Source organism: Artemia sp. Qi Xiang Cuo, chromosome 4 (genome assembly GCF_049724085.1).
Source record: "Artemia sp. Qi Xiang Cuo chromosome 4, ASM4972408v1, whole genome shotgun sequence".
In the NCBI taxonomy this organism is placed as follows: Eukaryota; Metazoa; Arthropoda; class Branchiopoda; order Anostraca; family Artemiidae; genus Artemia; species Artemia sp. Qi Xiang Cuo.
In genome coordinates this window covers 16,939,591-17,011,679 of record NC_142797.1, presented here as the reverse complement: position 1 = coordinate 17,011,679, position 72,089 = coordinate 16,939,591, and the positions used below count along the sequence as shown (strand labels likewise).

Sequence of the window (72,089 nt, the reverse complement as noted above, 5' to 3'; positions counted from 1 at the left end):
CCACCAAGGCTGCAAAGGATGATGCTTCAGATACAGCCGTACTATTTGGAGGTTCACTACATTAGAGGCAAAGATATCCCAGTAGCTGATGCCCTGTCAAGACTGCACACATCTGAAGAAAGCGACGATTTTCAAAATGAGATTGAATTTCATGTAAACTCGTTTGTTAAGCACATACCTGTTAGTGATACAAAAATGGAGCAAATCCGAAAGGAAAATCAGCAAGATCCAGTCATGCAAACCCTCATCAAAGTGATCCAGGAAGGGTGGCCTGTCATCAGAACGTCTTGTCCAAGGCCTGTTATCCCATACTGGAATTTCAGAGAAGAGCTAGCGGTTGTTGATGGCATCATCTTGAAGGCTGACCAAATTGTCATTCCTTTAGCCATCCAGCCAAACATTCTCCAGCAACTGCATGCATCCCACATGGGCATGGAAAAAACCAAACAGAGAGCGCGAACTGTGGTTTTCTGGCTTGGAACGAACCATTAAATAGAAGAGTTTGTAAAGAGCTGCGAATCGTGTGGGAAATATTCACCAAACAACCCCAGAGAGTCTTTGCTTTCCTCTCCACTACCCGAAGGCCTAAGAGAAGCTATTGGTGTAGACCTTTGTTAATTGGAGGGCAGAAACTAACTCATTACTAGTGACTACTATAGCCGGTTCATTGAGATTGACAAGTTGAACTGCACAACTTAATCGGACATCATCACCAAACTCAAGTCACATTTTGCTAGATATGGCATACCGTTGAAGATTCGGTCAGACACTGGGCCGCAGTTCTCATCCAGTGAGTTCCTTAGTTTTCTGCAACTGTACGACATCCAGCTCTATACATCAAGCCCGAACTTCCCACAATCGACTGGACATATAGAAAAGGCAGTAGATATTGCGAAAAGAATCATGCAGAAAGCAGTCGACTCCGATTCGGATCCTTATCTTGGTCTTCTTGAGTACAGGAGTACTCCAATCAGTGGATCTGCATCACCGGCTCAACTGCTCATGAGCAGGACTCCGAGGTCGATCCTACCAACTATCCAGCTGCGTCCCAAGGTAATACCTAGAAAAGAGATCATCAGGGTTCATGAAAGAAACCAGTGTAGGCAGAAAACCCACTATGACCGGCATGCAAAAGACTTAGCTATGCTGAGTCCAAACGAAACAGTCTGGACAAAACTGTCAAAAGAAGATAAACAGTGGAAGAAAGGGATAGTTCTGTCAATGCCAGAGCCAAGATCTTATCTAGTACAAACGGAAATACTTAGAGACGAAATCGCGTGCATTTGAAGCCTAGATTCACTGTGCTGGGGGAAACTGAAATTAACATTCCACACGAACTTGTAGACTCAGATGAAAGCCAGTCCATTGCGCCGGGTCCATTACTTGAGGGTACTGAGTCCCCTGAAAAACTAGACGCTACCAGTCCGACTATTGCTACTCCACCAAGGTTTAGAGTTGATGAAAATGCTGATGTTCCAGACACACCGTTTGCAACTCCGAATCCGGTTCCAGTGAACTGTAATAGGAATTCTAGTACGGACGGGACTCTATTTGAGCCACGCGTGTCAAGATATGGAAGGCCCATAAAACACAAGACAGATTTTTGATCTGTGAATAATTAAATGGAACTATGGTTATTTACGATAGTGATTATGATGCTTCAGAAGAGTTTTGTTTTTGTTTTGTTATTTGTTTTTGTATGTGAAGGAAGATGTTGTATGCTTACCTTTGTTATGATATGTTTGTGCCGCCTGTAATGCTCTCATTGTATTGCTTGCTGTGTGCTTATGCTTGTTGTTTATGTTGCAGGTCGGTTGGCTTCAATAAACTGATTCAATCAAACGTCTCTCATTGAATACAACACTACCAACCACCCTTGTTCATGGGTGTTGTAATACACAACCCACATTCTAGCAATGGTTACACAAGACCCTTGTACATCTTGGTCATAAATTAGAATGATCTGCTGTGTACTGTATGCTTGATTACACCAAGGGTCCGAGATGCTTTGGGAATCACTGTATGTGTGTTTGTGGAACTTCGAATTTCATCAACAACAATTCTCAAATCTCTCTCAGCTGCTGAAGGGTTGCTCAATTGTCTGAAGCTGTCCCCTCTAATCATTAGGTACTGCCAACTTATGTTGTTTTTCCCTAAATGCAGTCTTGCATTTAAGCTTCCACTTGCATGCCCAAAGTGAAAACAAGTGTAAGTCTTCCTGTATAGAAGCTCTTGTCACTGATGACTGTGGATTTAATTTTGTTGCTTGAAGGCCATTTGTAATATAAGTCATTTCCCATCAATTTTGTCAAATGAAAAGAATTAGTAATTAGTCTAATTCTTACTGGAGGAGCACACCCAACTACCAAATTAAAAATAGATATATTTTCTATTTGAAAATAGAAATTTTCTATTTGAAACAACAAAACTGAAAATAGCAGAATTAAAAGAAATTAAGAGATTAATTGGTAAGTTCATTGGATTTGATTGTAATAAATCCATAAATGTGAAATAAAGGACTGATAAAAGTTAAATTAGGTTTTGTAACTGAATAATGGGTTCTAGCCACATTTCCACTAGCCAAAAATAAGGATAAGGTATCACCTTGTGGGCTCAAAATAGGTTTTGCAAGGGTAGCAATTAGTAAATTTGGAAAAATCATTAAAAGACACATTCAGTGGTATGTTCAACAGAACTCTGAAGACAGGTAGAGAGCACAATTTAAGCAACAAAGCTGTTTGGTATGCATATTAATGGAAGCAAAACTAAAGCCATGATTATATAATGCCAGAACTATTTAAACCTCCTCACTCTAGAACAGCTGATGGCAAGCAAGTGAAAACAGTCAATAAATTTCTGAACCTCAGCAATATTGTAAAAGCTGAATAATCAACTTATTGCCAACATTAAGCCAAATCTAGCCCCTGTCAGCTCTGCCAGCTCTCAAACTTCTGTTCAAAACATTCTAACTATCTGAAAGTTCATCTTAACACTGGCCTGATCACACCTATAGCAATGAATTGGTGTTATTCATGGATGGTTAAAACTGAAAACACAAGCATAATATGCAGGATAGCACAGAGTAGAACACCAAGCATGTCTTTAACACGGAAATCAGAAGTGGACTAAAGTCACTATACACAATTCTAAACAATATCAAAAGACACCAACAGTGTTGGTTTGGGCATCTCAAGAAAAAGAACCCTGTTTGCAAAGATCTTGCTCAAAGGGACAACTGAAGTATGTTAATCATAGAGAACTTAATTTATTTTATTTATTAAAAAAAAAAAAAAAAAAAAAAAAAAAAAAAAAAAAAAAGAATAAGCCATAGTGCCTTGTTACAAAATGACAATAAACAAGAATTGGACCATTGAGTATTGATTGGTACTACAATAACAAATAAACTCCATAGACTGAACACATTACAAAAAAATAAGCAAATACACCAGAATACACAAAGAGACAAATTCAAGAAACTCATTTTAGGGGCACTGAGTAAAACAAATCATACAAATGCCATAAATATGATGGCTCTATATACTGCCCTTCATAAAAAGAAGTTCCAACGAAATCTGCTTTAAAAGCTGTAACATTATTTTCTTGAAATAACATGGTCAGGTAACATGTTCCATGATTTAACAGACCAATTTACAAAAGAACCCTGTCCAACCTTCCTTAAAGCCCTTTTCTAATACAATTTTGATGAGTTCTGCCATGTGGGCAAATAATGGCTCAAATAAAAGAAATCACTAAAAGATAAATTATCACAACCTTCAGTAATTCAAAATTAACTAGGTCTAATCTATCCCCCTGAATTGCAGAGATGGTAGGCCCAAACATCTTAGCCTGCATCATAAGGCAAATACTTCAAAAAAGGAACAAATTTTGATGCCCATTTTTGCACTTTTTAAATAAGCTGTGAATCAGATTTTCTTGTTGGATACCACACAGATGTACAGCATTCAAATCTTTTGTGCCTTATTAATAAACAAAAAAAAATTAAAACAAATTCCTACAAAATTTACAACGTTTTGATTAGGCCTACTTTGCAAGGTGGAAGGTAAACATGTATCTTTGATGCTCTTTCTAAATATTTTAATCATTTCCTTGGCAAAGACCCATTTAGAGCCCTTAAAGGGACCTTAGAATTGACACACATTTCCTTATTATTTACCCCCCCCCCCCCTTACCTAACAGATAAATATACAGTCCAGAATATATATTCATACTATATTTTACAACATGGTAAGATACCCAGTAGTTGTACAACTAAGCAGTGCTTCAGCAGTTAAATGACTGTAAATTTTAAATTTTACATTGTAGTTAAATGTGATATGATAATACCACATAGAGAGTGGATTGTTTCAGCATTGGATTTGCCTAAATTTTCTTGATAAGTACATGACTGGCTTGAATATTTTAGTTATAAGCAACACTGACAATTTAAACATACTGATAGTTAACAGTTGAGCCTAATCACAGACACATACTTTAAGCCTGGGCTGAAATGTGGAAAATACTACCCAAATGGGTTAAAATTCATAGAAACAGAGTATTCAGATAGCCAAGAAACAAACTTACTTCTAGAATCAGAACTTTATCCTGAATCCAAATATAACATTTATTTCCATCACAAACTGAATTTTAATCTTACCTAACATGTCATTTCTAACTTTACCCCAATAAATAGCCCATATAATATTTTTCCTATATATTTATTGATTCTTATTTTTGTCTGTTGATTCAATTTACAGGTAAACTAGTCTTAACAAGATTGATGCAAACATAGGTATATAACCTGTATATCAAAAATAAGAGAAAAAGGTATTGTATTTGAAGGTCCATTGGCTTAAATTTAACTTGCAATGCAAACAAATCTCATATTTGGATGGGATACCACCAAATGGCTATTATAAAATAGTACAGTTTATATATAGAGAAAAAACCTTAGCCAAACATTATATATGGAAAAAATGTCTAGCCAACTAGATGGCTAATATGATTGGCAGTGTATATATATAGAATCTTTAAATTTGCCGAGCAGTTGGCTATTAGATCACACCTATATATACATTTCAGCATTAACTAGCCAACTAGTCAGCTAATAAGGAAGCTGAATATACTTTATAGAATTAGCTGACTAGTTGGCTATTGATATCCTTGTTTATAAGTAAACGTTAGTTTAAAATAGCCAACTAGTCAGCTATCAATAACAAACACACAGTGGAATTAGCTAACTAGTTTGCCATTAAAGTCTCAGCTATATACAAATGTTTAAGTAGCCCAACCATTTAGCTATCAGGTCTCATGTATATATACACTTCAGCCTGAATTAACCACTAACAGAACTGTACAGACTTAATAGAATTAGCTAACTAGTTGGCTATAACATCCTGTGTACAAAATAAACTTTAGTTTAAAATAGAAAACTAGTCAGCTATCAAAGTGATTTGAAGTGCCAATTAATTTAAATTTTCACTTTCCCGTCATTTTGTTATGAGCAGCAGGGAGGAGTCAAGAGGCAGGGATGAGGAACATCTTACTTTTTGCTCATCATCTCTACATAATATTAAAGAAAAAAAAACAAGTTTTTTTAACTGAAAGTAAAGAGCAACATTAAAACTTAAAACAGACAAAAATTATTCCAAACATGAAAGGGGCTGTCCCCTCCTCAATGCCTTGCTCTTTATGCTAAAGTTTGACACTGTCTCACAACTTTATTTTTTAAAACAATAAAAGCTTTAGCAGAAAGAGCAAGGCATTGAGGAGGGGACAGCCCCTTTTGTATACGGAATAATTTCTGTTTGTTTTAAGTTTTAATGTTGCTCCTTACTTTCAGTTAAAAAAAACTTTTTTTTATTTAATTTCTGAATGTTTTTGAGTTAATGCAGCTTTGATTTTGGCTCACTGTACATGAATAATTAAAACAAAATTTGCATAGTAATTTTACTTTTTTTTGGCTAAATGGTTTTCTCAAAATTTTGTTAACAACGTAACAACGCTAAAGTTCAAATTTTGTTTGGATCACAAAGGCCATTTAATTAGAATAGATAGTTCTTTGAAAGTACTAAAATAAAACTGTAGTATAAAGAGAAAGGTATTGACTTGGGGGTGAACCCCCTTATATACACAATAATTTCTGCTTGTTTTAAGTTTTATTTCAGTAATTCTGTAATTCAGTTAATTTGATTTTGAGCTTTGATTTTGGCTCATGGTACATGAATAATTAAAACAAAATTTACACATCAATTTTACTTTTTTTATGATTTTTCATATGATACAACAGATACAATAGAATCAAATTTTGTTTGAATCAAAAATGCCTGAATTACTAAGGCCATTTAATTAGTACATATAGCTTTTTGGAAAGTACTAAAAAACCATAGCATAAGGAACAAGGTATTGAATTGGGGGTGAACCCCCGCATATACATAATATTTTCTGTTTGTTTTAATTTTTAATGTTGCTTCTTACTTTCAGTAATTCAGTTAATTTAATTTCTGATTGTTTTTTAAATAATGCTGGGATATCCAGCATCCCCTTCATAGAAATGTCCCTTATCCCAATGAAACATCCTCCATGGAAAGATTCTCCTGCATAACCCCCTCCTCCACCCCCCACACCAGAAAAAAAATCCTCCCTGAAAACATCTGTATACTTCCCAATAACCAATACCATATGTAAACAATGGGCAAAGTTCATAACTTGCACCCTTCCCCTGGGAACTGTGGGGGAATAAGTCATCCTCAAAGACATATATATTAGATTTTTGACTATGCTGAACAAAATGGCTATCTCAAAATTTTAATTCGGTGACTTCAGGAAAAAATGAGTGTGGGAGGGGGCCAAGTTGCACTCCAATTTTTTGGTCACTTAAAAAGGGCACTAGAAATTTTATTTGCCATTCAAATGATCCCTCTTATAATATTCTACAACCACTGGATTGATATGATCACCCCTGGCGAAATAAAAACAAACAAAAAAAAAACACGCATCCATGATCTTTCTTCTGACAAAAAATACAAAATTCCACATTTTTGCAGATAAGAGCTTGAAACTTCTACAGTAGGGTTCTCTGATACGCTAAATCCGATGGTGTGATTTTCATTAAAGTTCTATGACTCTTAGGGGGTGTTTCTCCCCTTTTTTTGAAAATAAGGCAAATTTTCTCAGGTGTGTAACTTTTGATTGGTAAGACAAGAATTATATATATGAAATCAGCATAAAAATCTGATTCTTTTGATATATCTATTGGCATAGAGTTTTGGTTACTATTGAGCTGGATTGTTCCTTACTTACAGTTCATTATTATGAACTGTTTGATTTAGACTACTTGGATAATATCAAACAGCTTTTGTGGATAAATGTCCTAAAATAAAAGTTTAACTGGCATATTCTTAAAGAGTTGTATTAAGGATACAGGAGCAAAGGATATCAAGCTACAAAAGCATATTTTTGCAAGAAGAATAGAACCTGCTATACATAATGGGGCAGAGATATGGGGACAAAAAAAGGGGTGGGGTGGAAATAAAGAGGACACAGCTTCATTATTTTAAAAGATTAATAGGGTTAGATAAAAATTTTAATAGCATTGTTATAAAGTATGACCTGGGTCTATTTAGCTTAAGAAATAAATGGTTAGTAAGCATGGTAGGCTATTGGGAAAAAATTATTGCTATGCCAGATTATCGGTTAACAAAAATGCTTTCAATGAAATGCTATTGGATAAAAGAAGAGATTCTTGGCCTGTGCAAATTAAGAGTATACTAGACAATTATGGGCTATCAGGATGGTGGAATGATGGCTAGAAACAGGATTGATTGCAAAAACTGTGGAAAAAGTGCTACAAGATCAAGAGATCCAGGTTTGGCAAGAAGACAAGTTTAAGCCACAATCCCTGGGAATATATGTAAAAATTAAAGAAGCCTTCAGAGAAGAAATATATCTAAAATTTGGGCTCCAAAATAATACTTTAAAATGGGTTTTATCAGTAAGAGGGAATTTCATGCTGCTTGGGGGAAGAAGAAAGTATCTAGGGAGGGTTAAAATACAGAGAAGTCCCTTCACTTGTCCAATGTGTAGGGAGTCTGAAGATTTAGAACATTTTATGTGTTATTGTGAAGAACTGAAGGTACTTAGAAGTAAAATTTTTGGGAGGGATATCATGCATAGAAGTTGTTTAGAAAATAAAATAGGAAGTAGTTGCAAAGTGGATATTACAAATTTGAGAAATTTTGTGAGTATGGGGATGAGACATAGGGAGGGTTTTCTATTGTAATGTTATTTTCAAAAGTGTTTGTACTCATTATGTTTTGTAAAATATTATTATATTTTGTAGTATTTGTAATATCCAAAAAATTTACCATTTTCACTTTCATTGTAGCTAAATTATAGCACCACCAAGAAATTTACCCATTTTCCAGTAAAGTCTTGGCAGTTCATATTATTGACTTATATGAATAAAGTAAACATACCACTCAATGCCTTTTTTATGGTCATTACAAATATAATAATCATTTTTGTCAGAAATTAATTTTACCCCCTCCCTATACATATCAATTCAGGCTATATATTTACACATTAGGGGGGAGGGGTAAAGTTTATTTCTGATGCAAATGAGAGATAAGTTTGAACTTTGGCAACATTCTACTTTAGCTACTTTTGAATATCTTGGAAAGGGATTAAGTTAGGAAAATTAAACTTTCAGGGATAGGTCTACAGGCTAAAGTATGTCTTGGGAAGGTATTTCGAAAAATCTACCTCCACTACTTTTCCTTCTAAAGGGTCCTGAACTTTAAAATTTGTGTGTTATAAAAGTAAAAAACCTTGTAAAATAGATTTTCTGCTTAAATGAAGTACAACAAAATTCTTTTCAGTTTCACAACTTTGCTCAATCCCAATTTATTAGGTTTTAAAGATATGCAAATACACTTCCTAAATTTGAAAAGAAAACATTGATATGGCTTAAAATTCTACTCATATGATGGGAATTGTATTTTCAGAACTAAAGCCAGAGAAAAAGAAACTGACAACTGAAAATTTAAGCAAAATGTTGTTTTGTCAAGATTTCAAACCATTTTCATAACCTTACCCCATTCCAAGATGGGCAAAAGTAGCTAAAGTAGAATTTTGCCAATTCAGAGCTGACTAATTGACTAGGCTAGGCAGGATCTAATAGCCAACTTAGGATGAAATTCTGATTATAAAGGTAAGTTTGTTTCTTCCTGACTAGGACAAGCCCTAGGGTAAAAGACATCTTTTTGAAAGACCACTTTTCTTTGGCATTCAGGAAAAACAGCAATGTGTTTTTGAACCACCCCTTTTTCCTACAGCATGATGCAATATGAGGGCAGTAACAAGAACCCCACCTTCTTTGTCAATTTTCACTAGGAATAATTTGTCAGCATAAATTAAGGTAAATTTTTACCAAATCGCATTATTGAGTTTCACATAAAGTGAATAGGCCTATACCATTCAATGCATTTTTTAATGCTGATTACAAATATAACAATAATTTCTATCGGGAATGAATTTTTGCCCCCCCCCCCCCCTACATATGTCAATTCAGGATATATATTTGCAAATATAGGGGTAGGGGTTTGCTTAGGAGGGGGGGCTGAAAATCATTTCCGATAGAAATGATTATTATATTTGTAATCAGCATAAAAAAAGGCATCAAATGGTGTATTCACTTTAGGCTATTCCTAACTCAATAATATGATTTGGTAAAAATTTACCTAAATTAAAGATGTGGTCTCTGTTTTGAAAAGTAGTTGAAAAGAAAAATTATATTTAATATTTGTGATTTTTAGAATAAATAGCCTATCAAGCAATAAAAGTTACATTTCTAGAATCAGAAGAAAATCATCTTTCTGTTAATATGTGAATAAAACTGAAACACTAAAAGGATATAAACATCAAAATAGGATAATTGGTATTTCCAAAAAGAGGTTCCTGTAGGTAAGTCAATAAACTAATAAGTTCAAGTTTTTGATCCTAAACAATTTTAGTGATACCCATATTGATGCATAGCCTAGCTTAGATTTTTAGCTATTCATAAATATATACAATTCTTCTCAATTCTTATTTGGTAACAAGATGTGAGGGTTTGAGTTTTGCATACTGTTGCTCAATTGGATACTGTTTTTTTACCCTAGCATAGGCCTGTTGCATCATTTGCTGAGTGGATAACATAAGCTTACAAGGTTGATTTTAGAAGAAAAGGAAGGCCTTGATTGTTAGATGAATGAAATTGACTAACCGCAAAGGAAAGTTAATACCTTTTTTCTTGCAGTTTGCAGAAAAAAATTGGCAAGTTTCTTAAGAATGGAATTTTCAAGCTTCCTTTGGTGCATAGACTAGATTTTACAATAATACTTTATATGATAAAAAAAAAATTTAGATGTTTTAAGAATTTTAAACCAATAAACTAGTTTTTATGAAATGTAATATTTAATAAAAAGTAATGGTATATTATAAGTGTATATACCATATAATTGTATATTATTAAAGTCAAGCTGCATTTTTATTGCCATCTAATATGTACATTGCACTAGGTAATGAGGACGCTAGTCAAAGAAAATGAAACGTCTTGACTCAATGCGAAAACAAGCTGTGGATTTTTAAAGAATCAATGCAAACACCAGCTAAGTTTTGATTTAATGCAAAACTTACTGTTTCCTGATTCAGTACACAAAGTAAGCCCCGAATTTTGTAAAACTGATCCAAGTCTAAGCTCTTGAATTCTTTTGATACAGTACAATATCAATTTGAAATCCTGGCACAGTGCAAAAAACAAGCTCAGTCAAAGCTGTGGAATCGCTTGGCATCAAAAGACAGGCATACTGCATTTTGTTAGTACCAAATCGTATAAAGATTTTCAATTTGTATGATTTGAAATCGAAATTGAAGGAGTGTCCCCCCCCCCTCAAAGTGACCCAACTCTGCATCCTACCACGAAGAATAAAAAAAATAAGCATGCTGCAACGTGTCGGGATCCAAATAATAAAAGGATATCTTACCTATATTATTGAGGGATCAAACTGAATCATTGTTCCCTACAAATTACGCTCAACATGTTAAGTTTTTAGCAGTAAGGTAGGCGCACGGCACCTTGTTTAAACTGGAAAATCACGATGGATCTGTACACCTTCAATATCCACAGGCAAACGCCAAATCTCTGTAAGTATTTATGCAGGTTACATCTTGTTTTAAACTAACATTTGTTTTCATAATTAAGTTAAAGGTAAGCATGGATAATTGTTATCAGTTCTGAATCGAGGCCAAATGGCGATTCTGTTGGAATTAAAAATTTATTTAGAACCCCATTTTTAAACTTCCGGTTCGTATGGGATGTGATTCAATCAGCACTAATTTCTAGATATTATTGTGATCATGATTTCTGCAATAATATCATTTAAAAATTAACCAAAGAACTCGCTTTGTTGAAGATATGCTTATGAATTTCATTCTTATTTTATAAGACTGGAAGATTTGTGTTCTTTGGGCAGCATGAAGTGTTGCAGACTTCGTCAAAAAAAATTATGGCTCGAGTAACACTATTGTTTTGCACTTTTGTTACCGATTACACGCTATAGTTTTCAACCCTCACAATAGTCAGGGCGTCACACTTGGCTGTCTCGCTTATTTCAAGAAGGGGGTACGACGGAATGGGGTTATTATAAAAAATATACAAAAATATAGCCTAAAAAGGCTGATACTGAAATTATAAACGACACTTTAAAACAAAGAGGGGAAGTCTATTAAATTTGGATCTGAACTTCAGATTTCCCGAAAAGTGCTATCTATTGAGTGCTGTTGTTTAGTATTAAGACCAAATCAAGACAACAGACTAAGTTGAATGGTTTGTTTATTTCTAAACTATTTCATCAGGTCCTATATTCCAAATTAACCAAATTGCGAGCAGACATATTATTGACAAATACAATTGTGGGTAATTTGGTGGTAGTGCCCAATATTGCAAATATTTTTGCTAAGCTTTAATAATTGGCGTGACAACTTCGGAGATGACCTCTTATGCCTTCTGAGACAAGCTGACGACCGGGCTTTGTACAGGAAACTGATCCAGGAACTTGTGAAGGAGATGGCCCCAACGCGACCCTTGAGGACGTCCGGGACATAAGTAAGTAAGTTAATAATTATTAGTTTTTAAGATACAGTAGGTGGAATATAGCTACACAAGTAGTAATTATTTAGAGATATAAATTGCCACACACATACATAGCTACACAGGTAGTAATTATTTAGAGCTACACAACGGACGGTATTGTTTAGTCTAGATGTTGCTAGATGGCTTCATTGATTTTGTTTCATGAAGCTTAGAGTCTCCAGTATTACTAGTTTTCCATTCTCTTGGCCATCATCTATTTGCCAACTAAATTGCTATATGTGATGATATTCCACAGATTCAGCATGTAATCCTGTTAAGGCTTTCTTGTACCCTAATGAAATTCCATTCCATGACAGCTCTGGGAAGGTTGAATAGACAGTCTTTAGGGACAATGAACTCCTTCTGCCAACTAATGTGTGGTGATGGGAGCAGCAGCATTCCGGGGGGGGGAGGGTGTGTTACCCCTAACTTTTGACCATTTAGTAAATTTTTATCAAATTGTTTTATTTGTTCTTTACTTTCGTCCATTTCCAAATTTGAGGATTTAGCTTGTTGATTTGATTCCTGTTAATAGCCAAAATTTGATAGATCTTGTAGTTCTATCAAATATGGTTATGATTTAACATGTTTATTTGGCTAATAATGTTGTGATATCATGTTAATTTAAGCTTTTGTAATCACAAAAAAAGTATGAAAAAGAAAAATCTCAGGGAAGAAGATACTTCGTAGTGCTAAATTAGGAAATTTTGTTGCGTCCTTGCATACTGACATTATTTTTAGTCACTTAGAAGACAGAAATGACAGCTCTGAAATCTTAAATTTGAAAATTCTATTCTATTGTGAAATTGACTGTCCTGAATGGTCATCAGAAAATTCTTTGTACTTCATGGCATAGCATTGCTTTCTAAGGTTATTTTCTTTCCTTACATTTTCATTCCTTACAATTTTCTTTCCTTATTTTCTGAGAGGCAAATACAAAGGAAAATGGATGAGCTAGTGGTAAATTCCATAATTTTTTAGGCATTTCATGCAAGAAAATGCTATTTTGGATCGTTCATCTACTCTGTTTATTAGTAAATAAACAAAAAACAAAAGATAGTTTCTAATATTGCTTTTTTAAAGATAAGGACCCTTTAAGGCAAAATGCAGGGTTTAAGTTATTTGCTTCTCTAAATTGCCTCACCTGAGGCAGTACTTAAAAGGTACTGCCTCACCCCTAGTACATTTCTCCGCTTGATTTTGGATGGGAGATGAAGATATATGCATAGTACCCATTAAATCAACCCTTCCTGCTTGGCCATCCACTATTCAGAAAACTTCGCCATATTGCAAGTGTAAATCTTGTGGACAAAAATATCCATGTGCAGAAAGAGGTTACGATATTTTGTGCTCTTGTTGTGGGAAGTGCTGCGAGACCGAGTATGATTTAGACGAGGAATAATTGTGCGTGACCTGAAATGGAGAGATAATAGGGAAAAACCGTAATGAATTTGGGAATGTGAGCATTAAATCAATACCGTAGTGTTAATTTTGACTTTGTTTAGTTTCTTTACCTGTGTCATTGCTGAAGACATTCTATGGCCTCTAGGCATTTCTAGCTCGTATTTGAGAGGAAAACTGCACCTCAAACTTTGTGGAAGATGCATTTTCTTGCATGAAACAACAAAATACAATAAAAAGTTTAGTTTCGGAGTGTTTCACCCCTCGCAAGTAAGTGCCGTTAGCATTTTTCGAATCAGCATCGTCGACTTAGGGTGGAAGATAGGCTAATTCTCATACCTGACTCATTCCGTCGAGGTATGTTTCTCATTTTTAACACCTGGCACCCCATTTTAACACCAGTGCTATAATAGTACTTCGCTGATGAATTTTGTTCAAAAAAATATTCATGGTATGATAATTCTCAAAACCAGGTTTAACCTCTTTTCCCTGACAACTGTCTAGTGTTGGGTGATATTCAATATCGATATTGATATATAGATATATCGTAGCAAATATCGATATCGAAACGTAAAAATCGATAAATTCGATATCGAAAACGATATTTGAAGATGTTTGACTATTTTCGGTTTTTTGTACTATATACCAGTAAACGTCCTGCAGAAAAGATCCAACATAAAAAATTGTTTAGGAAATGGCTGAGAAGAAGAACAATGATGATTCTAATCCATTGACTCATTCATACTGTTACACAGCATACATACCTGTATCCATAAGTTGGTATAGCCTGTTCTCAAACTTAAAATACATTTAGTGAGGGGGGCTTTCAAATGTTGCTGAGGACCTCCGAAAGGGCTTGGCTATATAAAATGCCTTCTTGGCTTATAGGCCTTGCTCATATAACAGAAAATTGTCTTTTTATGCTGATTCCAAATATATAAGATTCATTCAATTTAATGTTCCCGTCAAAAGACACGATCCTGAGAAAAATGGCGTGATTTTTGAGAAAGGGGAGAAACATAAAAAAAAGTCAAGGAATCTTAATGAAAAGCGCACCATCAGATTCAGTATATCATAGAAACCTACTGTAAAGATTTCAACCCTCCCATCTGCAAAAAAGTGCAATTTTGTATTTTTTGTTAGGATAAAAATTACGGATGCGTGTTTATTTATTCATTTTATTTTTGCCAAGTGCATATCAAACCAATCGCCCAAGGATATTGAGAAAGGACTCGTTCGAACGAAAATAAAAGTTCTAGGGGCCGTTTAAAGTGACTCAAAATATTGGAGGGCAACTAGCCATCCCCCCGTGCTTTTTTCCCTGAGGTCACCCGATCCAAATTTTGATATATTCATGTTGTTAACCATAGGTGAAAGATCAAATACCTCTACCTCTAGAGATAAAATGACCCCCCACAACCTGGGGAAAGGGCTCTAAGTTATGAATTTTGCCTATTGTTTACGTATAGTATTTTTTATATGTGTAAGTAAAGATGTATTGTTCGGAGAGGGGGAATTTTATGTGCGTGGATTTTCCACAGGTAGAATTTTCCATGGACAGTGAAATTTTTGGGGATGAACTAACAAGGGGGAATTTTACACTGGCGAATTTGTCAGAACTCCTACACGAAATTCGTCATACTTTCTCTTTGCCGATTCAATTTTTCATGTAGACATAGTCCGAGGAAGTTGTCATGATCCCCCCACAGAACCTGGGGGAAGGGCTATAAGTTATGAATTTTGCTTCTTGTTTACAGGTAGTATCTGTTATTTGGAAGTAAACAGACATATTTAGGAAGGGGAAAAATCCATAGGGGGATTCTCCACGGGAAGAGTTTTCTGTGGGCATGGAAGTTTCCTGAGATGAACTTAAAAGGGGAAATATTATACGGGAGAATTTGCCAGAACTCCTATACGAAATTTATCTCATTTTCTCTTTGCGGATTTAATTCAACATCCAGAGATGTTCCAGATATTGTTGAAAATTATCCAGGGGAAATGTTCAGAGAGGCTAAAATTATCAGGGGGATTTTTTTGTGGGAGGGAGGGGATTACCCACAGGAGAAATTTTCCATAGGGAAGTTTTCAGTGGGAGAAACTGTTCGTGGCGGAACTTCCAGCAGGGGATATTCTCCATGGGGAAATTCTCCGCGGGAGAAATTTTTCAGGGGAGAATTTTCCGCGGAAGAAACTTTCCTTTCGGAGAATGGAATCTCAAGAAAACATTTCCTATCGAAGGGTTTTTCTGGCATGATTTGAAAAAAAGATTAAACATTAAATTAAAAACAAATCTTTTTTCTCAAATGAAAGTAGGCTAAAGATAATTTTCTAGGCGAAATTGTCCACAAGCAAATTTCTGGGTGGAATTTTCAGCAAGGACAGATTATTCACAGGGGTTTCCCGGTATTGTTTGACGACGATCAAAAGTAAAATTAAAAAAAACGAGTTTTTTTTTCAACTGAAATTAGGGGGAATATTTAAACTTAAAACAAAAAGAAATCATACCGTATATGAGTGGAGTTACCCCCTCCTTAATATATCGTTCTGTACGCTAAAGTTTGATTTCTTGTCCCAATTCTTTAAAAACAACTCGTGAAAGACAAGGGCTATTTAATTAGAATATGAAGTTTTATAAAATAATAGAAAAATCGTATATGAAGGGCATCTCTCTCATATATGGAACAAATCTTGTTCGTATTCAATTTTAATGCTGAACCTTACTTTCAGTTGAATAAAACATGTCTTTTTTTATTTAATCACTCAAAGGTAGAACCAATACTCAGGGAAAAACATTGACATGTTGCTGAGTTTGAATAGCCAAAAGTGGCCAGTAGGTAATCTTTCTTTATCCTGAGCCCGAGTAATTTCAAATCTGGATTTCTATGATATTCACTTATGTAATCGAAGTTTGGTTTTATTGCTTGATTTCATATTATTCAAAGTGAAAAAAAATGCACAAAATACACTTTTATTACAATTTTTGGTACTTATCCGTTAGCGAGTACACGGTAGAGAATTTGGATCTACAGGTACGGGGTTGAAACAACTGAGATGCTTGGGAAATAGTTAGGATATATATAATTTGGGCTGTATATTTGCACGTTATGTGGGGTTGGGGGTTAAGTATAGCGGGACTGAATGCAAAATGTAACCTAACCTAACCAAAATACCAACTAAATATTTATTAAAATATTACTACAATTTAGTTGTCGGCTGAGCCGAAGCTAATTGTCTCCATATACAAACAGCAATAAACCGAATATTGTTTGATTTTATAGATCCAAATTCTCGAGTGTGTACTGACTAAAATATAAGTACCCAATTTTTTATTAGACTTTGGGAAAAACCAAGAGTTGATATGAATAAAAACTGATCAGAAATATTGAAATCGATATATCAATTATCGAATATCGAAAGTAAAATATCGATATATCGCTTAATCAAATTATCGCCCAACGCTACACTGGACTAATGTTGTTACTTTTAAGATGTACCTTGTATGCGAGCTGTTGCCAAAAATATGCCCAAAGATCAATGCGATTAAAATATGGTACAGAGTTGTATCATAGTTATAGCTCAATCAAGCCTGCATTGGCTTAACGATTGATTAAAACCCTTCTTTTTCTCATTTTCAGGTATTCCACACTCAAAAACACTGTTCCTTTATACATGATTTGGTAAAATAATGCATGTTTACATGGTGCTCCCTGTCCAATCTTGGTTAACTTGAAGTTCATCATGGTGACAATACACTTGACATTTTTCTCAAACAATTTTCTTCATCTTCTAACAATGAAATTGGAATAATTAAAAGCTAATTCTCTATTGGTGATACAGTTCGAATCAATCGTACAAGCACTATTTTTGAAAAAGGACATTACCTATGGTCTACTGAACTTTTTAAAGTGTCAAATGTTCTAGATACTAAACCCGTGACCTATCAACTACGAGACAGCAAAGATGATGAGATTTTGGGAGGATTTTACGACTATGAATTGCAAAAAGTTAAAGACAGTGGTTTTATTAAATTGGAAAAGTATTAAAAACTCGAACACAGGGTGGTAAGAAACAGTTGCTAGTTCGCTGGCTTTGGTACAACTCTGAATTTGATTCTTTGATTGATGCTGAAGTTGAAGACGTACACAATGCCCAATGAATTCTGTGTGACATTCATGTCCAATGTTTCCGATCCGCTCTATGACGATTTGAATAAAACAAATGATATTTAGACTAAACTGTCCTCTGTAATTAAATTTGAAGGTAGATAGCAAGTTGCTCTCGTCGATTTTATTATCAAGAATTCATATGACGTTCTAAGAAAGGAGACCGCATATTAGATTAAAGTAAGACCCTTTGACTTCGGTGATGAAGGTGCGGCGGACACTTTGGACTCTGATGATTACCCTATTGCTACCATACCCTATACGGAATACAACAATATGCATGAGCTGTGTCGAGTTATCAACAAAAAATTGCAAGTCAAAAAAAAGGTTGATTTCACTTTCAACTATTCGACAGAACAAAGGAGAATTTATATTACCAATCCATTTGAGAATTAATGACTTTTCCTCAATGAGAATTTACGTGAGGTTCTCGGTTTTAAAGGTCATATTATTAAAGCAGAATATTTCAGTGGCAAGAAATATGTTATCTATGCAGACTATGCACTTAGTTTCTCCTCAGACAGTTGTATATTTATTTAAAGTTCATTTTTGGAAACATCGAGAATTAGTAATTCAAATGTTCCCCTTCTACGTACATCAACCTGTAAAATGGGTTTAGGAGGGAATATTAAGAAAAGAGCTTGCTCTGAAAAGATATAATAAAGCCTTTTGAAATGTGGGGGCCCTTCTATGTGTCACGTGCACATAAAAATTACTAAAAAATGGGGGGGGGCTTTGGGGGCTTGAGGGGCCATTGAGGGATCGGGGGGCCTTTGGGGGTCCGGGGGCCTTGGGGGGCCGGGGGGTTCCTTCAGGGTTGGGGTAGGGGGGTCGGGGTCCTTTGGGGTTGGGGTAGGGGGTTGTTGGGGTAGGGGACCTCACAAGACTGTTCAAATGGAACTTGTGTATTATAACGACCACAGAGTTTCACCCTCAAATCCTCTCCTAAAATCATCTTCTAAAATGTCTCAAATGGTTTCGCTTAAATCATCTTCTAAAATGTCTCAAAATGGTTTCGCCCAAATAATCCCTAAACGTAATTTCTGTGTGTTCCTTTTGTTTTGGCATCCCTGCGGTGTCACATTTGAAATTCCTAGGAAACCCTTTCCCGCGTTAATCTCTTCATCTCTAAGATCAAAACATTCTCCCCACCGTCAATGCGCATGTGCAAACTTCGCCCGGAGACAATTCTCCTGGACGAACAAAAACAAATCAATTGACCTTGAAAGCGCATGTGCAAACTTCGCCAGGAGACAATTCTCCTGGACGAACACCAACAAATCAATTTCTCGGAAATCCTCTCCCCTTCGATTACGCAATCAAGTTCTCGGAAATCCATTTCCCGTAGGGAGTCTATGCCCATATATGGAGTCCCCCTCGGACCTCCTGATAGGTTCCTACTATCCTCAAAGACATATTAATTAGATTTTCGACTATGCTGAACGAAATGGCTATCTCAAAATTTTGATTGGGTGACTTCGGGGAAAACTGAGCATGGGAGGAGGCCAAGTTGCCCTCCAATTTTTTTGGTCACTTAAAAAGGGCACTAGAACTTTTAATTTCCGTTTGAATGAGCCCTCCCACGATATTCTAGAACCACTGGGTCGATACGATCACCCCTGGGGAAAACAAAAAACAAAAAAACAAACAAACAAACAAATAAACACGGATCCGTGATCTTTTTTCTGGCAAAAAATGCAAAATTCCACATTTTTGTAGATGGGAGCTTGAAACCTCCGCAGTAGGGTTCTCTGATACGCTGAATATGATGGCGAGATTTTCATCAAGGTTCTATAACTTTTAGGGGGTCTTTCCCCCTTTTTTCGAAAATCATTCAAATTTTCTCAGGCGCTTAACTTTTGATAGGTAGGAGTAAACTTGATGAAACTTATATATTTGATATCAGCATTAAAATCTGATTCCTTTGATGTATCTATTGGTATAAAAATTCCGTTTTCAACAGTTTCGGTTACCATTGAGCCGGGTCGCTCCTTACTTCCGGTTTGTTACCACGAACTGTTTGATTACCTATTCGTTCTAGGTTTGTCTTGATTATTCATTGTTATTTCTGTTCCTTTTGGAGTTTCATTTATTCATCGATATTAATTTCTCTTCGTTTTAAGTTTGTATCATTATTTTACTTTATTTCGGGTAGTCTATGGTTTAATACATCTCTTTACTTTTCTTTGAAAAACTTCTATTTTGAAAAAAAGTGTTTTAAATGACTCTATTATACGATGTACGTATAAACAGTTGGCAATGGGCATTGATTTTAGCCCTTGCCGAAAAGGTTTGCGGGCAAGCCATGTTCGGATGCATATTTATTGTCCTTCTTGACTATTTAAAGCGGAATGATTTTCTAAAGTTTCGGTCAAATGTCTTAAGGAATTACGGGGGAGGGTCACGTACCATAAATAGGGTATGCAAGGCGGGCTTATTGGCCTCCGATAACGTTTGGCTCTTAAAAAGGATACTAAAACTTTCGATTTTCTGGAAGATGAGCCCTTCTGAAGTTTCTAAGACCATCTCCTCCAAGTGAAGCTATGACTGTTTAATTAGACACTGCCAAAGCGCTTACTTTGTTCTACTTCTTACTTTTTTCGTTCCCCAATATGGTTTTTTGTTCCACTGCCACCCATCTTTGAAGTCTTCAAACTCGATTGTTTCGAAAAAAAAGTTTAGTGGAACAGTTATTGCCCTAATTTACATATTTGAAAAGATATTCCAACATAAACTTCAAAAGAACTTCCTAAAAAATAAGCATATTTGTAAATAAATAAAAATACAAATGAGAATATAATCATAGTTCTTTGTCTTGAAATAAAATTGACTCCACTTTAGGGGGCATAATCGGCGATATCAAAGTCATAGCCAAATAATTCAAAATCAAATTTAAAAACTTCATATAACTGAAGTATTTTTTCAATTCTCAGTTCTTGCATAAACTTTTTCACTTTATCACTGTTCGTTGCAGGGGGATTATACTCATAGGTCACAAATTTGGTAAGATTTCTCGAGCTCAGTAGATAATCTGTATCTTCTTTAAGTGACTCAAACCTCAATATATAGTCTTGCTTTATATTACATGGATGGCATAGTCGGTGATATTGTATCCAATGAGCATCGATTTTTGGCGCAGATACTGTCTCGGGATCTGTAAGGTAGTCAACAAACTCTGGAAACGTCGGAGTTCCACTTTGTATTTCTTCTGTTGTGGCCTTTGGTCGATATTTTTCAATGATTTTTGTACCGTAGAATTGTTTGAACCATTTTTGACCTGGATTAAACTTGTTTGTATACCCAGATACAATTCTATCGAAAGGATGACGTACTACAGTAAACTTGAAGTAAGACTGAAGTATTTGATTCCTCTTTTTTGGTCTGTAATGCTGCAGCGAGTCAGGTCTTATTACAAAGTGCGCAGTGTATGAATCTATGTTACTGGCGTTTGTTTCATTACTTTTTCCTGTAAGTATGGCATTGATGGCTTTCCAAAGAGAACTTCCAGTCTGTAATAAATAAAAAAAAAAATAAAAAATATCTGCGTGTACTGCATAAAGTTGACTGAAAACCTTTTATTAAGTCTGAATCGTAAAAGCAGATTTAAGAGAAATCAGAAAAATTAGATTAAAGAATTTGGGTATATTGCATAAAGTTGGCTAAAAACACACTATAAAATATAAGAAAAGGGGAAAAAATGAAGCACGAAGAAAAAAATAGCCAAGATGAAAAATTCCAAAGAATTTCAAAAACAGAAAAAATAAACGTGTAAAAAATGAAAACCTAAAAAATGATCAACAGTACTGGACATAACAAATAACAGTAGACTGGCTATTTAATATATAATGATATTTAGTCGTGGAAGTCTCAACAATTTTTGATTTCCTAATTTTATAATTGAGGACTAGCTTCAAATGTATTTTGTTGTCAGCATAGCGTAAATGATGCTCTTGCCTTTAGAACACTTAAGGGGTGATAGCCTTATTCCTATTTGCGGTATTTTATGTTCGTTTAGTTTGAATTATTGTATTAATTTATTTCTGCTCGTCGTAGGTTTCAATATGACTCTTTATTTTTCCCTGAAAATTTTATTTTTTTGAATTTTTTTTAAAAATTAATTTCTGTTCATTTTTTGACATAGTTTTATTATTGGTTAGCAATATTGATATTTGTAAAGTTATTTTTCAGTCTTTCTACTCAAGAATTAAAATCTCTGATTCCTATTTAAATTTTGAAAAAAAATGTTAATACTCAGTTCAGATTTTCGACCATCAGCCGTTTTCTACAATGACATTTTAATAATAGTTTTACTATAGAGCATTGGGTGGATGGGGAGGGGTCTTTTGAGCGGCCTTCATATCTTCATATGAGTTGAAAATCTGTGTAATTCTTTGTGTTCTATAGGGCTGAAGCCACCTTAACCCCCATTTTATAGACAATCTTATCTTGACATACGATATCTAATAGAGAACCCCCATCTTGGATCTACGAATCTTAATCCAACATTTTTAAATTTGATTATCAGTTTAAAATTTATTGTTGATTATTATTTATTTATATAAATAAATAATGTTGATTATTGTTTAAATAAAATTTATTGGAAGGTTGGAACGTTGTTCGTTTCGCGTTTATTCGTCTAGAGGTTTGTAAGACAAGGAAAAAGACATGAATTAATAAAATAAGATTTGTTTTCTTAACCGAGGTTCTTTGGTCCTGAGGTTTTAATTTAAGCGTCTACAAGGCCCTAAAGTTTGAAGCAGTTCAGGGTCAAAAATTCGGTTTTTCACGCTAAGAGTACCAGAATTGTCTCCAAAATTCGTCGTTCTTGTTCAAATATCTTAGTTCAGTCGACTTACCCAGGAAATTTCGCCCAAATCTGATAAAAACAACGTTTGACTCACTTTTGGTTTCATGAATCGGTACAACCTACTTTTTTCCATCTTAGGTTCGTTTGGCCCAATAGACATATCCAGTAATTTGCTGTCCGATCTCACACAAAACAAACTTGGGCATGTTTTGGGCGTCACGAGTTTGGGCGTCGCCTGTTTTTGCGTAGAACAATTTTTTTAGGACAGCCGTTGTCTGCATGCAACGTATAAATGCAAACAACGAATATTTAAAAAATAATATTAGAATAAGAGTGAAAAATTAGTTTCATCTTAATTGAGTAATGACTTCACAACAGACAGTTTGGCTCTGTCTCACAACTTTGTTTTTTAAAACAATAAAAAACTTTAGCGTAAAGAGCGAGGGACTGAGGAAGGGGGAGCCCCTTTCAAATACGGAATAATTTCTGTTCGTTTTAGGTTTTAATGTCGCTCCTTACTTTCAGTTAAAAAAACTGTTTTTTTTTATTTAATTTTTGAACGTTTTTAAATTAATGCAGGTTTTGATTTTGGCTCACCGTACATGAATAATTAAACAACATTTGTATATTAATTTTACTTTTATTTGGTTAAATGGCTTCCTCGAAAGTTGTTTAATTTTATTTACGAATGTTTTTATCAGTAATAAATATATGTAACTTACGAATTAACTTACGCAACGAACTTCTATATTCATATATGTTTAATATGTATATTAGGGGGTTCGCCCCTAGTCAATACCTAGCTTTATACGCTAAAGTTCGAATTTGTTCCAATTTTTTTAATATGACCCCTTAATCACAAAGGACGTTAATTAGAATAAATAGCTCTTTAGAAAGTATTAAAAAATCTTTGGCATAAATAGCAAGGTATTGACTAGGGGGCGAACCCAGATCATATACATAATAATTTCTGTTCGTTTTAATTTTTGAAGTTGCTCCTTACTTTCAGTTGAAGAACTTTTTGTTTTTTATATTTAATTTCTGATCGTTTTTTCTTAAATGCTGGGAAATCCGGTGCCCCCTTCATAGCAATTTCCCTTCCTCCATGGAAAGATCCTCCCACGTAACCCCAGACCCATCGATGAGCCTCGAATGAGCCCTCTCACGATATTCTAGGACCACTGTATCGATACGATCCCCCCTGGAAAAAAAAAAAAAAAAAAAATAAACACGCATCCGTGATCTTTCTTCTGGCAAAAAATTCAAAATTCCACATTTTTGTAGATAGGAGCTTGAAACCTCTACAGTAGGGTTCTCTGATACGCTGAATTTGATGGTGTGATTTTCATTTAGGTTCTATATCTTTTAGGGGATGTTTGCCTTTTTTTCGAAAATGAGGCCATTTTTCTCAGGCGCGTAACTTTTGATGGACATGACTAAACTTGTTGAAACTTATATATTTGAAATCAGCATACAAATCTAATTCTTTTGATGTATCTATTGGTTTCAAAATTACGTTTTATAGAGTTTTGGTTACTATTGAGCCGGGCCGCTCCTTACTTACAGTTCGTTACCACGAACTGTTTGAAAAGGAACAAACATTTTGCTGTGAGAGGAGGTGGGTCCAGGAATGGGAAAGAAACCTTTTCGTTCTTTTTCAGTTTGAATCCTAAAGCTTTGAAACTTAATTCCTTAGGCCTGGAGGAGAGCCCAATTTACAAAAAGAAAGATTGTTCCGGGGCACCGTACTTTCTCTAATTATGGGGCTAAAAAAATGGCCATAAATAGTTATTCCCAATCTGATGAAAACTTTTAGTCTTCAGTCCTAGGGCAAAAGGGACCCAAATACAGATGAAGAATAGAAAAAAATATTGGTTCCCTAAAATGGGGCCCTACCAAGGGCCAAAAATCTTTCTTGGCAACTTTGCATGGAAAGAGGGTCATAGAAACTTGGGATGGGGCTCTTTCGATTGTAAATTGAAAGTTAAATTGCCTCTTTTAAGGGCCGAGAATCATCTTAGGGCAACCAACCTCCTTTTTCTGCCCTTTTTTGATCTACCCCTGTTTAGGCAAAATTTTGAGATAGTAATTTTGTTCGGGAAGTCCTAGACATTCCTTGCTGGTGCGTGTTTTTACCTACGTGCGTGTTGTTACATACGACAAATTTTACATGAAACCAAAAAATAAATTAAAAATATATGTTGGGTATACTTGACTTTAGTAATTAAGGGCCATTTTTGGTATAAGCAATGTTTTTAAGCATATGAGATTCGACAAAAATGACTCTGATATCAGAAGCTTTAATTTCTTAAATATTAAGTAATAAAAGATTTCTGCCCTTTTTTGCTCTGCCCTTGTAGCTTCTTATGATGTCTCAGAAAAATTTTGAGATAGTCATTTTGTTCAGAAACATCAAAGGGTCTAATGATCTTGATGGCTTGAAACTTATATCTATGAACTATTAGGTCAAAGGAATCCTTATTCATGGAATAAGCTAGAAATGAAAATTGTTCTGCACGAAAATGGGCCCGAAACTTTTTTTTTACACTCAGCTAGGAATCACAATATTTTTATTCAGCCCAGTTACTTGACTTCGAATGTTCTCGATCAGTCCATACGAAGACACTAAAAGATATGGTCTGTTCAAAAGCATGGACTTGTATTTCGACTCTCCAATCAGCCTGAAATTGTCATCAAAATTGTCTTGGCCAGGTGGACGCCTATGCATAAAACAAATTGAAGGTAATTATGGCTGCATCAATTTGTGATACCCAGAATTGGGCCTTAAGCTTATTTCCGTATATGATAGGTTTTTAACTTGCAGGGCTTGTCAACTTTGCCCGGCACAGGAGCACCATCAAGAAGTTTCCCAGGGGAAAATTCTTTGGCTATATTTTTTTACCAAGATTTAAATGTTTTACCAAGTTTTATCCTTTGCCTTGTAAAACATTCAATCGGGTTATTTTTTACCCAGATTTATCATTTTCCTATTTCTATAAATTATTCAATGTCTTCTTGTTATCCAGGGGGCCATCAACCCTGGTCGATGGACCAGGCCGACCTGGCTCTAAGGCCGACCTGGCTCTAAGGGGCACCCAACGAAGAAAATATTTTGACGATTGGTCATGACAACTGATACCTGGGCCAACAAATATTGTCTTCTTAAATTGGCTTATGTAGATGGGACGTGTAGATAGAGGCAATAGGACCTTAAAAAAAGCAAGTTTTTTTCAACTGAAAGTAAGGATCAGCAATAAAACTTAGAACAAACAGAAATTATTCCGTATATGAAGGGACATCCCTTCATTATGCCTCGCTCTTTACGCTAAAGTTTGACTTTCTGTCCCAACCCTTTAAGAACGACTCCTGAAACACAAGGGCCGTTGAATTTGAATGAGAAGTGTTCTTAAAGAATTTTAAGACTGTAGCATAAAGAGTGAGAAATGAGGAAGGGGATGCTCCCCTCACATACAGGATAGTTTATGTTGGCTTCAATTTTTAATGTTGCTCCTTACTTTCGACGGAAAAGTATTGGAAACAGCAGACAGTCTGCGTCGTATAAATTGATAATTGCCCTTATACAATTCAACATACGTACCAGCAAAGCAGTACTATTGTATGGGTTCAAACCATCATAAAACACACAAACAAGCTTATTTAAGTTGATATTAACCATGTTTCAGGTCAAAACTCTATACCACAAATATTTCATGAAAAATTACTGTTTCCCATATTACTTTTTGCAAAGTGCAAATATCATCAAAGGTAAGTAGGTATAGCCTTTTGACACAATGGTCTGCATCAGACACAAACTCAAGAATTTACCTCAGGGGTGGGATGCCATATCTGGGTTACGATAGAAATTTTGAAAGCACAAAAAAAGGTGAATTTAATGAAAAAATAAGAAGTCATAGGTAAAATATAGGGATTTCAGGTTGCGGATCATTGGGACTAATCCCCCCCCCGCAAACATGCCTGTCTATTCTATCTTTAAAACATTAAAAGAATAATTGTACTCTGTCTGTATTCCCAATACCTTATTTTTCTTATATTTGTCTGTAAAAAGTTCAGTTTCTAAATATTTATCAAGACAATTTTATTTTAGTTCTTCATAATTTACAAAAGAATAATAACCGATTGTGATTAAGAATTACTTTTGCGCAATGGAAGAAGCCTAATTCGTATTTTATCAGGACTTCAAGCATGGAAACCAGTTAAAAGTAGTATCTGGTTGATAATATATTTTCCAAATATGTTTAAAAATACATAATATCAGAGCAATTGGAATATATCACTTCCGAGTCAGACTTCATAAGGACTGCATAACGAGTCCGAATATTCCCAAGATTTCAAGTTAGGTACTCCTTTATATCAAAGCCGTATCCAAATAATTCAAAATCAAATTTAAAAACTTCATATAACTGAAGTAATTTTCCAATCTTTAGTTGTCGAATATACCTATTTACTGTTTCGACATTCGTTGCAGGTTCGCTATATTTATAAGTTACAAGATCAGTTAGATTTCGTGAACTCAGTAGATGATCTGTATCTTCTTTAAGTGATTCAAACCTTAATACATAATCCAATTTTATGTTACATGGATGGCATAATCTGTGATATTGTGTCCAATGATCATCTACCCTTTTTGGTGTAGAAACTGTCTTGGGATCGGTCAGGTAGTCAACAAACTCCGAAAATGTTGGAGTTCCACTTTTTATTTGTTTTACAGTAGCCTTCGGCCGATATCTTCGAATTATTTTTGTGCCATAAGTTTTTTTGAACCAGTTTTTTCCTGGATTTAGCTTGTCCCTGTACCCGGACACAAGTCTGTAGAAGGGATGGCGTATGACAGTGAACTTGTAGTAACTGTCAAGTAGGGTCTGCTGCGTTTTTGCAGGATACTGATGTAGCTTTTCGGGTTGTATTACAAAGTGTACTGTATAATTATTTATTTTGCTAGCATTTGTTTCTGAAGTTTTTCCATTCAGTATGGCATTAATAGCTTTCCAAAGGGAGCTCGCAGTCTAGAAAAGAAACAAATATATGAAGACTTAGTAAGGTTGGCCAAAAATAAGTTTTGGGCACACCAAAGAAAACTTGAAGCTTCTGCTAACCTAGATTGTAACACTTTAGAATTGCTCTCATGGAAACCAAAATTTGAACACTGTAAGCAGCCCAGTCGTTTTAAAAACCAAAACACATTTTTTTTTAGTTCAAGCTTAGTTTTTACTATTTTCCACCTTAGTAGCTCTAGTCTAATAATTCATACTATTTTTATTTTATTTTCCCTCATCACTTAACGTGTAATTTAGGATTCGTGTGACGAGCAATAATTGCCTTCCAAAAAAAATAGTTTTGTTTACATATGTGACCGTACAGTACAACATTAACGTCACTGATTTCGTGGCCATTCGCTGATATTTTTGAATAATTTTTTACTATTGCATTTTCTGAACCAGTGTTGACCCTAATTTAACTTGTCCAGACACAGTTCGATCAGTGGGATGACGTTAGACAATAGACGAAACTTGTAAGTTTCAAACATTTTTGCTGCTCGAGGCCCCTGGCTAATGGTTCGTTTACACATTGCGGAAATCCATGCAAAAATCCGTCCGTTTCTGTTCGAACTTTGGCTAAAATAACGCTGCGTTTTAAGGCAAAAATTTTAAATTATTGCAACAGCCAGACCTAGAGTCAAAGGGGCAAAAGGACTTATTGATAGCCATATGGCAGATATCCCCTGTGGCTATCATCAAAACATCAAGAAGGGCATTATGGTTTTACCCTCTTCTGAGAGCTGTTGAGCAATAGACAGCCAAATGACACTGTTTTTCTTAGTTTTCTTATAGCCTGGGTGTGCAGGATCATAGAGGCTGGGGTAGCCTTGAACCAAAGTTATAAGATCGTGTAGTTTTTGATAATCCATACTCATGGTTTTATTCATTTAAAAACCTTGCCAAGATTCTGTCCTGATTTGAACCAAAACGTTGCGGAAAGCTAGAGATTTTTTCTAGCACGAAAACGGACGGAATTTCCGCACGGATTGCTAAATCTGCATGAATTTCCTTAATGTGTAAACGAACCATAAGAAGAGTTTTGTATGCAAAAGTACAGTCTCACACTTGGGAGAATCGTTATCTGAGAAACGTACAGGTGCCTACTCAGACTGAGGGTTTTTTAGGAGGAGGGGGTAGAACTTTAAAAAAAGTGCATAAACATGATGAACTATGTGTAACCGACACAGAACTACAGAAAAAATCACAGACTAGTAAAAGAAAATTCGAAGTTGAACAGAGGGGGCAAAGACCCCCTATTTCGACAAAAAATTCGATCGAACTGATATACAGTAGACAGTAGACAAATATACATATGACAGTAGACAAAAATTGAAGTAAGTTTTAAATGTTTTTTGTTGTTAGAGAGGGTTGGGTAAAAAAAAAATTTGTATGCAACAGTAATTGTCCTTCACATGGAAAGAACTATAATTTGATAACTGTACTGAAAATACTGAGACTCGGGATTTTTTTTTTTTTTTTAGAGGGGAAGTAACCTAACTTTGAAAAAAGTACAAAAACATGCTGAACTATGTGTAAACTACATAGAACTACAGAAAAATACATAGACTTGAAAAAAAAAAATCGGGAGTTGAAAAAAGGGGGCATGGGCCCCATATTTCGGAAAAAATTTTGATCGATAGGATGGAATATGACAGTGGACAAAAATGTTGTAGTAATTTTTAAATATATTTTTCTGTTCGACAGGGTCGGATAAAAAGAAGTTTAGTATGTAACAGCAAATGTCCCACACTTGGAAAGAACTATAATTCGATAAGTGTACAGGTAAAAACTTAGACTAAAGATATTTCTTTAGGAAGAGGTTCATAACTTGGCCCTCCAAATCAGAATACATTATATGTAAACTATGTAACACTACAGAAGAAATCATACACATTTGAAAAATTCAGGAGGGGAACAGAAGGAATCTTAAAAATTAAACAGGAGGAATCATTAAACGGGAGAAATCTTAAAAATTAAACTTGCACAATTGGGCCGTGGGCAATTCGGCTTGGGCAATGAGTTTGCGTTTCAACCAAAGTTAAATAAAACCTCTGAGTCGTTCTTAAATTTAATTATGTTATTAAAACAAGTTTTTTCAACTGAAAGTAAGGAGCAACATTAAAACTAAAAACAGACAGAAATTATTACGTATATGAGTGGGGTTGTCCCCTCCTCAAAACCTCACTCTTCCCACTAACGTTTTTTAGTACTTTTAAAAAAGCTTCTTCTTATCATAGGCAGCGCGCTAGGGCTGCCTAAGTAAAGAACGATACGGGCACAATGTGTTTTTTTTCTCCATACCCGGGCACTTTGTATCGAAGGAGTTGTCGTAGAAACTTCGGAAAGGGCTCATCCAATTGGAAATTGGGGTGGCTAGTGCCCTTTTTAATAGTCGAAAGTGATTGGAGGGCAACTAGCCCTCCCCCACGCCCATCATTCCCCCAAACAAATCCAATCAAAATTGTGAGATAACCATTTTGTTCAGCGTAGTTGATTTTCAGATAGAAAATATGTTTTTGAGGAGGCCACTTCCCTAAAACTCTCGGGGCAAGGGTTTAAAGTTATGCCCTGAGGGCACATAAGAACGATGTTGGCACAATATACTATTTATTATTTTTTTCCTTTAGAGCAGGGCACTTCATATGGAAGGGGCCGTCGTAGAAACTTCAAAAGGGGCTCAATCAAATGGAAATTGAGAGTTCTAGTGCCATTTTTAATAGTCGAAAGCGATTGTAGCGTAACTAGCCCCCCCCCCCCCGTCCATCATTCCCCCAAACACATCCAATCAAAATTTTGAGATAGCCATTTTGTTCAGCGTGGTTGATTTCCAGATAGAAAATATGTTTTTGAGGAGGACACTCCCCCACAACCCTCAGAACAAGGGTTTTAAGTTATGCCCAGGGGGCATATAATGTTTTTTATAGAAGGTGTTGTCATAGAAACTTCAAAAAAGGCGGAATTTCGATTGGAAATTTAAAGGGCTATTGCCCTTTTTAATAGTCGAAAGTGATTGGAGGACAACTACCCCACGCCCATCATTACCCCAAACACACCCAATCAAAATTTTGAGAGGCATTTTGTTCAACGTAGTTGATTTCCAGATAGAAAATATGTTTTTGAGGAGGACACTCCCCCAGAACCCTCAGGGCAAGGGTTTTAAGTTATGCCCTGGGGGCATATAAGGTTTTTATAGAAGGCTTTGTCGTAGAAACTTCAAAAGTGGCTCATTCGATTGTAAATTCAAAGGGCTAGTGCCCTTTTTAATAGTCGAAAGTGGTTGGAGGGCAAGTACCCCACGCCCATCATTACCCCAAACATATCCAATCAAAATTCTGAGATAACCATTTTGTTCAGCGTAGTTGATTTCCAGATAGAAAATATGTTTTTGAGGAGGCCACTTCCCTAAAACTCTCGGGGCAAGGGTTTTAAGTTATGCCCTGAGGGCATATAATAACGATGTTGGAACAATGGACTATTTATTTTTTTTCCTTTAGAGCATGGCACTTCATATGGAAGGGACCGTCGTAGAAACTTCAAAAGGGGCTCATTCGATTGTAATTCGAGAGTTCTAGTGCCATTTTAATAGTCGAAAGTGATTGTAGCGTAACTAGCCCCCCCCGTCCATCAGTCCCCCAACCACATCCTCTCAAAATTTTTAGACAGCCATTTTGTTCAGCGTAGTTGATTCCCAGATAGATAATACATTTTTCTGGAGGATACTCCCCCGCAACCCTCTGTGAGTGGGTTTTAATTTATGCCCAGGGGTCAAATAAGGTTTTTTATAGACAGTGTTGTCGTAGAAACTTCAAAAAAGGCTCATTCGATTGGAAATTTAAAGGGCTATTGCCCTTTTTAATAGTCGAAAGTGATTGGAGGACAACTACCCCACGCCCATCATTACCCCAAACACACCCAATCAAAATTTTGACAGCCATTTTGTTCAGCGTAGTCTATATCCAGATAGCAAATATGTTTTTAAGGAGGGCATCCCCCTCGTCCCCCGAGGAAATGGTTTGAACTTATGCCCTCGGAGCATATTATGTTTTTGGATAAGGTGTTGTTTTATAAACTTGAAAACAGGCTCATTCGATTGGAAATTCAAAGGGCTAGTACCCTTTTTAATAGTCGAAAGTGGTTGGAGGGCAAGTACCCCACGCCCATCATTACACCAAACATATCCAATCAAAATTCTGAGATAACCATTTTGTTCAGCGTAGTTGATTTCCAGATAGAAAATATGTTTTTGAGGAGGCCACTTCCCTAAAACCCTCGAGGCAAGGGTTTAAAGTTATGCCCTGAGGCATATAAGAACGATGTTGGCACAATGTACTAATTTTTTTTCTTTAAGAGCAAGGTACTTCATATGGAAGGGGTCGTCGTAGAAACTTCGAAATGGGCTCATTCGATTGGAAATTGAGAGTTCTAGTGCCATTTTTAATAGTCGAAAGCGATTGTAGCGTAACTAGCCCCCCCCCCCCGTCCATCATTCCCCCAAACACAACCAATCAAAATTTTGAGATAGCCATTTTGTTCAGCGTGGTTGATTTCCAGATAGAAAATATGTTCTTGAGGAGGACCCTCCCCCACAACCCTCAGTGCAAGGGTTATAAGTTATGCCCTGGGGCCATATAAGGTTTTTATAGAAGGCGTTGTCGTAGAAACTTCAAAACAGGCTTTCGATTGGAAATTTAAAGGGCTATTGCCCTTTTTAATAGTCGAAAGTGATTGGAGGGCAAGTACCCCACGCCCATCATTACCCCAAACACATCCAATCAAAATTTTGAGAGGCATTTCGTTCAGCGTAGTTGATTTCCAGATAGATAATATGTTTTTGAGGAGGACACTCCCCCAGAACCCTCAAGGCAAGGGTGTTAAGTTATACCCTGGGGGCATATAAGGTTTTTATAGAAGGCATTGTCGTAGAAACTTCAAAAGTGGCTCATTCGATTGGAAATTAAAAGGGATAGTGCCCTTTTTAATAGTCGAAAGTGGTTGGAGGGCAAGTACCCCACGCCCATCATTACACCAAACACATCCAATCAAAATTTTGAGATAGGCACTTTGTTCAGCGTAGTTGATGTCCAGATAGAAAATATGTTTTTGAGGAGGACACTCCCCCACAACCCTCAGGGCAAGGGTTTTAAGTTATGCCCTGAGGGCATATAAGGTTTTTACAGAAGGTGTTGTTGTAGTAGCTTCAAGACAGGCTCTATTAATTATAAATTGGTAGAGTTAGTGACTTTTTTAATAGCCGACATTGATTGGAGGACAACTAGCCCCCCCCTCCCGCCGATCATTTCACCCCACACGCCCAATCAAATTTTGAGATAGCCGTTTTGTTCAACGTAGTTGATTTCCAGATAAAAATTATATTTTTGAGGTGGACACTCCCCCACAACCCTCAGAACAAGGATTATAAGTTATGTCCTTGGGGCATATAAGGTTTTTATTGAAATCTTTGTCGTAGAAACTTGAAAAAGGACTCATTCGATTTGAAATTCAAAGAGCTAGCATCGTTTTTAATGGTCGAAAGTGATTTGAGGGAAACTAACCCCCCTTTCACGCCCACCTTTCCCCAAACACATCCAATCAAATTTTTTAGATAGCCATTTTATTCAACGTAGTTGAAAGTTTAGGAAATTAGGTCTTTAAGGAAAACAACCCCTCCCCTCACAGCCCTCAGTGCAAGGGTTGTAAGTTATGCCCTGGGGGCATATAAAGTTTTTATTTAAAGCGTTGTCGTAGAAACTTCAAAAGGGCTCATTCAATTGGAAATTGAAAGGGCTAGTGCCTTTTTTAATAGTTAAAAGTGATTGGATAGCGACTAAGGCCCCTCTCACGCCCACAATTTTCCCAAACAGATCCAATCAAGATTTTGAGATATCTGTTTTGTTCAACGTAGTTGAAAGTTCTGGAAATTAGGTCTTTTAGGATGACAACCCCTCCCCTCAGAGCCCTCAGTGCAAGGGTTGTAAGTTATACCTTACAACCTTAAATTATTTAAGTTATACCCTGGGGGCATATAAAGTTTTTACTGAAAGCATTGTCGTAGAAACTTCAGAAGGGCTGATTCAATAGGAAATTGAAAGGGCTAGTGCCTTTTTTAATAGTTGAAAGTGAATGGATAGTGACTAACGCCCCTCTCATGCCCACCATTTTCCAAAACACATCCAATCAAAATTTTGAGATATCCATTTTGTTCAACGTAGTTGAACGTTCTGAAAATTAGGTCTTTTAGGATGATAACCCCCTCAGAGCCCTCAGTGCAAGGGTTGTAAGTTACGCCCTAGGTGCATATAAGGTTTATATAGAAAGTTGTTGTACAGATCATAGGCAGCGCGATCGCGCTGCCTAAGTAAAGAACGGGGACACTTGAGAACGAGACAAGAACCGGGGACTAAGTAAAGAAGAGGACACTCCCCTACAACCCTCAGGGCAAGGGTTTTAAGTTGTGCCCTTGGGGCATATAAGAACGATGTTGGCACAAAGTATTATTTATTAATTTTTTCCTTTAAAGTAGGGTATTTTGAATAGAAAAAGTTGTCATAAAGACTTCGAAAAAGGTTCAATTAAATGGACATTGAAGTGTCTTAGGGCTTTTTTGATAATCGAAGTTGATTGTAAGATAACTAACACCCCTTTCACGCCCACCATTTCCCGAAACACATCCAATCAAAATTTTGAGATTGCCATTTTGTTCAGCGTGGTTGATTTCCAGATAGAAATTATGTTTTTGAGGACAGCCCTCCACCATTAGGGCAAGGGTTGTAAGTTATGCCCTGGGGGCATTTACGGTTTTTATAGATGGCGCTGTCGTAGAAACTTCAAAAAAGACTCATTCGATTGGAAATTCAAAGTACTGGTGCCCTTTTTAATAGTCGAAAGTGATGAGAGGGCAACTAACCCACCTCTCACGCCCTCCTTTTCCCCAAAGACATCTAATCAAAACTTTTGAGATAGCCATTTTATTCAACGTAGTTTTAAGTTCTGGAAATTAGGCCTTGGAGGATGACACCCCCCCTCCCACAACCCTCAGGGCAAGGGTTGTAAATTATACCCAGGGGGCATATAAGGTTTTTATATAACGCGTTGTCGTAGGAACTTCAAAAAGGGATCATTCGATTGGAAATTGAAATGGCTAGTGCCGTTTTTAATAGTCAAATGTGACTGGAAAGCAACAAACCCCCCTTTCATGCCCACAATTTCCCCAAACACAACCAATAAAGATTTTGAGATAGCCATTTTATTCCACCCAGTTCAAAGTTCAGGAAATTATACCTTTGAGCAGGACACTTTCTCCACAGTCTTCAGGGCAAGGGTTATAAGTTATGCCCTGGGGGCATATAGGGTTTTTATTGAGATATTTGTCGTAGAAACTCGAAAAAGGGCTCATTCGATTGGAAATTCAAAGGGCTAGTGCCCTTTTTAATAGTCCAAAGTGATTTGAGGGCAAATAATCCCCCTCTCACGCCTATCTTTTCTTCAAATTCATCCAATCAATATTTTAGATAGCCATTTTATTCAATGTAGTTGAAAGTTTTGGAAATTAGGTCTTTAATGAAAGTTTTGGGAATAAGGTTTTTAATGAAAGCGTAGAAACTACAAAATGGTTCATTCAATTGGAAATTGAAAGGGCTAGTGCCTTTTTTAATAGTTGAAAGTGATTGGAGAGCGACAAACGCCCCTCTCACGTTCACCATTTTTCCAAACAAATCCAATCAAAATTTTGAGTTATCCATTTTGTTTAACGTAGTTGAAAGTTCTTGAAATTAGGTCTTTTAGGATAATAACCCCCTCAGAGCCCTCAGTGGAAGGTTTGTAAGTTATGCATTGGGGGCATATCAAGTTTATATAGAAAGTTGTTATAGAAATTTCAAAAAGGGCTTATTTGATTGGAAATTGAAATTCCCCTTTTTAATAGTCGAAGGTGAGTGGAGAGTAATTAACCCCCCTCTTACGCTAACCCTTTCCCCAAAAACATTCAATCAAAGTTTAGAAATAGCCATTTTGTTCAACGCAATTAAAAGTTCTCGAAATTATGTATTTAAGGATGACAAAACCCCCAGAGCCCCAAGGGCAAGGGTTGTAAGTTATGTCCTGGGGGCATATGAGATTTTTATTGAAAGTTTTGTCGTAGAAACTTCAAAAGGGCGCATTTGATTGGACATTGAAAGGGGTAGGGCCATTTTTAAAAGTTGAAAGTGATTGGAGAGCGACTACCGCCCCTCTCATGCCCACCATTTCCCCACACATCCAATCAAAATTTGGAGATAGCCATTTTGTTTAACGTAGTTGAAAGTTCTGAAAATTCGGTTTTAGAGGATGACAACCACCATAAAAGACCTTAAGGTAAGGGTTGTAATTTATGACCCGGGGGCATATAAGGTGTTTATAGAAAGCGGTGTCGTTTTCAAAAGGGCTAATTCGATTGGAGATTGAAAGGGCTAGTGCCCTTTTTAATAGTCGAAAGTGATTGGAAGGCTTGACATTTTTATAGTAAAGATCAATGTGCGTACAATGTATTATTATTTTTTTCTGCTGTTGTTTATACCAGGGCACTTTGTATCGAAGGAGTTGTCTTGGGAACTTCGAAAAGGGCTCATTCAATTGAAAACAGAAAGGGCCGATGCCCTTTTTAATAGTCGAAAGTGATTGAAGGGCAACTAATCCCCCTTCCACTCCCACCCTCCCACGCCCACCCTCCCATTTGCCCATTATGTTTAAAAACTAAATGTTGCCTTACGATTAAATCAAAATGCACTGTGATAATGCTAATTCCCAATAAGGCGTCTCAGCAGTATCCAAAGAACGACTGAGGGTATTATGTTCAAAATTTTGGGCTACTTCTGCTCTTAAAATTTAACCAAATCAAAATAGCGTAAGTGTATCCAAGCTATCAAAGAAAGTGAACAGATTTTTTTGCGAACGGTATCAAGTTTTCCATTTCAGGTCAATTAGAGGAGGTATGAAACTAAATTAAACAGTTCTGTTTGTGTCCAGATTTTTAAAAGTGTGTATGTTGTTAAAAATTGCTGAAAATTTTTCTCCAGCATACATATAGCAGGCCAAACTATAAAGTCTTAAAAAAAGAAAAGATTTAAAGTATTATTTTCTTTTTCCCTGAAAAGACTATGTCAATATAAAACGAACTGAAATTAATTAAAAATACTTTTTCCACAAAATAAGTTTTTCAAAGAAAAGTAAAGAACTCCATTAAACAAAAAATGAGCAAAAATAAAATCAAATAATCTACCAAGCGCGAAACTACCACAAATCAGCATCGATAAATAAATGTGACCCAAAACGAACAGAAATTACAATAATTAACCGAGTCAAAATCAAAACGACCATAAATTAACATAAGTTGGGCGCAAAACCCCTATGCCTTCCCAAGGCCAAAAAAAAAATTGCACTTTACTGAGAAAATGCAAATGAATATGCATTGTCAGTTTAATATACATATACTGAAAATTAGTAATCAAAATGGTAATATTATTCGATTTATTAAAGTTATAAAAGTAAAAACATTTATATTTTTTCAGTCAAGTGCAAATTTTGTTCTTTTCGGTAAAATTTTGCAAATTAGGGCGAATTAAACTATTCGCCCGAGTCGCTCCTTACTTATAGTTTGTTACCACGAACAGATTCTGTCAAATATAAATTTTATTTTCGTAAGTATTTATTGAAAGCTAGGATGTCTGATGTAAAGGTTCGTAATATAAGGTAGCACAACATGAATAAATGGAAAAGTTCAAACTAGAAACTAAATTACAAGTTAAAGGTAGACCGAATACGGCAAATAACTCCCTCGCCCTTGAAGACAAACATTAATGATTCTTGCTTACAAGTCTCTCTCTGTGATAGAAGAGAAATCCATGAACAAGAACATTTTGAATCCTGCCAGTGCCTTGCCTTCCATTGTGCCTGATACCAGGACTTCAAGGCTAAAGTCCAAAATTTCGTTACTATTACGTCTAAAAATTGAATTTAATATTTTCATATTTACAAGAGAATTGTCCGAGGCCGTTTACAAATCTGATCTGAAAGGGAATGTAGGTCTAGAGGGCAAGTAGGTAGGGCAAAGCAGATCTAGAGGATCAAAGTGTGATTGAGCCTTTTTGCCTTACTGATCCCCCTTTCAGAAAACATTTCCAACGGTACAAAGGAATTTTAATTCTATAAAATTTCCTGACGGTATTACCTATTATGAGCAAAAATATCAGATCCGACGATAAAGCCTGCTAGCGACGATTTCTTCATTAACGTTTTCTTGATTGTAGGTACCTATCTACCAATTTCAAGCAAATGTTGTAAATTAAATTGCACTCAGTACAACAGTTCTTTCTTAATGTTATAAAGCGTTGGTACTTAAAAAACAAAAAAACAACCATAATTGACCTTTCAGGTCGCTGGCCTTTCACCCAAAGTATAGCACTAAAAGAGAAAAGTTGTTTGCTGCGTGGAGATATAGATATCAAGTTGCACTGGATTCTTGTTTTTTTTTTGCATAGTTAGCGGTTATATAGCAGAAAAACAGGATTGTACCATTTAAATTGCACATTCCGAATAATTAAATGCTTTATTCAATAAAAGGAACTTGTTTTGCATAAAAATAAACATGGAAGTAAAACCCAAAACTAACAGGTATAATTGAAAATGTGAGAGGGCTGAAACCTTCTCTTAACGCCCTGTTCTTTACCCAATAGCTAAACTTGTGCATTAATGAAAACCAAGGAGTCACCGATCAAACAGTTCGTGGTAACGAACTGTAAGTAAGGAGCGACCCGGCTCAATGGTAACCGAAACTCTAGAAAACGGGTTTTTGATGCCAATAGATACATCAAAAGAATCAGATTTCAATGCTGATTTCAAATATATAACTTTCATCAAGTTTAGTGCTACCCATCAAAAGTTACCTGAGGAAATTTGGCTGATTTTCAAAAAAAGGGGGAAAGACCCCCTAAAAGATATAGAACCTTAATGAAAATCACACTATCATATTCAGCGTATCAGAGAACGCTACTGTAGAAGTTTCAAGCTCCTATCTATAAAAATGTGGAATTTTGCTTTTTTTGCCAGAAGAAACATCACGGATGTGTGTTTATTTGTTGTTTTTTTTCCCCAGGGGTGATCGTATCGACCCAGTGGTCCTAGAATATCGTTGGAGGGCTCATTGGAACGGAAATTAAAAGCTCTAGTGCCCTTTTTAAGTGACCAAAAAATGGAGGGCAACTAGACCCCCTCCCACGCTTATTTTTTTCCCAAAGTCACCCGATCAAAATTTTGAGATAGCCATTTTGTTCAGCATGGTTGAAAATAGGATAAATATGTCTTTTAGGATGACTTAATTCCCCGAAGTCCCCAGGGGGAGGGCTAAAAGTTATGAACTTTACCCAATGTTAACATATAGTATTGGTTATTGGGAAGTATACAGAAGTTTTCAGGAGGGTTTTTTTTCTGGTAGTCGGGGGGGTGGGTCGGGGTTATGTTGGAGGGATCTGTCCATGAAGGAAGTTTTCATGGGGGAAGGGAAATTGCCATGAAGGGGGCACCGGACTTGCCAGCATTATTTATTGGTTATTGGGAAGTATACAGACATTTTCAGGAAGGATTTTTTTCTGGATGGGGGGGTCGAGGAGGGGGTTACTCAGGAGAATCTGTCCGTGGAGGATGTTTCTTTGGGGTAAGGGACATTTCTATGAAGGGGGTGCCGGATCTAAAAGCTTTATTTAAAAAACGATCAGAAATTAAATAAAAAAAAAACAAGTTTTATCAACTGAAAGTAAGAAGTAACATTAGAACTTAAAACGAACAGAAATTATTACGTATATGAGGGGGTTCTCCCCCAAGTCAATACCTCGCTCTTTAGGCTACAGTTTTTTTAGTGCTTTCAAAAGAGCTATCTATTCTAATTAAACGGTCTTTGTGATTCAGGGGTTTGTGAATCAAAATTTTTTAAAACTTTTAACGTAAAGAGCGTCGTATTGACTAAGGGGAGAACCCCCTCATATACGTAATAACAAATACGTAATAAAAAAAAAACAATAAAAAAACAAGCGATACGGCTCAATAGTTCTATATAAATTTTATTAAGTTTAGTATTACTCATCAAAGGCTACGAGCCTGAGAAAATTTACCCGATTTTTTAAAGAGGGGGGAAACATCCACTACAAGTGAAAGAATTTTAATGAAAATCACACCGTCAGATTCAGCGTATCAGATAACCCTATTTTATAGGTTTCAAGCTCATATCTGCAAAAATCTGCAACTTTGTATTTTTTGCCAGAAGAAAATTATACGAATATAGAAGTTAGTTACGTAAGTTAATTTGTAAATTACGTCATAACCAAATTTAGAGACATCCATTTAGCAAAAGAAAAGTAAAATTTTTATGCAAATTTTGTTCACTTATTCAATGACGGTGAGCCAAAATAAAAGCTGCATTAACTAAAAAACGATCGGAAATTAAATAAAAAAAACAAGTTTTTTAAACTGAAAGTAAGGAGCGACATTAAAACTTAAACGAACAGAAATTATTCCGTATATGAAAGGGGTTGTCCCTTCCTCAACGCCTCGCTCTTTACGCTAAAGTTTGACTCTGTCTCATAACTTTATTTTTTAAAACAATAAAAAAAATTTAGCGTAAAGAGCGAGGCGTTGAGGAGGGGACAGCCCCTTTCATATACGGAACAATTTCTGTTCGTTTTAAGTTTTAATGTCGCTCCTTACTTTCAGTTTAAAAAACTTTTTTTTTTATTTAATTTTCAAAAAAACGTACACCGGCTGGTGCAACTGTGCGACACACGTGACACTCTGAATAAACACCAGGTGGCAGAAAGGGGGCAACCTATTGAAGTTTCAGTACGTTTGAAAATGAAACCTTTTTCGGTGAAGTTATTTTGAAAGGCAGTAGGACAATATAACTCTTACAATCACCAGTCAGCCCTCTTTGATGCCTTCTTGCACTAGCTGAAAGCTGAAAGTTCATTATATAATTAAACCACGTGTGTCAGAGAACTCCTGCTATTTGATTATTTTTTTCAAGTAAGCAGTGAATTTAAAACTTAGAACCAAAGAAATTATCCTATGCATATGTAAAGGGGTTGCAATTCCCCAAAACTCTCGGTTCTAAAGGCTAAAGTTCAAACTTATGATTTTTTTGTATGATCAATATGTTGAAACTTTAGAGTAAAAATCGGGCAACCGATGTAACGAGTATCTAAATGAGGCCGTTTGTGCCACAGGATGGTAGTACAGCTTTTGAAACCAGAGGCTTTTCAAATAACTTTTCAATAGCGTTAAGCGAATTGGATATGTCAGGATTATTCGCTAGATAGTATTTTGACTCTACCAGGGTCAAAATTGTTGTTCTATAACAAAAAATGGCGGAAATTGACACTTTGGTTTGCTACAATTTCTGTCACTGACCAAAAAAAGGCAATAGAACTCAAAATATCCGTTCGGAAGATACCTCTTCCAATATTATGCCATCACTGCTTCGATAGTGTCACTCCTGGTGAAAAAGATGCATCACTGCCCCTTCTTCTCAAAAAAGCACAAAACGTCGTATTTTTATATAGAGATTAAAACCTCCGTTGCCATAAATTCGGAATTGGATGGTGCATTTTTATTAGCATCTTCCTTCTTTTGAGGGCAATTCCCTTAAAAGACTACATTAGAAAATTTGTTACACAGTTCACAAAATGATTCTTTTGGCTGTGGTTTTTCATTATAAAATAGTCAGGGCTTTGGTTTATACGTCAATCCATATTATGCACTCGGGGCGTATATCCATTGTACCTGAGCGTGATCTTGGTTGACATGATTCAAGAGACAGAAAAATATAATAAAAGAGAAATTGCACGAATTTCTGCAAAATTTCATGGTCAGATGTCGCCGTTAGCCAGGAGTCATACTAAATTGTAAGTTTTGAATGTCGGCCGTAACTTCAAGAGTAGCCTATTCTATGCTCTACTTCTACATGGTCTAAGAGAGAGTTATAGTGCAAGTTATAGTTATTTTGCTGAACTCTTAAAATTACGACCATGCTAAAATTAAAAATTTGTGTTACTCCGGTTTAGCGGCAAGTTTTTGCAGTCTGACCTCTATTCTTATTTTTATCTCTATGGTCTTGATAATGTCCTTGCCCCATCCTGTGACTTTTTTGAAGAAAAGAAAAGTGTCAAGAAAATGCAAACCGAAGAAAAAAACAACTATACTCTGTTGTAAGAAAGGAATGGTGAAATTTGCTAAAATTGAGGTTACCATGTCCTTTAATGATGAAGGTAGGACAGACTTTACACATAGAGATATTTTATGTGAATCTATGCCGAAATGAAGTGCTCAACACTGACTTTGTAGTTCACACATCTCAAGTCATAATTACTGAAAATTATTACTTGTTCTTAATTTAAACAAGATGCTGAATATTTATCATTCTGCGGACCAGCTGGAGGTGGGAGGGGACATTGGAGCATTTTGGTCATGTAGTCTTATATATTAAAATCCTCGCATGACTTTGGTACAAACAGCGCACAGTATGCTTACCTTTGTTCTAAATAGCTGGTGACACTATAGGGGGAGGGGAGGACTGTGCGAGAAAGCTGTCAATGGGAAATAAATGGGAAGGGGGATATTGGATTCCATTAACATGGACGAAAAAATCCTTGAGTAATCCTGATTCAAATAAAAGGCAATATGCCTGTCATTCTGCTAAAAATGATTGGCAGAGAGATAGAGAAAGAGGGTTGAAGCTGTCAGAGCCGTCAATTTTGCCTTGAATCCTTGTCCGATTTTAGTTTAAGTAAGGTACAATATGCCAACTTTCGTACAAAAAAAAACTGAAATTGGTTTGAGGAAGGGTTTTTGGAAAGACATGATCCAGACATGGTTTTCCAGTGGTGCAGTGCAGATCACAGAACAGGAATCATAAAAGGGAAGACCCTTCCATGATTCCAATTGAAAAAAGATGCAACATCCGTACCTTTGTGCTTGAAGTAAGTGGTGGGAGGGGAAGGGTGGAATTTAAAGCCTATTTCGCACTTTATTACTCTGGTTTTACAAAGTAAAAGTCCTTCAATCCTTGTGTCATTTCCCTTTAAATAAGGTGCAGCATGCCTGCCATTTCTGGAAAGGAATACAAATAGTTTGAAGAGGGCAGGGAGGGCTGGTGATGGGGCCATAGCCTGATTTGTGATAATTTATATTACCAACTTATAACCATTGTATTTTTTCGGTTCGAATAGCCTTCAGGATGACTACCTTTTTAATAATGACGAGGTTTGCCTTTTAGGGGGGGGGGGGGAGGGCTGCTAATGAAGACAATTACCCAATTTGAACCTATTCTTCTACACACTGAAAATTCACTTCAACATAACTAACCTTCTCCTAAAAAGAAAACAGCAGGATGAGCATTTTGAGGGTGGAGGGCGGTACCACTAGCCAAATTTAGCTCTTAAATTATAAATATGAAAGTTCCCATATGAATCTGGCTTAAGAGGATTTGATGTGCCTACCTTTTTGCCAAACGCACTGGAGGGGAAGGGTAGGGCAGGAAATGGAATGAATGGTGACAGAACGGATTCGTTCACCCCCCCCCCCTTCTTCTTAGTTTGGAGAGAATCATATTGTTATCAGTTTTTCCAGTGTATACCACAGCAACATGGGCGCCCATAAGCTGAATTCCAGGGGGGGGGGCAAACTTTGACTAATTGCCACTTTTAATGCTATATAATATAAATCTCAGAACAAAAATATAAAAATACGGCAGCATCATTCAGCCAGGGTGGGGCAAGAGCCCCCCCCCCCCTTATGGGCGCCCATGCACAGCAAAGAGCCTGTAAGTCCCTTAACATCTTCACCATGACAATGGACGAATTGAAATGCTATTAATAATAAAAATGTTGTACTGTACATTCATCAGCTGTTTAAGGAGTACCGATTGGTGACAAAACAAAAAGTTTATGTCTGTTAGTTCAAAATTAATTCTCTTGCTGTGACCCAGATTGTGGCACCAAAGATTTTGCCCCAAAGAGGAACGATGTGCTAGCGATCGAAAATTATGAGATAAACAATCGCTTTTAAAGTATTAAATAACTTCTAGTTACAGAGGAAGTAAAGCCAGACTTTGGTGGATTCGCTTCTAAAAAGTCACTTAGTCCATCCAAGAGATTGGTCAATATGCACATTTATCGAAGCTTAACTAAGTTAACTCAGTTGATTTTTTATAAAATTATGTTTAATGATTGTTAATTGCGCATCACCTATTTTGAACGAGGAGTAATAAGCCGTTGTGCAGGCAGGGGGGTCAGGTGCCTAAAAAAGGAAATTTCAACGCCCAAACTGTCTGAATCTCCATGAGCCTTTAGATAAATGCAGAAATGAGTATGAGGGGAGGGGGGAGGGACACGAGTTAATCTCTAATCTCCTCTCTTTTAGACTATGTCTGAATAAGGGTGGCACGGGTTGATACCTCCCTTCTTTTTCCAAAACAATGTTTCTGACATTTATTTGAAAGCTTCATTTAACTAAACGGATTTTTTCATGAATTATAAATTATACATAGTGATTTGTATTTTTGCATCAGTTATTGTGAAGGAGGGAAAATGAGTCCCATTTTCTAGGTGGGGGGGGGGGCAGACACCCAAAATAATGTATTTCAGTGCCCAATAACCCTACCGACATTGAGCCTTTAGATTTGCAGAAAACAGATTTTGGAGAGGGGGAGGGGAGAACCAATGTCTCGTCAAAACAGTAAAAACCGTAAAGAAGAGAAAACAAGGATAAAAATAGCGAGTGAAAAAACGCAGATTAAAATGCAAATATTTCGGTCAAGACATCCGCTTGATCATCCTCAGTGCAGAATAATAATAAATGTTGATAAAAATCCAATGACAATATAAAAAAACAAACCTTAAAAGAAACTCAAAAACTAAAATAGGACGACCCTCTTGAAGTAACGGTGAAAGGGTAACTAACTAATCCGTCTAGATTTCTGGAAACGTTTGGTCTACGACTTTAATTTTGGTGCTATTGGGTGTATTTGTGTGTGTGTGTGTGCGGGGGGGGAGGGTAATCCCCTCCAATTGCGTCATTTTTTTTATATTTACCATAAAACATTCACATACCTTACGACAGAGTGATGGAAAGGTGAGACAGGGTATGATCAGCCTCGCCATCAAATTTCTTGGGTCAATGTGACAAAACTGTAGGTGACAGGGAAGTGGTACCAAGAGTTCTGTTGTCAATAATTTAAAATCGTAATATTTCTCTTTTCCTATTTCTGTAAAATGCTTCATGTATTTAAACATATGTATATGCTGTATCTAAACATCAGAGAACCAAATTTTAGAGGTCGCCATAGCTTCAGCCTTATAGAAGATCGACATATAATTATGTTGATCTTGTAATTACATCCACATGTCGTTCTTATATCGTTCTGATGCCGATCTTAGGTCGATCTTATAATTACATCCAATTGCATCCTTAATATTTACATCCACATGAATAATAATACACTTTCCGTACCATCGAATTATGCAGTGAAAATAATGTAAGACTTAATCAATAAAACTACTGTGCAACGGAGATCCTGACTAAATATCCAAATTATTTCCGAAATTGTAATTATAATCCATCTTTTAATCCTTAAGCAGAAAAACTGAATAATGGGGAACGCCACCATTTTTCAATTATTGATACACATAATTTAATAGCAAGAAATCGGGGATAGGGCTTATGGCACGAGTAGCCCACATCATACTTTGGTTAGGCCTGGGCATGATCTGAATAACGATCAGAAATTAAATATAAAAGTTTTGTCAACTAAAAGTAAGGAGCAATATTGAAAAATAAAACGAACGGTAATTATCCCGCATGTGAGAGGGTAATCATCCCTTATATAATCTCTCGCTCATTACGCTAAATTTTGACTTTTTGTCCTAATTATTTAAGAACAGATGCTGAAACACAAGGAGCATTAAATTGGAAATATAAGTTTTTTTTAAAGTACCAAGAAATTCTAGTGTAACAACCGAGCGATTGAGATAGGGCAGCCCCCCTCATCCCCTTAATAGGGAATAAGTTCTGTCAGGTTTAGGTTTCATTGCTGTTTCTTCAGTTGAAAAAAACTTATTTTTGTCATTGAATCAAATAGTTCGTGGTAACGAACTGTAAGTAAGGAGCGATGCGGCTCAATAGTAACCAATAGTCTAAAAAACAGAGTCTTGATAATCAAGAGAATCGAATTTTGATGCTTATTAATTTTTTTAAAATTCATCAAATTTAATGGTACCCATCAGAAGTTACGAGCCTGAGAAAATTTGCCAGGTTTTTGAAAAAGGGGAGAAACGCCCCCAAAACATCAAATGATCTTAATGAAAATCATACCACCAGATTCAGCGTATCAGAGAATCCTTCTATAGAGGTTTGAAGCTCCTGTGTACAAAAATGTGGAATGTTTTGCCAGAAGAAAGATCACGTATGCGTGTTTTTTTTTCAGGGGTGATCATATCAAACAGTGATCGTAGAAGATCGGGAGAGGACCCATTTAACCGTAAATCAAAAGTTATAGTGCTCTTTTTAAGGGATCAAAAATATGGGAGGGTAGCTAGCCTCCCTCCAATGCTAGTTTTTCCCCCAAAGTCACCCGATCAAAATTTTGAGATAGCCATTTTTTTCCAGCGTAATCGAAAAAACTGGTAACTATGTCTTCGAGGATTATTTAACCCCCCACAGTCCCCGGGGGAAGGGCTGCAAGTCATGAACTTTGTCCATAGTTTGCATATAGTATTGGTTATTGGGAAGTATACAGACGTTTTCAGGGAGATTTTTCTGGAGGAGGGAGAAGGGTTGCATGGAAGGATCTTTCCTTTTAGGAACTTTTCATTGGGAAAGGAAACTTTCGATGGAGGGGGAGCCGGATTTCTCAGCATTGTTTAAAAAAACTATCAGAAATTAAACAAAACTAACAAGTTTTTTATTAAACTGAAAGTAAGGAGCAACATTACAACGTAAAACGAACATAAATTATTACGTATATGAGGGAGAATGCCGCCTCGTCAATACCTCGATCTTTACGCTAGAGTTGGTTTTAGTACTTTTAAAAGAGCTTTTTATTCAAATTAAACTGCCTTTGTGATTCAGGAGTCATTCTTAATGAACTGGGATATAATTCGACCTTTAGCGGAAAGAGCGAGGTATTGACGAGGGGGCAAACCCTCATATGCGTAATAATTTCTGTTCGTTTTAAGTTTTAACGTTGCTCCTTACTTTCAGTTGAAAAAATTTGTTTTTTTAATAGTTAAAAGGAATCACAAGTTTTGTCAAGTTTTCACAATGAAATATCTCACAAATTTTCATTAACGGCAGTGAATAGTAGGGAGACTGGGGTAATGGCGGTCAGCGGGTAACGGCGGTCACTATGATTTCTCGTAAAGTGGATAACGCAGATTCACACCGATGGGTGCTGCCATCTCGAGACAGTTTATGGAAATACTACTAGAGTGCTCGGCATCTTGCCAGCCTTAGTTTGTCTGTTGTGTAAGAAAGACTGGTTTGACGTTTCACCTTATAAGACAGACAATAGTTTAATCCACTATCAGTTCTTTCTGTTTACATTTCACGGAACGAGACTTATCTCGCAATAACAAGGTAAGTCATATTGTTGTATCAAGTAGCATTTTATTAAGGTTTAAGTACTGATATTCTGATTTTTAGTCGTTAATAATAACAATGCGGTTGGGGGAATGGTGGTCACCGCGCTAGGGGTAATGGCAGTCATGACCGGTATTACCCCATTAGTACCCATTTTTTTTTCTATGTTTCAGATGGCCAAAAAACACATAAGGAAAATAGATAAAGCTACATGGACTGCAGAGGACTTAAAGAATGCAAAGACAGCCATTTCTAGAGGATTATCGATTCGAAAGGCTGCTGATCAATTCAAAATACCATTCAGCACGTTGCGAGAACGAACGAAGAGTGGGATTGATTCTGATCCAAGCTTAGGCAGGAAGTGTGTCTTCCCTCCTTTTCATGAAGCAGCTCTAGCTGACCATGTAAAAACTTTATCAAAGATTTTCTACGGCATCACTGCACTGAAATTAAGGAAAATTGTATTTGAATATGCAGAAAAAAACCTATTAAGCCATAGATTTGATAAAGAAACAAAAATGGCTGGCTTGGATTGGATGTACGGATTCATGGACAGAAACAAAATTAGTGTGCGCAAACCTGAAGCCACAAGCATCGGAAGAGCCATTGGGTTTAACAAAGACGAAGTAAATAATTTTTTCCAAAATTTAGAACAGGCTATGGATAAATACAAGTTTAAATATACCAATTATTGGAATGTAGATGAAACAGGGATCACCACTGTGCAGGACCCTGGTCTAATACTGATAGAACGGGGCCAAAAGCGTGTGGGTTCTATAACAAGTTGGGAAAGGGGAAAAAACATTACAGTTGTGTGTGCAATGAGTTCGGGAGGGCTTTATGCTCCACCAATGTTCATATTTCCTCGAGCTCGTATGTCCCCACTCTTAGAAAAAAAATGGGCCACCTGGAACAGTTTACTCATGCTCTAAGACAGGCTGGATCAATGAAGAACTGTTCGTTGTTTGGTTAAAACACTTTGCTCAGTTTACTCATGCTAGTAATGACAACAAAATGCTTCTTATTCTGGACAACCATTCCACTCATTGCTCATCTGAAGAATATGATATTTGTAGGGAGAAAGGGATTGTTATGGTATCACTATCGCCCCATACATCACATAGACTTCAGCCTCTGGATGTAGTATTTTACTCGCCTTTGAAGGCTGCTTACAAAAGGGAATGTGATTTGTTCATGAAATCCAGGAATTTAGTAAAAATAACCCCTTACGATGTAGCAGAGATATTCAATAAGGCATATTCACCAGGTGCTACGATTGCAAAAGCAACAAGTGGGTTCAAAAATACTGGGATCCATTCTCTAAATCTAGGTGCTTTCACAAATGAGGATTTTTTGGTAGAGGACATCCTCCAGAAGAATCAAGACTTGACGCCTGTTTGTGTGGACGTTTCTTTGAAAGCTACTGCAAATGAAGACATCGTAAAAGTAGGCCGATACGAGGTCACGACTAAACAAAACTTAGAATCCTCTGTCCTACGTGATGAAGTTCATACTCAGCCTAACACACAAATTAATGTGTCAATACAAGAGATTTCTCCTCTACCTGGATGCAGTAATTGGGCTGATAAGCCAAGAAAAGGAGCGAGAAAAAAGCAATATCCTCAGATATTGACTTCAACACCGATGAAAATCCTTCTTCAAGAAAAAAAAAAAGAAAGCGAGAAGAAAAAGAAACCAAGATCAAGGAAAAACTAAAAAGGAAAGAAGAAAAGAACCAAAGAACTAAGCGAGTAAAAAAATAATTTAATGGAGAAAAGAAAAAGCCTGCTGTTCCTGAAAGAAAAACACAAAAAGTGGAGCAAAAGAAAATGATCAGGAAACTTTTTGAATCTTACTCCGACACTTCAATTGATGAAAAAAACATTTGTGAAGACGAATCAGAAAGTGAGCTGTGTTTGACAGAGATCGGCAAAGAAACCTGTTTCTGTTGCGAAGGCACAAGGAAAGATGGAGAAATATGGTATCGTTGCACTTCTTGTGCATTATGGGCACATCAAGAATGTTCCGGATGGGACATTCCTGACGGATCTTTATTTGACATGTGCTAAAGAAAGTAAAATTGACTTAAAGTTTTGCAAGCTCATAAGTTATTTGAATATTTTTTTTTGGCGCTTGAATTCTTTAAGCCGTTTTTTTATATGGAAATATGTTTTTTTTTTTTTCAAATAATTTATTTATAATTATTCCCATAATTTCAATTAAATTTTTTTAATTTTTTAAATACGGAATTATGTAAAAATATAAATATGATGATTTCAATTTAACGTGTTTATGTCATTGAAATTTCCCACATTTTTTTATTTACAGCCCTTTAGTAGAACATGACCTTACCAACTGCCATTACCCCTAGGATAGGGGGTAATACCGGTCAAAGCTGGTTTGGCAAAACAATGCTTAATGCCTATATGTAATCTTTATTAAGGCTCAATTCAAGTATGCAATAGGTAAAATATACTATGCTAGAGATTTAACGTGTTTAGGTTTGAATTTTATCTTTCTTATAGTTTTTATTCTCATTTTGCCTTAGGTGACCGCCATTACCCCAGTCTCCCCCTACACGAACTCAATTCAGGCAAAAGCAATGCGGAAACAGAGTTTGATGATTACTTCATACACATAAAACTAATTTAGTTGCATGATATAGTTGCATGTGTAGCTCTGCAACTGTGGCCAATAGATGACAGTTGTGATCCACGGGGCCTCGGTAATGGACGTCTAGTTCCATCTTGTGTATGGAGCCGTCTTCAAAATGCGCGTGTTAGGCTAAAAAACATCAAGGATGGCCTTCATAAGGTTTGCAAGTCGGATATTTTCTTGAGGGAGGGGGAGTAACTCCGACAGAAGTTCCAGTTAAAATGAATAGTACGGCAAATACATGCAATTAAGGGAAAAAACAATAGAAATATCCAGACTTTTCATTGGGGGGAGGCATGGATCCCGAATTTCTCTTGCATATATGCCAGGCCTTTACAGGTCTAAAGCTAACGACCCAGTAAAAATCATATTCTGACTGTTTTCATTCAGTTTTGGATAGTTTATTTTTCCCCGCCCTTGAGCGGTAGATTTCTTGTAATTAAAACAATATCTACATTCTATTAGAATTGACTTAATTCTATTGACTGAAAAAGTTGCCTTAATTCTATAGTTGACATTCTATAAGAGTTGACTTAATTCTATCGACTTAAAAGATGACTTAATTCTATTGACTTAAAAAGGTTGACTTAATTCTACAGTTGACATTCTACTAGAGTTAACTTAATTCTATTGACTAAAAAAAGTTGACTTAATTCTACAGTTGATTTTCTACTAGAGTTAACTTAATTCTATTGACTTAAAAAAGTTGACTTAATTCTACAGTTGACATTCTACTAGAGTTAACTTAATTCTATTGACTTAAAAAAAAGTTGACTTAATTCTACAGTTGACATTCTATTAGAGTTGACCTAAAAAGTTGACTTAATTCTATACTTGACATTCTATTAGGGTTGACGCAGTACTTAATTTACTGATAATTGACAAGTTTGGATTTTCTAAGAGCTTGTTAAAGAGGCGGCTTACGCGAAGCATAGTTTTGACTTTTTTCTCTATTTGTCGTTTTCCTCTCCTTCTATATTTGATGCTTTAGTATTATTTAAAATTCTGCTTTTAGTTTTATTTATTCTACTGTTATAAATTTTGCCCCTCTTGTTTTTCTCTTTTATTCTGTACATCTTTTTCTCATTTCTTTGGCATGATTCAGGCTTTATTGAAATTGAAAATTCTCTTTCTAGTTTGATTTTGTGATTCTCTTTTATCTTTTAAACACAAATCTTATTTCATTCTTCGTTTTATCTTTTTGTCTTTCTCCTTCATATTTTCTCTTTAAATTTATAATATATTCTGATTGAAAACGCTATTTTAAGTTTTCTCTCTTGGTTACATTTTATCATTTAGTGCAATTTGTTTTCTTGTTTTTTACGTACTTGAGAGCTTCTACTTTCCCTGTCTTTCTGTATTCTTAAGTTTGAGAAAACTTGAAAATGTATCTATTAGTTTCATTCAGTTTTGAATAGTGTTATCGCTGTCTTGAACACTTCAAAAATGCCAGCAAGCACTTTTTGCTTTCCACCAGTGATTTCATGATATTTGCTCATACAAAAAGAGACATTCAAAAAACGTTCAGTGACAAAAAAACCTTTAAGGTTAAGGTAAGGAACAACCTCAAAAACCTTATTGTACAACTACTCTCACAGAGATCATACTACCAGTTTTATTCGAAACGCCTCAATATGTTGTGAATGAACATTTCCTTATTTTGACAGCCTTGCAATTTTAGTCCTGGCCGGTATTTATTTTTTATCTCTAGGATAAATGGCAAATGAAATCAAGTAAAAAATAATTTCTAACGGTTAAGTAAACGACCAGCTGATTGGTAATTTTTGCAACGAGTCCGTTAATTTTTTTTTATGAATTCCACCATCTTCCTTCACACACCACATTTCAGGATTTACGACTTGGGCTACTAGAACTAATGGCGTCCAATTAGATGCCATGTTTCGTTTTTAATGTTGCTAATGTTTTATAGCCCAATGTTGATAGTAGCAGAGGGCAGTCTTTTGTTGCAGCTTAACCCTAGTTCCTCATTTTTTTAGAAGAGGGTCAAACCAAGCTTAAAAGGACATGACTAATCAAGTATGGATTTGAAATAATATTTTGGCACCTTTTATATCTTGTACTACCACACAAAGATGACTGAAGAGCAAGCGACGGGCACACAAAGCAAAAAAAAAAGCCAAAACAGACAAATTCTACAAAAAAGAAATCAAGACTAATCGTAAAAAAACTTGACACTTTAAGGAGCCATGGTATTAAGTATACCTACTCCTTGGCAAGTACCTACCGTTCGTTATAAAACCACATATATATGAAAACCATTGCTATTCGAAAAAACATCTTCAAATTCAGTATTGCCGACAGAATTTCATGTTAGGGTTCTCTTCATTACCTAACTCTCTGCAACACAGCACCGACGCGTAAATACGTTCAAAAAATAATTTTAACAATTTAGAGGAGGGAGATTCAATAGCATAAGCTATATTAGTTAGGGTGTCAATGATCAGCTGAATACATCTTTTAGAGCACAACAAAACTGAAGAAATTTCGTAGAAAATTGAGCAGCATTGAAGACGGGTAAAATTCAATTAAAAAGTCGGAGCTCAGAAGTTAATATATCGGCATTAAAACTCACCTTAGGAATAAAACAGTATAGGAGCTTGTTTCTATTATCGACGTGGAAGTGGTGATAAGATAGTTTTGAAGGTTCTACGACTAATGAGCTTTTGTATTTCTGGCAGACTCGTTCTATTCTTTCCGTGTCAGTCTCTTCATCTTCTTCTTCTTGTTCTTCCTCTTCATAGTCCGCTTCTACTGTACTTTCTTCTTCAGATGAAAGTTCGTCTTCATCCAAGCTGTCACTCTCTGTTAAACTTTTTTCTAGAGTGGTGATCTCATCCTCTTTTGGACTTTCCTTTTCTGCATAATGTTCTTTCTTCGGCTGTATCTCCTCTTTCAAGGTTTCATAGTCTGTGTTGGCTATAAGAGTTGAATCTAGAGGGGAAAAGAATAGATATTGAGCAATACTACCCTTAAAGATAGTTAGAGGAAAATATTTGAGGTTAAAAATTAAAATAGTCACATAGCAGAAGCTGTTTCTTATGAGAAGCAACATAGCAGTTTTCCCTTCATTATGGCGGCCACGATCAGAAATAGCCTACCTAGTACAGAATTGAGTTAGATACTAACTATGGTCTGAATGAGCTCAATGAAGAATAAGATTTTGATGTTATATACAATTTTTACGTTGCCAACTTTGCATCACGCAGATTATGACCTTAAAAAGCAATTATGTACATGGCTTCATCAGGATCCAGGGTATTCCGAAATTATACTCAAAACTTGCTCTATTTTACACGTAAAAATAGAGGTAAAAGCCCCAAAGGAAAAGATTAAACTTAACAAACAATTATCTATTAGAGGGAATTTGCTTTCACGCAAGAATAATCAAGGAGGCACACTTGTGCCTCTATAAAGAGGCGACCCACCACAATGTTAAGCGATTTCCGGTCCTAGCGGTCGCAGAGAGACAGCGGTAATTGCATTTTGTAGCCCAAGCTCAAACTAAGAAACGTGCAAAATTTCATCCCCCTCCGACTTTATCTTCATGGGTAAAAGTGGGCCGGAAGTTTCGACCCTCCGACCACAGCCCCCCTTTAACGTTGTCCGATTAGGTTGAAATTTAGAGGTTAAGCTTTCCTAGGGCCCGGGAGCTTATTCTCGAAATTTCAGCTCAATCCGATCATCCTTTCCCTGATTTCCAAAAACCAGATATAGCCACTTAATGTTCAAATTTTTTTTTCTTGTTATCCACGCCTACAGGCCACAGTTGGCAACTGATCCGGGTGACTGAGGACTCATTTGAAGTAGAATTTGACCTATTAGGGCCTTTTGATATTTTCAGACCGAAAAAATTATCCCCCAAATTTACATTTACAAAAACCTCGTTTTCCTATAAGAACCCGCTATAAGCGGGCTCTTATCGTTTTCCTATAAGAGTCCGCAAGCTGTCAAATCAGCTAACAGTTAGTCAAGCAATAATAAGTAATAAACTGTACAAAAACGTGCAGAAATTATTTGAAAAAAACTACGTTTTCTAAAGAGTTAAAGAGGCTGAGTTACAAGGTCGAACCTTAAAACGTACAGGGATTAGGAGGCACAGTTGGGGGGCTGCCGCCCCCAAACCCCGCTTTCACAGCCTTTAAATAAAAAAAAAGTTTTTTAAACTGAAAGTAAGGAGCGACATTAAATCTTAAAACGAACAGAAATTATTCCGTATATGAAAGGGACTGTCCCCTCCTCAACGCCTCGCTCTTTACGCTACAGTTTAAATTTCTCACAACTCTTTTTTTTAAACAATAAAAACTTTAGCGTAACGAGCGAGGCGTTGAGGAGGGCACAGCCCCTTTCATATACGGAATAATTTCTGTTCGTTTTAAGATTTAATGTCGCTCCTTACTTTCAGTTTAAAACACTGTTTTTTTATTATTATTTAAAGGCTGTGAAAGCAGGGGGTTTGGAAGGCGGCAGCCCCCCAACTGTGCCTCCTAATCCCTGTACGTTTTAAGGTTCGGCCCCCCCTTAAATATATGGAATAATTTCAGTCCGTTTTAAGTTTCAATGTTGCTACTTACTTTCAGTTGCAAAAACTTCTTTTTTTACTTAAATATTTGATGAAGCTACAGCTTTCCAACAGTCGGCTACTTCAAAGCTCCGAATAACTCTTGAGCTTCGAGCCCTTGGAGGGAGTTGAATCAGCTATTTAGCAAACCTATTGAAGCATGAACGATTTGTTTCCTTTATGTTACTTAGTCAAAACCCTCCAAAAAGGGTACAGAATGCGGGGAAGGCAAAGCCGTATCCAGGATTTTTTTTCGGGGGGTGGGGATTGGAGGTATTACAAACAAAATTTTCAAAAACACATCAAAAAATTTTTTATATGCCTTTTTGTTAAGTTTTTACGAGTTCTCCAAAATTTCAGGGGGTTCAAACCTAATCCCTGGATACGGCCTCGGGGGAAGGGTAAATGAACTGAAAATATATGCAAGAATATGCTGGTTGAAGCCAATTTTGTGGTAGCTATCCGTGCATATGAAGTACCAGTTCTACGAGACATGTGAATTAAGCGTTGACAGGCGTGAGAAAAAGTTAAACCAATTGGAAGATTTAAATACGTGATGCTTTTTAGTGACCGAACCAAAGAGGAACCAAGGGTCACATACGGAAGAAGACTAGGTTCACTGAAGTGGAAAAGGGAGGAGCTCACACTTCCCAGCGTTAAATTCGAGACCAAGCTTCGAGCTTCCAATTCGAGACATTGTAGATTTATAAAAATCTCAGCACGCCTTTGAATAATTACGACTGACCTTACGGGTATTGTTGGCGTATGAAACAAGAGAGGAAATGATGCTATTTGATAATTGATTAGAAAAAACTTTCCGAAAAAGAAACTTCTCAGAGAAAAGTAAAGACCATACTAAACTTAGGATCTGAAGAAATAAAAACCTACAATAACTCAAACTAAAAAACGAGCAGAAATTACTATTAAAGAATAAATGAAACCCAAAACGAACCGAACTTAAATAAAAAATCATAGCAAAAAATATACAACATGAACAAATAAATCTAAAACAAGTAAAGCTTAAATTGAATATGCAAATCAAGCTTAAAACGAACAAAAACCTTTTGCTATTGAATTATAAATTAAACCCAAAACGAACATAAATTAAATAAAGAATCATAGCAAATAAACACACAACAGGTACTAATACAAATGAGTGACTATTTTTTGAAACAAGCAAAACATAAATTCAATAAGCAAATGAAGCATGGAACGAGCAAAACCACTACAAATAAGAGTTTGGGTACTCCCTCCTTCCTTAAATATAAAAGTCTAAAACCTACTGCGTCATTGGTGCTTTACTGAAAACTATATATGTCTTGAATAGTCTTAGAAAGAACTAATAAAATTAAACTGATTATTTGATATCTAATGATATTAATTACCGAAAGCTCATCAGTTCACGATTTTATTTCACTGTAATTTTTATTTTCACTTTCAATGCTATAATAACTGGAGAAGAGAACGCTTGTAATATAATTCGTTTTCAGAGAAGGGCAGTGTCCAAACTCTTGTTTGTAGTGAACTATATTTGTCTTGAACAGTATTGGAAAGAACTAATAAAATTAAACTGATTATTTCATATATAATGATATTAATTGCTGAAAGCTCATCAGTTCAAAATTTAATTTTACTGTAATTTTTATGTTTATTTTCAATGTTGTAATAAACACAAAAGGAAATATTTGTCACATAATTCGTTTCCGGTAATATTTCATATTTTACAGTATCTGTAAAATTTTTAAAACTAGCGCTTTACTGAAAGCACAAAACTAACGCAACAAAACGGATTAATTTTTAGCATACAATTATAATTCTATAAAAAAACTAGCACAAGCTCAGTTTTCAGTGAAGCTTTATTTTTTAGAATTCTCAATATATTAGAAAGTATTTAAAGTCAGTTTATGTGTCTTTTTCAGAATTTGCCTTTTTCAAAATTATTCGTCGGTATCTTTGAAAAATTGTGCATAGAAATTCAATTATTTTCTTGAAAATTAACAGAGATAAATTATATTTCATTCATAATATATTTTATTTTTCAAGGGCGTTTTTTAATTTCCACCTTCTAAGGAGGGTGGGAGCCTAGCAGAAAAACCTAACTAACTATGCAATGCTAATATGTTATACTAACACTAAACATGTAGCTTTTTCCACTACAGTTCAGTACAATGATCTGTTTATCAGTCTTTTAGATACTTCATGCAAGTCCAGTAAACACACCCATAGTCATGCGAAACTCCGTCTACTCGTGATCAAGGCTTTCAACCTTCGGGATTCTCTATTTTCAAATTGATGGCAACGGGATACGGTAAAAAGAGCTCATTTCTTCGTTTTTCAAGACGAGGCTTTAAAACTTCCTATTTAGAGTTTTCATCCGTGATAAAGGATTTAAAATTCGCATTTCTCTTCATTTTAGTCCTTTTTAAAAAAAAAATTAGTTCGTTGTGGCCTAAAATGTCAGAAAGTGCAACTTAACAGAGGTTTCTCCAGATAAGGGGGGTGCTTCTCAAAATCTTCTGTTTAGGTATTGAGATATGAGATATGAGAGATACATTTATTAAAAAAGAAAACAAACACTATTCGCCTTTCGCCTGCCAAGAAAGGCAAAAGACCAAGAAGTCTGAATGGTTATCTTAGAATTCCCATTATCCGGCATTTCATTTCCCTTTGGGCAAAAATTCATATTTTGTGGTACAAAATGGCAGAAAACGTCACTCTGCTTGGACATAACCTCGTTTTTCACTTAAAGAGGAAACTAGATGTTATGATTAACTTACAAACTAGCTAAACATTCTACACCCCATCATTCGATACGATTATCCTTGGGATAAAAAAAAATAAGTAGAAGGATTAACAAAAAAAGGAGACTTATGAATACTTCCTATCTAAAATGCGAAAAAAATGATCTTTCTTCAAATGATCTTCCCTTAAAATGATGGGGCTTGAGTTGCATGGAGATTGAGCCAAACCGGGGTTGAGTTGCATGGGTATGAGTTTAACGAGGATTATGTTAAACGCAGATTAGGTTAAATGGGTTGAGCTGAACGGGGTTGAGTTAAACAGACGTTAAGCAAAATGGGAACCCAGGAATTTAGCTTCCAATGAATCTTATCAGTTGTTTGTCTTATTGACTTGGTCAAATTATTCTGAATTTTCGACTTAACCTATGTTTTATAGCTATAAAATCCCTTGTTTAAGCATCCAAAAGCTTGGAGAACATGAGATTAAAGCCGCGAAACTTTTGATGATTGAGCGGGGGACGGACTTTCAAGGGGAACTGAGTTCCTCCAATCTATTAAGACCCTACAAAATATTGAAAAAATTACGAGATTGTTGGAAAAGGACGAGTGGATGCCAATGTAACTCGACACCCATTTCACTCAACCCCTTTCAACTCCACACATTTAAATAATCCCTCGTCTTCATTCAAATCAACCCCTATTCATCTCGAACCCTGTTTGTATATACCCCCATTTAACTTAGCCCCGTTTAACTTAACCCTCATTCAACACAACCCCCGTTTACCTCAATCCCCCACGCAAGTCAACATTTATTCAACTTAATCCGTGTGCAATTCGACCCTTATTTACCTCAACCTCTTTTAACTCAATCCCTCCCTTTCCCACGCAATTGAACTCCCTTTAACTCAACCCCATTTCACCCAACTTTTGTCTAATTTGTCCATCATTCAATTCCATCCCAATTCTTTTCAACACATGTAATACACTAGGTTAAAGAGATTGAGTTTCATGAGGATGAGTTAAACAAGAATTGAATCTTATGGGGCCGAATTGAATGGGGGTTCAGGTGCATGGGTGTTGAGCTAAACAGGAGTTGAGTTAAGCGGGGCTTGAGTTAAACGGGGTAGAGTTGAATGGGGGTTGAGCTGAATAGGGGTTGAGCTGAAGGAAAATTGAGTTAAATGAGGGTTGAGTTAGACACATTCCCTCCAAAATGTTCATCCCTGATCAACAGACAGCTTATTTTGTGACCGAAAGAAAGCATACCCCGTTATACATATCCTCCATTTAGACAAAAAGGGCACAAGATTGTATATATTTAATTCATTCTAATGCTTTTGTCTCAAAAAAAAAAAAAACTTACTTGCAGCATTTCCAATTACCATTGCATACATATAAGTTCCTAGCAATACGCCAACGGCTGTTACCGTAGCTTTTTTAGCTATATGGTTCATTTTTAGTTTTTTGCCACGATTCCTGAAAGTAGTAAGGGCAATTAACAAGAACAAATGATTGATAAGAGTAATTAACAATTAATAAGATAAATATAGCAGCAGTTTGAAGTCATGGACAATGATGCAGTTTTTATTTACCATTATGTTTGAATCCTCTATCCTTATTGAGGTTTCACGAGATATTTTCATATTTGTAATTTCTACTCTACTATCCATACTATGTTTTTAATTCAGTCATTTCCTCCCTCGTATAATATATACATAAGAATATTATTATTTTATTATCATGTTACTTAACATTCTATTCTATTTTTATAATATTTTTTTATTTTTAATAATAATTAAATTGTTAGAATAATTACATTCTATTATATAATTATATATTATAAATGATCTTATTATCAATAATAACAAGGGTCCTGTTAGGACCCTTGCCTCTTGGGGCTCGGTGAGCAGCCTGTCCCAAGCCAGGAAAGGAGGAGGGTTGGGCGATAATCCCCTATCCTTGTAATATTTTTAGATGATTTTCGAAACGACAACGAAAAGCTTCGGACCTAATTTAATCTCGCCGGGCACGATTGTTGACAGCGAATGATCCTTTCCGTCTTGCTTTGTGGAATGTCAGGACGTGATTACAATTCTTCAATCATGTAAGATTGAAATAGCAGCTATTTCTGAAGCCAGGCTGACCGGCTCTGGTTCAATATATGTTGACAGCTATGAAGAATTTTCTCAGGTAAAGAGAATAGACGCAAAGACGGAGTTGCCCTAGTTGTCAGTAAACAAGCAAAGAAGTCGATATTGGAATTTGTACCTATGAATGAAAGACTTCTTAAGGCTCGTCTTGAAAAGTCCCAGTATAAGCTTACCGTCGTTGCAGCCAATGCCCCCACAAACGATTCTGTTGGGTCACCAAGGACAGTTTCTATAGTGATTTGAACGAAATACTCAATAAAGTACCTGAGCACGATGTATTAGTTGTGTGTGGCGACTTTAATGCCAAAGTTGGTAGTGATAACAGTTTTGCGCCTGATGTGCTAGGCCGCCATGGCCTGGGTGTTATCAATGATAATGGAGTGCGTCTGGTTGATATGTGTGCCAGCCGTAGCCTGATTGTAGGTGGATCATGGTTCCCCCATTGTGAAGTACACAAATATACTTGGACTTCACCTGACGGTGTTACAAGAAGCCAGATTGACCACATATTAGTGAAAAAGCGTCATAGACGATTGCTGGAGAATGTGCGAACTTACCGTGGCACTGATACATACTCTGACAACCAACTGGTGATTGCTAGTTTCAAACTAAAGCTAAAGACCCTGAAGAAATGTAAAAATCAAGTCCTTTGACGTCCCGGAGCTCCAGGACAAGAGTCTTCGACAAGTGTACTGTGTGAATCTTGCTAATAGGTTTGCAATTCTTTCAACTGAAGACACAACTGCAACAGTAAACAAGAGATGGGAGCCTACTGTACAATGTGTGCGGGGTGCCGCCGAAGAAAACATCGGGTATGCAAAAAAGAAAAGTGAGCAGTGGATCAGCGACAAATCGAGGAAACTTATGAATGAACGAGGAGAAGCCAAAATTATGTTGGAATCATCCGAGAGTGAGTCCACTGTCGAGTACAAAGATTTGTTGAAATCTAAATATAAGGAAGCCCACAAGGCCGTACGCGGGCTACCAGAGCTGACAAATGGCTATTTCTTGAGACAAAAGTGGCTGAAGCAGAAGAAACCCCCAGTAAGTGTGACAGTCGGACAGTCTATTGTATCACAAAGGAAATAACTGGAGACTTCATAAGGCCGGCACCTGCGATTGAAAGTAAGGCTGGCCAACTTCTTACAAAAAAGGAAGACATTGACAGGAGATGGAAGGAATGCTTCAATGAGGTACTAAACTTTCCACCGCCTAAAAACCCTGTATCCCCTCCGACTGAGCTATCGGTCCTCCAACTTGACATAAGCGAGGAACTTATAAGCCTGCTTTAAGTCATGACAGTATTACATAAGCTTCAGAATGGCAAAGCTGCAGGAGTTGATGGCTTACAGCCTGAACTCTTGACGTTTGGAGCTGTAGTCGTTGTCGAGCCCCTTCACGAGTTTTTTTCTCAGATATAGTAAACTGAAAATATACACACAGATTATAATAATGGGTTTATCGAAAAGCTCTTTAAGAAAGGCAGAATAACCGACTGTAATAACTGCCGAGGTTTCACTCTGCAGTCGGTAGGGAGTAAGATTTTCTGCCAAGTACTACTGAACCGTATTCTGTCAAAAGTCGACGCAATACTAAGAGATGAGCAACATGGGTTTCGACCAGAGAGATCATGCGCTGATTTGATTTTTAGTTTGAGGGTACTCATAGAAGAAGCAAACGAATTACAGACTGAGATTATTATTGCTATCATTGACTTTTTGAAAGCGGTTGAATCGGTCCACAGAGACCACAGTTTATAGAATTATCCAGTAAGTTTATCACAGATCATTTCTGGTCTTCATTCTCGGTACGAACAAAAAGCTCCTCCCACTTATTTCTACATTAGGGGGTTAGTCTGTTTCCGTCAATCAATGAGAAATGGTTACAAAGTGCATTATTCGTAATAGCGGGTTTCCACTTGTTTCGTGTCCAAGAGAAATTTGACTTGTCTACCCGTGAAAAGATCTAATGCCGCTTATGTTTATATCTGTAAAAACGTTCTCTGGAGCACTCGCACCTTTGTCCGGGTTTTTATAATGGGTGAGATAGGGTATGATCATACTGCTAATTCTATAAACTGTGACAGAGACTCACTATGGAAAATACTTCGGTATTATGGATTACCCAACAAAATTGTTTGTATGATTCTCAGGCTATAGGAGAATCAGTTATGTGCTGTACGGACTGATGATGGCACCCTACCGAATGGTTCAGTGTGAAGTCAGGTGTTTGCCAAGGATGTATCCTCCCCTCAGTGTTGTTTGCTATTCTTATCGACTACGTACTTCGAAAATGTAATTTCAGAGGTGGAATCCAGCTGAACCTAAACCGCAAATTCTCTGACGGCGATTTTGCTGACGATATAACCCTCCTATCTCATTTAAAAGGAGCTACAGAATAATATCGCTGTACTCTCCAGTATGTACAAAGAAAACTGTCAGTACACAGAAAACAAAAGTCTTGCGAAACAGCGTCAATACCCTACCTGCCCCACCGCTTAAAATCGGATGTGATGTACTAGAGGAGGTTGAAGAGTTCAAGTACCTGGATAGTGTCATTCAATATGATGGTAGCCTTGAGCGGGAAATTACCACACGGATTACATGCGCAGGAAGTGCCTTCAATAAACTAAGAAATTTTTGGAGGAATCCAGTATACTCCCTACAGCTCAAGTTCCGGCTTTTCAACAATAACGTCCTCTCCGTACAAATGCACGGCTGCGAATCTTGGGCGTTGACTAAGAAGATGGAAAAGCGAATCCAGGGTTTTGAGAACATCTGTCTTCGGCGTATACTTCGTATCCAGTGGATGGATAAGCTAAGTAACGCCTCTATAAGTGAAAAGACAAAGCAGCCGCTCATGATCGATAGAATTGTGAGTAACTGATGGCAATATTGGGGTCACATGGTGCGGATGGGTGAGGACAACCTACCCCATGATGTGTCGTGTTGGGTTCCTTCTGGCATCAGAAGGCATGGGCGACAGAAGACAACACTGGGAAAAAGGCCTTGAGAATTATGCTGCACTTTTGAGATCGTCTCTCGAAGAACTTTGGCCAAAAGTGCAAGAGAGGTCGTCATGGAGAGGCACCGTTGTCTCCTTATGCGCCAGCCCGCGTGGGAAGACCTAGGTCTAAGTCTAAGTATGTATACTTACGGCTTTACATAGAGGAAAATCAACATCAAAGTTCAAGCTTGTAAAGGCAATAGTAGCCTGGACTGACAAATGGGAGCGAAATACTTTTTATGGTGATGTCAAACATAAAAGAATGGGTAAAAGAATCAAGTTTCAATGTTGATTTTAAGCATAACAAAAATCATCAAAATCAAAGCTGCCTATTAAAAGTTACGATCCTGATTACAAGTTTCCCTGGTTTTTGAAGGATAAAAACACTCAAGAAGGTAAGTGATCTTAATGAAAAACACACCATCAAATTCAGGACATCAGAGGAACATTTTGTAGAGGTTTCATGCTCTTATCTGCAAAAGGGTGGAATTTTACTTCTTTTCCAGAAGGATGAACTCGGATGTGTATTTAGTTATTTTATCCCTGGGATGATCATAATGAAACAATAATCCTATAAAATTGGGAGAGACGGATCATTCGAACAGAGATTAAAATTTCTAGTGCCCTTTTTAAGTAATCAAAAAGATTGTGCAACAGGAAAGCGGCGTTTTCGGTGGTTTCGTCGGACATAGAGATAGCCAATCGATTTAAAATTTTGAGAAATCGCATTTGAACTTCCCAGTTTCAGACGCAGAGATTCCACTTAGTTCGTCAGAGAAAGATGCAATCTCCCTTCTCTTTTTCCTAAACCAAAACCGCAAAAGAAATTCAATCCAAAAATCTTGAGACAGCCATTTTGTTCAAAGTGATCCAAAGATCCAAATGAAAAGACCCCATAGGGCCTGAGGCCAGGACCGTAATAATCCAAATTAGTGTGTGTTTTTTTTTTAACAATCTGCGCCTAGGTTGTGAAAATAGTATATCTGCAACTTCTCATTAGTGGTAATGGGTATTAAGTGAGTCTTCACAGGAATGAATAAGGATATAAAGGCTGATCCTTCTTGGATTGTTGAGTGGGATTTTGAACTAGATAAAAAAACTCAGTACATCCAGGTTGTCAAAATCGTGTATCTGCAGTATCGCAGGAACAGCCAAGGATATTAAGATGAAACAGTCAGGGGATGCTGAATGGGGTCTCAATGAAGAAACAGAAACACTGATGGTATCAAGGATCTAAAAAAAAACTCTTTTCCGCACCACACTACGCATACACTGACATAAAATCCAAAGACAAAAGAGCTTAAAGAGTCAGAAACAGAGAGAGCTTAGCGAATGCCTGTGATATATTTTTATTTTCTTATTCCATTTTCATTCATAAGTATTCTTTTTTCAGAATTCTCTCAAAAAGACACTTTCGAGTATGTTATCTAGGGATTAATTTCGAATCAAAGGATTAGTTCAAGAACCATCCAAAGCATTGGTTTAAAATAAAAAAAAAAATATACAAAAGCTGTATTTAACAAAATGAAAGCCAACGCTCAGGTCACCTTATGCAACTGACGAAATTAGTTTAGAATCTGATAGTTTAATTCTTGATCAGAAAACCTGAAAAAAAAACCTGAAAAATAAACCAATAATAACAAATTTTGGCAATAAAAAAGGGTAAGAAATTAGTTTAAATAAAATCTTTCTAAAAAGAAGTTTTCCAAAGAAAAGTGAACAGCCACGTTAAAACCTAAAACGAACAGAAATAGAGTCAAAAAATAATTCAAATTTAAATGACAAGAAATTATCATCAGAGGATAAATGAAGCTTAAAATGAACAGAATTTAAAATAAATGATCACGTCAAAATATAAACTGATACTAATAAATACTAAAAAAATGATACTAAAAATGACAGATACTAATATAGACGAATCAATAAATCCTACAGCGAGTAGAAAATAAAATGAATATTCAGGTCAAACTTAAAACGAACAAAAAGTACCACGGACCAAAATAGGGCCACCGCTCCCTTTACTCCTAAAACTAAACCCTCAATCAAATAAAACAACATATGTAGTGTGGCTGTGTGCTGATGAATTTAGGGTAAAAGTGCAAACATGTTTAGTAAGACAGGGGGGGGGGGGCTTTTCCGATATACTTCATACTAACTTCGGTTGAGGCTTGAACTGCTGTGGATACTTTATCATCTAAAAGTTGTTTTTTGGGGGGAAGGGGATTTGAAAACAAACCCGAAAAATTAAAAATTTGAGAAAACATGAGAAGCGATAGGAAAAGACATAAAATTCTGAGCCTGTAGAGGGCCCGGGCCCGAACATACTCTATTGCAAACATGCTGGGTTTTTGCTTACCTTGCCTGAAAGCTGTAACAAATCTTAACACCTTAAAACCCAAAAGGTTATGAAGGCCAAAAGCTTCAATTTTTATTCTTGGAGCCCTCCAATAAACATTTTCCTTGGGCTAGCCCAACCCTCAGTACCAAGGCCGTATCCAGGGGGGGTAGGGTTTGACGCCCGCCAAAAACAAGGTTTGTCTGACTCGTGAAAACGCAACAAAAAAGGATATAAACATATTTCTTATGCATTTTTTTAGGTGTTTTGTGTATCCCCCCCCCCCGAAAAAATCCTTGTGTAAGACAACCCACGAAAAAAATCCTGGATACGGCCCTGCTCGGTACCCTATCCCTTACAGAATTTGTGGAATCCGATGACTGAATTTAAAGATCTTGAAGATGAGGGAGGGGGGGGGGGAGCTCATGCAAGAAAACTCAACGCTACTTTTTCCTTTGCCTGACAGTGATAGGAGCTGTCATTTTGTTTTTTGTTTTTCTTGTCTTACTCTGTATAATAGGCAAATGTCCATGCCTTGAAGCCAATGAAGGACCTGAAAACGTCCAATTGACGTTACCAACAATTTCCTAAAGCAAGTTTTTCTACACTGAAGAAGCAGAGTCAGCTGATCTCCGATGCTCACAAGAGAGTATATGTTCTTTTTTCTCTTGTCAAACAGACCCGGTGGCTAGTATAGTAGCAATAGCAAAGATGGGTTGGCAGTAGCAATATAAAGACCAGGTAATTCATGGTAAAAGTGCACCACGCGTAACATGGAACGTCTCATGCGCGGAGTAAATAGGTGATGTGATGCGAGCCATTGGGGTGAAACAAGTTGCGCATCAAGATACAGAGCGTTTACAAAAATTTTCTGCAAACCAAGTGCCTAATTTTCTGATTAGCTTAAAAAAAAGTTTTTTTGCCAAGAGAATTGTAAGATCTTAGTAGTTTAATTAGCAAAAAACGGGTCAGACGCAAAAACACTTCATTCAGAGTGATTGCACGAATCAAAGTCAGATTGTGCAATCTGAAATGATTATGCAACTTTGAGAAGTTGGTGTGTTCAGCATCCGTTTGTGCATTTCGTGACTTTAAACTTAGCTTGGGCTATTGTGAAGGTAAATGACCTGTACTAGAAAAATAAAACAGTTTAAAAAACTGTAATAAAAAAATAACATATTATGTATGGTTTAGAAGGGAGTCAATCAGCCAGTGCAAAAATTTAGGTCAAGCCAAAAATACTAGACAGAAATTTGTTTCTTACCATAAACGCGATTTCTATAGTACTAATAAACCACTATGACCAACTTACCGCAATAAAAAGCCACATATTCCTCCAGACAACTCTATTCAGAGCAGAATAATTGCTCAAACGGAACCGCGGACCCGTATGCTCATTCTTATGAAGTTGTTGAACCTACCCTCATTAAGAATCGTTATTGTAAATCGAAAAAATCACTTTTAAGAGCTTAAAGAAACTGCTTTGAATCAACGTTCCAGTCATTCTACTATTCCCAAATATTCGTGTTCTTCTCAAAACTCTTCGAACTTCCGCAAAAAGGAATCGGCTTAAAGAAATCTTGTCGAGAACCGAAGCGTATATATATATATATATATATATATATATATATATATATATATATATATATATATATATATATATATATATATATATATATATATATATATATATATATATATATATATATATATATATATATATATATATATATATATATATATATATATATATATATATATATATATATATATATATATATATATATATATATATATATATATATATATATATATATATATATATATATATATATATATATATATATTGCCTACGGATTATTTTGGGCGTCCAACTGACAGACCGTATTTTAAACAGTAGGCCTTACGAAAAGTTTGGTGCAATCTCGCTTTCTAGGGCTATAATGAAGAAAAGGTTGAGATGGCTAAGGCAAGTTGTGTGGATGAAGTAGGACATATTGCCAAAAAATCACCTTTTCGGCCAAGCGTCAAGGGCTAAACAGAAAGCAGGTCATCCTCGGTTGGATAGGGAGGATTTCGTAAGGAAAAGCTTAAAGAGAAGTGGGACTTTCCTGGGAGGGTATAAAGAGGGAGGCTTTGGATAGATTGGGGTGAAGGAGGTGCGTAGGTAGCTGTGTTGGCCTCAGGTGACTTGGCGCTGCAGTGAGTTGTTAGTAGTAGTAGTAATAGTAGTCTTTGCCACTTATCTTCGTCTTGCCAGTCACAACTTACCAGTGTTGCCAGAAGGTGAGTAGAAAGGGAGGTGCTACTCCGAGCGGGACTCATAATATGGGCATAGAGTCCCTAGGGAGATGGTTTTTGTCAGTGAGAATGAAAAAACAGAATTTTTCTCACTTGAAAAAACAGGAATTTTCTCACTTTTATGGATGTTTCTTGGAGGGTTATGTGTGATGGTCAATTTATTTGACGTTTTTCAAGGATGTCAACAGCAATTTATGTCTGTTTTATGGTTTTTATCAGTGAGAATGAAAAAACAGAATTTTTCTCACTTGAAAAAGAGGAATTTTCTCACATTTATGGATGTTTCTTGGACGGTTATGTGTGTTGGTCAATTTTTTTGATGCTTTTCTCGGATGTCAACAGTAATTTATGTATGTTTTATGGTTTTTGTCAGTGAGAATGAAAAAAAAGGATTTTTCTCACTTTAAAAAACATGAATTTTCTAACTTTTATGGATGTTTATTGGACGGTTATGTGTATCGGTCAATTTATTCGTTGTTTATCATGGGTGTCAAGAGCAATTTATGTCCGTCTTATGGTTTTTGTCAGTGAGATTAAAAAACAGGAATATACTCACTTTGAAGGATATTTTTTGGATTATTGATTCTAATAAGGAAAGGGTCAATTACACTTCGATCAAGATTAAATTAATTGTTGTTGTTGTAAGTGCACGCTCTGGGCGAATGATAAGATCCAGGTTTCTTAGTAATTTGAAATGTGACAGCGCAGGGATGCCAAAAACAAAAGGAACACGCAGAAATTACGTTTAGGGGTTATTTGGGTGAAACCGTTTTAGACATTTTAGGGAATTATTTCGGCGAAACAGTTAGAGACATTTTAAAAGATGATTTTAGAAAAGGTTTTAGAAGAGAATTTGAGGGTGAAACTCTGTGGTCGTTATAATACACAAGTTCCATTTGAACAGTGTCGTGAGGTCCTCTACCCCAACCCCAAAAGGGTCCTCATACCCCACCCCAACCCCGAAGGAAGCCCCCAGGCCTCACAGGTCTCCCGGGCTCCCAAAGGTCCCCCGGGCTCCCAAAGGGCCCCCGGTCTCCAAAGGTCCCCCGGCCCCCCAAAGGTCCCCCGGGCTCCCAAAGGGCCCCCGGGCTCCCAAAGGGCCCCCCGATCCCCAAATGCTCCCGGAGCCCCTATTTTTAATACTTTTTAAGGCTTTATTATATCTTTTCAGAACAAGTTATTTTATTATCGAAATCTGAAGGTAGGGTCTGGGTACATTTAGAATGGTGGCAATTAGACTAACATTTTCGGAAATAAAACATTGAAATGAACATCAAATTACATTCTTTTAACCAACAAGTTAATGTAAACAGCCTAAGTTTTCCAGATATACTTTGCAATATACATCACCATCAACCTTCTTCTTAACTGGACATATCCTGGACAAAATAAAAAAAACCTAACTTACCTAATGGGTTTTTGCTTTATAGCAACAGTTCTAGAATCAAGTCTACAATTTAGCCTAGGGGTACCAATCGAAATCTGAGGGTAGGGTCTGGGTACATTTAGAAAGGTGGCAATTAGACTAACATTTTTGGAAATAAAACGTTGAAAGGAACATCAAATTATATTCTCTTAGCCAACAAGTTAATGTAAACAGCTAAAGTTTTCCAGGTATACTTTGCAATGTACATCACCATCAACCTTCTTCTTAACTGGACATATCCTGGACAAAATAAAAAAAATCACTGAATCTATGGGTTTTTGCTTTATAGCTACAGTTCTAGAATCAAGTCTACTATTTAGCCTAGGGTTACCAATCGAAATCTGAAGGTAGGGTCTGTTTACATTTAGAATGGTGGCAATTAGACTAACATTTTTGGAAATAAAACATTGAAAGGAACATCAAATTATATTCTTTTAGCCTACAAGTTAATGTAAACAGCCTAAGTTTTCCAGATATACTTTGCAATGTATATCACCATCAACCTTCTTCTTAACTGGACATATCCTGGACAAAATAAAAAAAAAACCTAACTTACCTAATGGGTTTTTGCTTTATAGCAACAGTTCTAGAATCAAGTCTACTATTTAGCCTAGGGGTACCAATCGAAATCTGTATTTCGATTGGTACGTAATTTCCGCGTGTTCCTTTTGTTTTTGGCATCCCTGCGCTGTCACATTTCAAATTACTAAGAAACCTGGATCTTAACATTCGCCCCGAGCGAGCACTTACAACAACAACAAATAAATCGACCTTGAAAGAAGTGTCATTGACCCTGTCCCCGTTAGACTCAATAATCCAGAAAACATCCATCAAAGTGAGAAAAATCATGTTTTTTCATTCTAACTGACAAAAACCATAAAACAGACATAAATTGATGTTGACATCCATGAAAAACATCAAATAAATTGACCAACACACATAACCGTCCAAGAAACATCCATCAAAGTGAGAAAAATCCAGTTTTTTCAAGTGAGAAAAATCCTGTTTTTTCATTCTCACTGACAAAAACCATAAAACAGACATAAATTGCTGTTGACATCCGAGAAAAGCATCAAATAAATTGACCAACACACATAACCGTCCAAGAAACATCCATAAATGTGAGAAAATTTCTGTTTTTCAAGTGAGAAAAATTCTTGTTTTTTCATTCTCAGTGACAAAAACCATCGGAGTCCCGCTCGGAGTAGCACCCCCCTTTCTACTAAGGTGAAACAAAAAACACGTAAGACCCTTTTAAAAATACGCCCGAGCATTTGAAAATCAATGCTGCCATGGTCAATTGAGTAGAAAGGACCTCAAAGGTCCGAACGGGAGTCCAAATATGGGCATAGAGTCCCTAGGGAGATGGTTTTCTCACTGAGAATGAAAAAACAGGATTTTTCTCACTTGAAAAAACAGGAATTTTCTCACTTTTATGGATGGTTCTTGGACGGTTATGAGTGTTGGTCAATTTATTTGATTTTTTTCATGAATGTCATCATCAATTTATGTATGTTTTATGGTTTATGTCCGTGAGAATGAAAAAACAGTATTTTCTCACTTTGATGGTTGCTTTCTGGACTATTAACTCTAACGTGTTTCAAAGGCAATTGTTTTCAGGGCAAATTTAATTTATATATTAGGAGTTCAACAAGTAAAATTGTTTCCGGGGCAAAGTTTTTTAAAGTTCGACGAATGATATCAGGATTGATTGATTTGTCAAGAAAGGCAATTAATTTGTTGTTTCTAAGGGGAATTATTGATTCATGAAACGGTTTCTTAGTAATTTGAAATGTGACAGCGCAGGGATGCCAAAACAAAAGGAATACGCTTAAAATATGTTTAGGGATTATTTAGGTGAAACCGTTTTAGTCATTTTGGGGAATTACTTCGGCAGTTAGAGACATTTGAAAAGATGATTTTAGAAAAGATTTTAGAGGAGGATTTAAGGGTGAAACTTTGTGGTCATTATAATACACAAGTTTCATTAGAACAGTGTCGTGAGGTCCTTTACCCAAACCCCAAAGGGTTCCGATCCCCACAACCAAACCCCCACGAAGCCCTCCACCTCCCCACGGTACTCCCGGCTCCCCAAGAATACCCCCGCCCCCCCCAAGGGGCCCCCCGGCGCCACAAAGGACCACCCAGCCCCCAAGGGACCCCAGACCCCAAAGAGTCCCCTCTTCATTTTTTAATACTTTTTTAAGGCTTTATTAAATCTTTTTAAAACAAGTTATTTTCTTAATATCCTCCCTAAACCCTTTTTACAAGTTGAAATAACGATATTTTTCACACAAAACTATACTTTACAGCTTTCTGGATACCTAAACGCCAAGAAATACTTTTCAAAGACCATTTCAGAGCAAGTTCTATTCTTAATGTCCATCCTAAACCCATTTTTCAACATGAAGTACTTATCATTTTCACCCACACCTATACTTTACAGCTTTTTGGTTACCTCAACACCAAGATACTTTTCAAAGACCATTACAGAGCAAGTTACATTCTAAATGTCCCTCCTAAACCCATTTTCCAAATTGAAGTACTTATCTTTTTCCCCCAAGACTATACTTCAAAGCTTTTTCGATACCTCAGCATCAATATATAAAATTATTTTACCAGTTCAGAGAAAGTTACGTTCTTGATTTCCCAACTACACCCATATGCTATAAATATGTTCATTACTCGTTCACCCACAAATCTCCATAACATCTTGTTTGTTGCCTCAAAACCAAGAAATACTTTTCAAATTCCCATTAAGTAAAAGATCCTGACTTAATGTCCATCCTAAACCCATTTTCCAACTTGAAGTACTTATCTTTTTCACCCACAACTATACTTTACAGCTATTCCGATACCTCAACACCAAGAAATACTTTTCAAAGACCCTTTCAGAGCAAGTTACTTTCCTAATGTCCCTCCTAAACCCATTTTCCAACTTGAAGTACTTATCTTTTTCACCCACAACTATACTTTACAGATTTTTGGATACCTCAACACCCAGAAATACTTTTCAAAGTCCATTTCAGAGCAAGTTACTTTCTTAATGTTCCTCCTAAACCCATTTTCCAACTTGAAGTACTTATCTTTTTCACCCACAACTATACTAGACAGCTTTTTGCATCCCTCAACACCAAGAAATACTTTTCAAAGATCATTGAAGAGTAATTTCCATTCGTTCTATCCCTCCTAATCCCATATTACGGCATGATGTTCTTATCTTTTCACCCAGAACAACACTTCACATCTTTTTGCATACCTAAACACCAAGAAATACTATTCAAAAGACAGTTCATTGCCAGTTCCTTTTCTTATGTCTCTCATAAACCCATTTTCCCACTTAATATACATATCTCTTTCACCCACAACTATGCTGTACAGTTTTTTGGATACCTCAACACCAAGAAATACTATACAAAGACCATTTCAGAGCAAGTTACTTTCTTAATGTCCCACCTAAACCCATTTTCCAACTTGAAGTACTTATCTTTTTCACCCACAACTATACTTTACAGCTTTTTGGATACCTCAACACCAATAAATACTTTTCAAAGACCATTTCAGAGCAAGTTACTTTCTTAATGTCCCTCCTAAACCCATTTTCCAACTTGAAGTACTTATCTTTTTCACCCACAACTATACTTTA

At 36.3% G+C, this 72,089-nt stretch overlaps 4 protein-coding genes across 8 annotated transcripts in view; 2 read left to right on the top strand and 2 right to left on the bottom strand.

Moving 5' to 3' along the window:
- LOC148952828 (uncharacterized) overlaps nt 1–492 on the top strand; it is a 600-nt gene extending 108 nt beyond the window's left edge. The window contains exon 1 of the mRNA XM_089087792.1: nt 1–492. This exon is cut by the window's left edge and continues 108 nt beyond it. Within this exon, the coding sequence (XP_088943918.1) occupies nt 1–492 (492 nt within the window).
- The window catches only part of LOC148952827 (uncharacterized), a 135,435-nt gene extending 125,087 nt beyond the window's left edge, over nt 1–10,348 (bottom strand). For 2 of the 3 annotated variants that reach the window (XM_089088116.1, XM_089088114.1), the window contains exon 1: nt 10,281–10,348. The gene's annotated coding sequence lies outside the window, so the exon portion shown is untranslated. Of the gene's footprint in view, nt 1–10,261 lie in introns of all 3 variants that reach the window. The other variant, XM_089088115.1, reaches the window with a different exon arrangement.
- A 10,131-nt stretch (nt 10,349–20,479) lies between these two features.
- On the bottom strand, nt 20,480–58,698 carry LOC148952826 (carbohydrate sulfotransferase 11-like). Of its 3 annotated transcripts, none has more exons than XM_089088112.1 (3): nt 58,589–58,698; nt 52,499–52,857; nt 20,480–21,242 (listed from the first exon to the last, which is right to left on the bottom strand). In XM_089088112.1, the coding sequence occupies exons 1-3, from the start codon at nt 58,677–58,679 to the stop codon at nt 20,571–20,573; spliced, it is 1,122 nt and encodes a 373-aa protein (XP_088944238.1). In that variant the 5' UTR covers nt 58,680–58,698; the 3' UTR covers nt 20,480–20,570. The 3 variants fall into 3 exon arrangements, with proteins under 3 accessions (XP_088944238.1, XP_088944237.1, XP_088944239.1); XM_089088111.1 differs by lacking the exon at nt 20,480–21,242 and adding an exon at nt 26,767–27,564; XM_089088113.1 differs by lacking the exon at nt 20,480–21,242 and adding an exon at nt 26,767–27,564 and having other exon boundaries at nt 52,499–52,842.
- Nucleotides 58,699–59,068: 370 nt separating this feature from the next.
- Nucleotides 59,069–60,464, top strand: LOC148952825 (uncharacterized). Its single transcript, XM_089087791.1, has 3 exons — nt 59,069–59,127; nt 59,560–59,965; nt 60,021–60,464. Exons 1-3 carry the CDS (start codon nt 59,069–59,071, stop codon nt 60,462–60,464), a joined length of 909 nt encoding a protein of 302 aa, XP_088943917.1.
- Nucleotides 60,465–72,089: the final 11,625 nt, after the last annotated feature.

Excerpts from the sequence above, each read along its gene's own strand:
- LOC148952826 (XM_089088111.1), bottom strand. The coding sequence starts at position 58,679 with ATGAACCATATAGCTAAAAAAGCTACGGTAACAGCCGTTGGCGTATTG. Across the intron at positions 52,858-58,588 it reads GGTAATTGGAAATGCTGCAA|ATTCAACTCTTATAGCCAAC; the intron begins GTAAGTTTTTTT and ends TTTCCCCTCTAG. Across the intron at positions 27,565-52,498 it reads TATACTGTTTTATTCCTAAG|ACTGCGAGCTCCCTTTGGAA; the intron begins GTGAGTTTTAAT and ends TTTCTTTTCTAG.
- LOC148952825 (XM_089087791.1), top strand. The coding sequence starts at position 59,069 with ATGATCTTATTATCAATAATAACAAGGGTCCTGTTAGGACCCTTGCCT. Across the intron at positions 59,128-59,559 it reads CCCTTGCCTCTTGGGGCTCG|CCAATGCCCCCACAAACGAT; the intron begins GTGAGCAGCCTG and ends CCGTCGTTGCAG. Across the intron at positions 59,966-60,020 it reads CATACTCTGACAACCAACTG|TCCTTTGACGTCCCGGAGCT; the intron begins GTGATTGCTAGT and ends GTAAAAATCAAG.